The sequence below is a fragment of the Saccostrea cucullata genome, unplaced genomic scaffold (assembly GCF_032062105.1).
Source record: "Saccostrea cucullata isolate Sc308-1 unplaced genomic scaffold, CSIRO_AGI_Scuc_v1 ctg883, whole genome shotgun sequence".
In the NCBI taxonomy this organism is placed as follows: Eukaryota; Metazoa; Mollusca; class Bivalvia; order Ostreida; family Ostreidae; genus Saccostrea; species Saccostrea cuccullata.
The window spans coordinates 75,814-134,841 of NW_026925411.1; the positions used below are offsets into that span (position 1 = coordinate 75,814).

Genomic DNA, 59,028 nt, shown 5'->3' on the forward strand with positions numbered 1-59,028 from the left:
CTTAACTTTCATCATGTCTTATAACTTCTTAGAACTTCGTTGTATGTTCATGGCACAAATAGTCAACAATTTAAAAAGAAACGCCAATTGCATATGCTGACCTAATTCCAATATCAGGTCAAACAGCTCGAGAGTGCTTGTGCAAAACCGTCCATATCATGATATTGTCGATGATACTATAAACCTATCAATATCAAGGTATTGTTGATTTCAAACAATACTCCATAATTATCCGAAAATCGGATAATCCGAAAAAGCTTAGTGAAGATATGTTTAGAATCACATCACTGAGCCTGGTTAGGTAACGATCAACAGTAAAATTAGATAATCCGTCAGGTATGAAATTAATCCAGGTATAGGTAGGAAAAGTAGTCAAGCTGTATCGTTTTGGATAAAACTGATAAATGAAACATGGTGCTTTATTTATAAAAACTCATGCACAGAACACTTCCGTAATTCTGGTTATGGATATCGCCATGTTGGAAATCTCTACACCTGGTGGTCACAGGTAATAAACATGAAGTGTCGCCATCTAGCGAGAAGTATTTCTTAACATTAAGTCAGTATAGTGTATTACTCTAAAAGGTAGATAACACGGCTATTTCCTATTTTGATAAATAGCGAGGGACATCAATCATTAAAATAAGTTTGCATCGTAAAAAAGTCTCGAGATTTAATGAATTGAAACAAATAAGCTTTGATTTTTAATACAACCTTGGCCCCAATATCAGACGCGTACTGAACCGCTCAATGAAGTTTCCTACTTCATTTTTAATTTTGATTCATTAATTCCTTTAATCCCTTTGGAGATTTTACATAAATTTACTTCTCTGGACATGAATTTGTGTAGTCTGTGTCATTTAAGTTAACTGGAATGTAAAGTATTCGAAACTTCGAATTTCAAAAATTGGGTCGCATCTTCAAATAATTTCAGGTGGCTGTGCACGACCTGACGCAGTGATTGACACGATTTGTTAGGTAATTTTAAAAAAAGAAATTCCCGTATGAGTAACCCCGGGTCGATGAACTCATGCATTTTTACCTGTGTTCAATCAGCTGATACAGGTGTGTCACTGTTTACCTTACTGGGATGTTTTCTTTATTTTGATTTAATTCAGCTCATTTTGAGTCCTTATTGACGAAATATAAATTTATTTATAATAGAATCATATAAATCAGGTATTTATTAGGACTAAATACTGTACGTCTCCAAACATAAAAGCTAAGTGGTACACGTGTGTTCATTCCTTGATAATTCATTTTTTGGCCATACCTGAAGCTGGGGTGTACATTTAGAACAAACATAATAACCCATCATAAGAAATACAACAATGTAGTGATTTTATGCATTTTTTTTTCAATTTCTACACACTTTGTGCATTATTTATAATAAGATCTGAACATCTTTTTTGTCTACATCATTGTGTAAATATGACTTTGCTTATTCATCATATGACAGGTCGATACAGCACTTTCAGACATGTACATGTACTTATCAAACAACAACCATAATTTCTGTCCATAGATATAAAACATCATCTCAGGATTATACTAACCTCTTCAAGCTCATTGAACCTTTATCCCCGGGACTTCGATGCAAAAGATAGATAAATATTCTCACCTTTTTAAAAAAATAAGTCCACGTGTAAATGACACTTCCCTCTTCGATCTGGTATGGTAGACAGGATGTATTTAAAAAATTCCATTTTGTTTACACCCATCAGCGCACATAACAATATTCACCGAATTCGTGCACCCTGATTGTAAAAAAAACCCTCCCATTTCCCTTCATTTCCAGGCAGCAAAAGAAAAACAAAATTTAATGATTTTTTAAGAATTGCGTGCATTCGAAATATCTCGCATTTTTCCTTTTTTTTCAGGCAGAATATTAATTACGTACATTATCTCAAATAATTACTACAAACGGGAAATTGCATTTATTATATTGCAACCTATACATACAACTACACCTTTCAAAAGGAGAAAGTTTTCATTAAGTTATAACTTTCTCACCTGGGTAGAAATTGAAGCTTAATTATTATTATAATTCCATGATATTCGTTCTATGATATTGAATGTAATTAAATAAAACTGATTTAGTTTTAATTCAGGCACGTAGCATCGTTTTTGAAAGTGGGGGGGGGGGCAACCAGAGAATTTTTTTTTTACCTACCTGGAAAAGTTGAGAAGCAAAAAAAAAAAAAAAGATAAAGAAAATTTAAAGTTGCCCAAACTCGAAAATCCTATTTCGTGGGGGGGGGGGGGGGGGGGGGGGGGGGAAGTGACCAACTTCTTCAAAGCCAAGTTACTTTCATTCAACAATTTTTTTTCCCCTATATCTCCTTGATATCACTATACATGTACTATGGTAAAAAGTGGGGGGGGGGCCAAACTTCCTTTAAATGTACAATTACTATAGTGAAGGTATGTTGGGGAAAAAAGTGGGGGGGCCAGCCCCCCCCCCCCTGTTGCTACGTCCCTGTAATTTAAAATTTAATTTTTAAAACTGTAAGATGTATATTTTTCAATCATCATGCATTTCAAAAACGTGAACAATATACAACGTGAACGATATACAATAGGACGTTATAATGTTATAGTCGTCTCCAAATGAATGAAAAACTAGAGAGGGACGTTAAACAACATGGAAACATAACAATGGACCGTAAGGATTAGCGAAAATGGTTTTCAGAGTGGATCTTCTTACTTTTGTATAAGTAACAAGATCAATATAATCCCCCAGTTTGATAGTATTATGTTAAAGATGGAGACATCATGGAAAGGGGGGTAGCGGGGTATTGGGGAGGGGGGTGTAGACCGACTATTGCACTGCTGTTCTTGGGTAGTTTCTTTTTTTCTTTTGCGTGTACATGTATATAGCACGCTCTTTTCGTACCGTTGTTTCTTGTAAAAGTTTTATGACAGTCTGCACATTTATGTATAACACAGCCCCTAAGGGCGAATTCCCAGACTAAGACAGCTTATACAACATGTATATGAACATGAAATTAATAATTAATATACATACCATTCTGTGAGAGTGTCGCCTGAATGAGACAGAAAGTTAGAAGACTCCAGAACATCCATTTATCGTCCATACTCGCCATATTTCCCCCACTGCCGTATATAATCCTCTATCTCTCCATAACAATGAAATCTAGATCACTTTCGCTTTAATTAATCCGGTATCGTTAATAAGTATCCATTCAATAATTAGGTATCGCTAAGAATCACCTGTCATAATGAGTTAATCAGTCAAATTATAATTACACTAATTATAAAAGTACCTCATGAATACCATTCATATATCACTTTGAACTCAGAAAATTTTGTAAACAAATGGTTAAATAAACAGACTAAATATAGAAAATCCATTGGTCGCGCGTGGTCTTCACATTCCGGAAAATCAATCGATCGTTTAATCTGCTTACACCTGAATGAATCAGCAAGCCTGACACACCCCGTCACAATATCAGCTGTTAATGTCGATTTCCGACCAGAAATGAAGTCCCCCTACTTTTGTTTTGATGGTTCTAATATTCAAATAGCACTTAATCAAAGATTTGTTGATATTGGACAACAAAACTTCCCAATTCATTTATCGATCTGCCGTTTCCCATGTGTTTGTCCAGTATGGTGGATTACAGCTATTGTGATGTCATGTTAATTCGCGTCTAGTCCTTACCTGAGACGAACATAAAATGACCTTCGCTGAATGTCAAACGATTCGAAGTTTCACCTCAGGGTTCATATAACACATTTGAATATTGCTAAATTTTCTACAGCTCAGCAAAGTTTAACCTGAATTCTTTTCCGAGGAAGTATACACAGTAGCATATTTTATTCCGTTAATACCTGAATACATCGTCCAACGCAGCTACATGTAAGCAGTTTGTAAAAAAAAAAATTGAAAGCATTAATATTAATAATCATGTAATTTCTCAATGACAAATGAAATAATTTATGCAATGCATTAAAAAACTTCAACTGAAATCAAAAGCTAGTCTTGTAAGGTACAGTATTTTTATTCCCTAAGAAGAATTTATACTGTACATGACATGTACATGTCATTTTGGGACTCGTTGAATATGAAAATTTATTCTCTCCCTTTCTTTGCGAAATAAGTGAAAAATCTTTTAGAAGTATAAAAAGTATATATTTACCGAATAAAGACTTCATCTCATGAATTTAAAACAGTAGCAACAACGAAACAATAAACTCCAAAAAAAATTGAATGCTTAATCACTTTTTTTTCTTAAATTATTTTATCGAAAATATATAAAACCGATGGATATATATCTTGAAGGTTTTCCTTTGTCCGATTGAAGTCGATATCAAGTGGTTTGATTATACATGCCCGTAGTTTCACTATTTAGTTCGCTGTATTTATATCTACCACAAGAGAAGGAACTTGAAAGAACGTGTTTTTAGTCCTTATAAATAAGGCTAACTACACTTACGAAAGTAATGTAATAAAATGAATTTGGAACTTGAAGAAAGCCACCGTATACAGATTTACTATTATTCACAAAACTATTCCAAGGACAGAGGATAGTCAGTGACCCCTTCTTCAGACTGTAAAACAATGACAAAGCCGGAGAAACTAACGACTCAAGGAAAAACAAATCGAATCATGTGGTTTCTCTGTGTTTGAAACCGCTAAAGGTTTCAAAAAATCTCTTCGTATTCTTTCAGTGGTATTTACGCCTTTTTAGCAAATGTCATTTAATATAGTTTAATTTTCTTTGCTAAGGAAACATTATTAAGAATTTAACGGTAATTTATCGTATTATTATTAAGAATTTAACGGTAATTTATCATACAGTTAATCAACTTTAATAAGGTTTCAATTTTTAATCTGATAATAAAATCAGAAATCTCTAACTAAAAAAAAAAAATCGAAAATTTATTTATAAAATTGTCTTTGTGAAACATGACATGTATTTGTTAACTTTATAGTCACAAATACTTCAAGTTGTAATTCGATATTCAACCTTATCACATGCGGACAAACAGACAGACAGAGAGACAGACAGACAGACAGAGAGACAGGCAGACAGACAGAGAGACAGGCAGACGGACACGTTTATCCATGAGGTCTTTTAACAAATTTGAACTACTAAATCATTTTAGGAGATATATATTTGTTAGAAAATGTATATACATGTATTGATAAAATAAATAAAAAGAATCTTTAAACTAACAATTTCTCATCTAGTTAGAAACAAGCTAGGATGGAAACACATCCATCAATTGTTTCAATATTTGCATAGAGTAATATGTATTTACATATTGCATTACATGTAGCTGCAATTTCATATACCTTAATTTCCTTTTTGGGGGGAAGGGGAGTGGGTTAGTATGGGGAATAAATCCCTATATAGAATTTCCCAAATGGTGTAACTTTTGCGAAAGCGATTCTTTTCTACACATCATTTTGCTCAAATTATCACATCTTGCTATTTTCCTCATATGTACAATGTACATTAATTGTATACACCTTGATGGAAAGATGGTTGGTTCCATCCTCAGGTGGATTCTCCTTCATTGTCTGTTTCAACGCTGTCCACTACAGCCTCCAGAGGTGTGCCGACTGGGGTGATCAGGTCCCAGCCTGGAACCACTTGGCTCTACAACACTGCTGTTCTATTTTACTGTCTTTCTCACTACTGTTTATTGACATCACAGATCTTTTATTTTACTGTCAATCTTACTACTGTTTATTGTCTTTCCATTCTCTGCTCTTCTTCTCCACAACCACATGGACGCCGATTCCGCCTGCCTGCAGAGACTCACTATCAATCTCCTTCTATCTGCTCCCGTTTTGCCAATGACTCTCGGTGCCCTCCACTTAGATTGCCCCACGAATCTTTTATAACCTACTTCCACTACAAAAACAGACCTTCCATCCATTCTGTTGACAATCCTTCAGAAGGTCTTGGTACTTTAGATTTTTCCTTTAGTATGCTCCATCCATGCTAACTTACCATGGCACTGTTAATTCCAAAATAATGTCTGTCTTGTAGCCATGGACCGATATCCGGCCTCTCGTTTGTGGCTATTATTACAGAAGGAAATACAGTCTTTCCTCAGCAGACCACTTCCTTCAACACTAACTTTACGTCCTTTTTCACCTCTTTACACCACAAAGTTTACAAATCTCAGGCCCTCTAGATCTGTGTTCTTCTTTGGCTTTTGATACTTTTCTCCAAGGTGTCAGCTATACTGGCTAGGATTCTATCATGTCTCCAAGTGTATCTCCCATCTTTCAAAGCCTTAGAGCAAGATGATAATATGTGCTCCAAGTTTGCTGGTTTACCACAGAGGACACACTTTGGATCATCTGTCACTCCCCATGTTAACAGATTAGTTGAGCTGTGAAGAACATCATTTCAGCTTTAACTTAAGTCTGAATGGTTCCATCTTTCAAATATCATTCCATCTCAACTTCACTTGACGTGCATTTTCCCAGTTCACCCAGCTACCTTGTTTCTTCCTTCCAACTGCTTTCACCATTCTTGAATCTTCCTCCATTGCACGCACTTCTCTCTGAACCAAACCGCGCTTCTCTTCTACTGAAGCATCTTGCTGTTGGTGTGACATTTAGCCCTTGCCTTTCCATTGCTAGTCTTCCCAAAATGTCACTGTCTCAAACGGAATTCTCTGTCTTCTATAGTTTTCTTTACTGACCACTTTCTTTTCGTCCTGATATCTACTTTTGTTTGCTGTCCGGACCTTCTTGTCTTTGCAATTCTTTAACATTAAGTGTTGACGCACCTTCTTCACCTTGAATTCCTAAGTAATTGACTTTAGAGGTAAATTTCCGGAGCTCCGGAGCTATATAAACTGATGCTGCTGAAACTTGACGGTATCCTCAGCCATCTCCTCAGGTATCTGCTTGTCATTGTTTCCATCCCTTCTACTGTGCTCACTGGTACCTCGTACTCCAATAGCGGCCATAGCAAGGGAGGCAGCATCCCATGTTGTTAATCTATGCTTTATACCGGTATTAACCGGGCAGTCCACTTTTATCCACAGTTTTCATCCATATATCCAGCTGTCTGCAGGTTTCTTTCAAATTTTGTCTGTCTGTTAATGTGTCATTAAAGAATTTCCCTAAATATTTTACTGGCTTCTCTGAGACTGTTGGTATTGCATTTCCTTCAATCTTGAATCTTTCTTCTTTTACTTTTCCATTCTTTAAAACCATACTACGAGGTTTGCTTGGTTTTGATTTCATTCTTGCCCAAGTGATAGCTGATTCTAGTTCTTGTATTGTTCACTTGGCTTCAATAACTGTTTTGTTTGTAACTGTCATGTCTTCCATGAATGCTCTCCCAGGAGGTTGGCGTACTCCTGACTTTATCACTGGCCCTCTGCTCTTCTTCTTCACTGACTTGACTGTCATGTTCATTACGGACATGGTGCATCCTGTGACTTTACCGACTTCTAAGCGTTGCCATGGTGTTATGTAATCCTGTACTGTAAATATTAGCTGAAGATAGTCAAAATAGTCTTTTAAAACTCCCCTTGTCTTCTCTGGTACATGGTATCTTTCGAGTGTCAGCTCAACAAGTTTATGGGGAACTGTCCCATATGCATTAATTTGCTAGATCTTGGAAGATGACTGCCAACTCCCCTTTAGACTCCTTGGTTTTCCGGATTATCTGTGCAGTACACTTGTATGCTAAGTATATCCTGATACTCCGGGTACTCCTTCCATCTGCACAGCGATATCAATTAACTGATTTTCAAGCATGTATCTAGACATTCTCCTCGCTAAAATTGCAAGGTATATCTTCCCTTCTATATACATTCTGGAGCTATATTGTCCTAAATTGTTTCAGTACTTCTGATTTCTCTTCTTTGGGAATAAAATAGCCTTCTGTTCTGTACCCAGCTATCTGCTTGATGGAAAGATGCTTGGTTCCATCCTCAGGTGGATCTTCCTCCATCGGCTGTTTTTGGCGCTGTCCACTACAGCCTGCAGAGGTTTGCCGACTGGAATGATCAGGTCCCAGTCTGGAACCACTTGGCTCTACAACACTGCTGTTCTGTTTTGCTGTCTATCTCACTACTGTTTATTGACATCACAGATCTTTTATTTTACTGTCTATATCACTACTGTTTATTGTCTTTCCACTTCTCTGCTCTTTTTCTCCACAACCACATGGACGCCGATTCCGCCTGCCTGCACAGACTCCTTATCATTCTCCTTCTATCTGCTCCCATTTTGCCAATGGCTCTCTATGCCTTCCACATAGACTGTCCCACAGATCCTCTACAACCCTCTTCCACTGCAAAACACCAGAGACCGTTCAAACCTGTCGTGTCACGATAGGGAAAAAACGGAAAAATCTCTAGGCTATTCAAAGTCTAACAAGTAGTACTCTATGAGAAAATGCACACAAGTATTTGACTTTAATTATGAAAGATTGTTTTTACTGATGGAGTCTTAAATCGACAATTGAACTTGCAAAATGATGACTTCAGACAAAACTGTTTATATTCTTGCTTCATCAACTTGTTAGCTAATAGTTTGTCCTGTTTTAGAAATTGTCCGTATGTAGAGCATATTCTTGCCTGTTGAATCAACTTAGAGACAAAACCCATATTTGCTCGTGAAAAGTGTATATTGTTGCATAAGAATGAGAAGGTATAAACGACATCAGAGACAAGATATTAATCAAATAACTGGATTTTTTGTAAATTGTCAGCTACATAAGTATAGAAAGTTAAGACGACTTCAGACACAAAATCATTATTTAAACAACTGGAAATGTTTTGAGAAAAAAAAAATGTTCAGTCCATTGATTTAAAATTTTCAAATGCCATTTCGTTTTCAACGGTTTGTAAATTGGGAGACATTTTTTTTTTTAAAAGGAAAACCACTGTTGTTTGATAGAATTAACATCTTCCCTATTCGTGACTTTACAATAAATCTACCTATATCAGGATTTTACAGCCTTGGATATACGCTCGTAAATTATCGTACAATTCTTTGAATTTATAAAAAAAAGTCTCGATCATTGATGCCTATATTTAAATTTTATTACATACACTAGGCAGTGACATAACAAAGAAAAGAGTTATGTCCACAAACATGTAATAAAAAGGCGTACTCCTTAGTTTTGATGTTTTTACTCAACAAACTTAACGTCAGATTGTGGCTTGTATATTCACAACCATAGCGCTCGTAAGATTGTGTATATTGTTTAATGTACAGTTGAACCTCGGTATCTTGAACACTTATATCTTGAACTAATACATATCCCCAAAGCTCACGAATTTAGCCAGAATAATAATTACAATAGTTTCAAACCATTACCACTGTTTCTTTTAAACCACTTCATTGTTGATGTTCTCTTTTTTTCACCCCTTTCATTGTTGATCTACCACTCTTTACATTATTTTTCTGGAAATCAAGATTTTTCATAACTCATAACTTATTCTTTATTATGAAATTGCACAAATCTTCGCTTTCTATCAGTACATGAATATTTGTCAATAACACATGTTAAAGATTAAGTAAAATAGAGCATTTGATATGAAATTGATTGCGATGATAAATAAAATTGGGGATAATTTACGAACTGTAAATTTTCTATTAATGACTGACAATAGGAGTATTATTTACGATAATGGGAGACAGAGAGAGAATTTCCTGCGCACGAGTTGAAGTGACGCTCATGTCGCGTGATGTTTGTGTATAGTGCAGTTTGAAGAAAAAGAATCGTATGTATTTCGACTGTTTTTTTTTTAAGTTTTAAGGGAATAGAAAGACCATACATGTACCAAAGGAAACTTCAGATAAGAGGATAGATTGTATGTATAAAAGGAATCTACCGGAAATCATAATTAGTAAGTGCAAATAAATTTATCTCTTGAAATTTATTTCAAAAATAATTTTTTAAGTACTCATTTGTAAAATATTCTATGAAAATTGTAAGAATTATTTTTTATCTCTATAGAAATATCATCCCATGTGTTAACATGGCTTTAAGTTTATAAATATAAGTAAGATAAAACATTAGATATGCTACTTTCACATATACTAGTGCATTTAATGTGTATTGACAGGGTGTTTAATCCTTTAGTTCCTGCTTGGACGACTTATACCTTCACTTTTGCAGGATGGCATCTCTGTAGGTAGAACGTGTCTCATATTTTAATTTATTCATTCCTTCTTTTAAAATGCTATAAAAAAACTTATTTCATGTACTTTATTCAATGTAAACTGCCCTATATGCGCTAAAGACGTCAATGACAAAATCAGGATGCAGTATTCAATTGCAAACTTTATTACTATACATGTACATGACAAAATTACATTGCTCAGATTAAAATCATATAGTAACAAAGAGAAAAGATTGTAAATTTTAATATCAATTAAAGTATAAAAGAAGGGTTAGCAATATTCAAACATTACCATTCAACAATTTATTTTTCTATTTTATAGGTCTGCAGGCATTATAGCGGGAATAATAATTGGATCTATCTTCGGAGTTCTTTTGATAGGTTGCTGCTTTTCTATGATTTACCGTCATGGTCGCCATAGATTTTGGGGACACCACGGAACTTATCCACCAATCATTGGAGAACATCATGGTGGGCATTATGGAGGTCACCATGGGGGTCATCATGGCGGCCATCATTGATAAACATCACTGACACGTGTTTCATAATGAAGGACATATGTTACTTTACTCCCAGTGGCAGCTAATTAAAGTCTCATTAGTTATAAAGAGTCTTGAATGCAACATGACATGACACTGGAAGTGATGCGAGGCAAGCAATGACGGATCCATTTCTAAGAAGTCCAATCCACACTTCGCAAAAGTTGTTTCCCTTTGCGGGGTCAACCAGAAGGTCAATAGGGAAAGAAACTTCATTTCTTCTCTTTATGCTACCAAATATTTGGGCGTGCTCTGATAAATCCATTGTGTTTAATTTTTTTTCTTTCAATGTGTGGGTAGACCCATATTGGGGCAATCAGTACATGAAAGGCCGAGCTTTTTTAAAGTCAAATGACGAAGTTACAAACCTGCAAACTACAAAGGCTACTGTGTGGATTGTATGGGTTTATCCCCTAAGATGGCGGCCAAGGGACATAACTTTTGCAAAGTGTGGATTGGACTATTATATAAGACTTATAAAAATACTAGGAACCAAAAAAATATACTGGGTATTTATAATTCATTTGAAAATAAATCTCTATTGTAGATAGCTTAAACATATTGTATTGATTCGCTTGTCATTTTTGTGCAGACGTGAATATTTGAAAAGTAGCCCATGTTTAAATGAGGTAATGGAATTGTAATTTTTCTTCCAAAATTGCAAGTATAAAAAAATAACAAAGAATCATTTTATTGTTATTCATTAAACTTTGGAATTATTAATTCCCATTTTATACACATTGATAAAGTAATAAAACACACATTGTAATTTTTAACAAATCTTCCATATTTGGAATTACAGGAAGCTTCAACTTTTCTGATATCAATAGCTACAAGGTCTAGAAATAAATGGCAACTAATATTATTTAGAAATAAAGAAGAGATTCATTGGAGCCAAATGAAAGTGAACAAACATGATCATGTTGTAAAGAAATTGTATGCTTTATAGCAAAGGAAATTACAGAAATATCATTCAACATACAATGTTTGTGCATACCAAACGTGTACGTAATTACGGGCATTTTTAATGATATTTTGATATAGAACTCGATTAAATAAATGTATAAAAGGGTCTGATATTTATCTAGATTCACAATATCGTAAAAATATTATACACATGTTCATGGACAGAGTGACATGGTATTTATTACATGTATTACATACTGTCAAGTGTGCAAATTACATAATAAATATATAAACTCTAGCTGGGTAAACTTTAAAAGAATAATGAATTAATATAAAAATGTAGATTAGTAAAGTAAAAACTAATTATGATTATTCAGTATATTAAAACACACTTCTACACAGACCGCAAAGCCTATTCCGACATTACGCTAGCAACATCATGAATATGATTATTTTTTTTTTCATCAAATATATGCAGTTTTTCATTTCTTGGATTCCCAAACTTCATAAAATCCTTAAAAATAAAGATACATGGCAGTTCTACCATTCCTTTTTTCTTTCCTCCTGAGTACAATGATAACAGCATTGAAGGAAAAATTTCAGAAATACTGTTTACCAATATATTCAAGAAGGTGTGTACCGATGAGTATACTAAACACTAAAAGGAACTTTTCGAAATATTGAAATAACAAAGTTTTACTAAAATAAGTAATAGCAAAAAGTTCAACTTTTCAACAATTTATAAAATGTCATGATCGGGTACGATATATCCTAGTGAGTTCCAGATAGAGATACCACAGAGTCTGACACATCTGATTCATATTTAAATATATTACTTGAAAAAAAGACGTTAATGGTAATTTAACAACCAGGCTCTACGATAAACGTGATGACTTTAACTTTTCTATCGTCAACTTCCCTTACTTATGCAGCAATATACCTTCATCACCTGCATACGGAGTTTATATTTCTCAATTGATTCGATACGCAAGAGCATGCTCTGCGTTTGAACAATTTCTAAATCGAGGTAAATTATTGACAAACAAGTTGATGAAACGAGAATACACTCAGTCTCGTTTAAAGTCAATATTTCGTAAGTTCTGTGGTCGATACAATGACCTTGTCAGCCAATACAAATTATCATTGAGTCAAATGCTGACTGACGTTTTTCATACTAATTGTTAGTCCATTATTGATACACTGAATTGACGACGGATGTTCCCGTTATTTCCCTATCCTGACAAGGAGCACACGGAGGGTGTGACTTGTCGGCAGGGGGTTCTCACTCCTCCATGGCACCTGATCCCACCTCTGATGTTTTGGAGGACCACGTTTGTTCTGCTCTTATTTTGTATTGTTTTATGGACTTCCAGATTGAATTCTGTTCGTTATCTCCATATCCTTCATCAACGAACATCTATCGTATCTAAAATTGTGTCAATATAACATTACATTAGACCCTTAAGAGAAAATTATTGAATTCAACTTTGAATGTTTGTTTCAAATGTAATATGGATTTTAGTTTACCTTCTAAGTTAGTAATTATTACCTCTGATTAAGTTCTATGTATACACTGTGTTTATTATACTGTATTTAATAATAATTAACAGAATAAAGCACTGAAACAATTTTCAGTTTTTAATTGTTGTTTTCATGTTGAACATGGTGAAGGTTCAACGAATGAAAAGCACGTTTTTTTATTTGTTAAATTAGTTACATATGTGGTGGAAAGAAGACTTCTGAGAGTTCTTGTTAAAAAAATTATCGCACAGATAATTAAATGAAAAAAAATACTGTATTGATTTTTAAACGCCTTAGGATTTTGGACAATATCACGTTCAATCTTTTAAAATTATAATACAAATGTATATATAAATTTTTAAGAAAATGTTTGTACGGTATCATTTCATCAATTCCATGTATCTCCTACGGTTTTCACTCTTGCTCAATGAATCAACCAGTACAATAAGTTATTTTATATTTTTTTATGATTCATATTATAATGTTTGATATCTTGCACGTCCTTTCAATTTTTAAATCATTTAAAACAGGAAGGAAATTTACACACCCTAGATATTTCAATCAATGATAGCATTTTCCGATGACGATTTGCACATCTACGCAGTCATCCCACGTGACCGATGTTTACAAGTGTGTTTTAAGTACAGAGGAAGACAAATACAGCAGTTCTAAACTAAAGAAGGTATGTATAGAGATGATCATGATGGTTTTACAATTAATAACCAATATTAATAACCAGGATCTTGTTATTGTTTCATTGTATATTTACCATTCTTATTGATCGGTAGGGAAATGTTAGGTAAATGTAAACTCGCAGTGAACCTAAATTATGTGTGTAACACACTCGTATCTTGCTCACAACAGTATTGGATTTATGCGAAGTTTGTAAACAAAGAATCAAGGTTAGGAGGTAGGCTTAGCAGACGACGGGGAAAGTCATGTATTTTCGTGGTCTGGCGAAAGATTTATGATTTAAAATAAGATACAGCGAAACGCAGGTAATCCAAGGAAGGATGATTCATATATTACGTACATCTATTTGTAGAGATAAAAATGAAAACGGAGAATGACCAGGACATTGAATTTAAACATATATTTATAATCTAATGCCCATTTTTATATCTACACACAGGTATAAAAGTGTACATGGAGGATAAACATTATTCAGTATTATTAATAGCATCTGTAATATACAATATTGTTATCTAGAAGATTTTTTTCCAAGATGTAAAATTAATGCAGAACTCGGGAGAAAGATATTTAATACAATTTTTTAGTCTTTTAATGATAAGACAACAGTGAATTGAATCACTATGTGATCTAATACAAAAAGGATTTCCCAAATTTGTGCTTTACATATACGCAGTTAAAATTCTTTTTAGCTCACATGATCATTAAATGAAAATGGAGATACCGAATGGTAATGAAGCAAAAATCTATTGAAATAATAATAAATCAGGAGCAGAGCAATCACAGACCTCTAAACACAGAAGATGTGGGATCAGGTACCAAAGAGGTGTAGGCATCCCCTATCATATCAACTATATCCAGGTCATTGGTCATATTACCTGGTCATTGGTCATTTGCAAAATTATTTTGTTAAAACAGATTCTGATTGCACACACAAGTACTCTAAAGTTGACATCAAGAAGATGCTTGAGTGTCTGATTGACAATATCTATGTGGTTTTTGGAGACCAGGTCTTCCAACAATCTATTGGAATTCCCATGGGTACCAATTCGGCTCCGTTATTAGCAGACCTATTTTTGTATTCATATGAAGCAGAATTCATGCAAAATCTTATGCGTGAAAAGAAGAAAACACTTGCTGTGGCCTTCAACTCGACTTTCAGATATATCGATGACGTATCAATCAACAATGGTAATTTCCATTCCTACGTCGATACGATATATCCAGGAGAGCTTGAGATTAAAGACACGACAGAGTCTGACACATTTGTTTTATAATTGGATATTTTACTTGAAAAAAAAACGTTAATGGTAACCTAGCAACCAAGCTATATGATAAACTTGATGACTAACTTTTCTATCGTCAACTTCCCTTACTTATGCAGCAATATACTTCATCACCTGCATACGGAGTGTATATATCTCAGTTGATTCGATACGCAGGAGCATGCTCTACGTGTGAACAATTTCTAAAACGAAGTAAATTATTGACAAGCAAGTTGATGAAACAAGAATATCAACAGTCTCGTTTAAAGTCATCATTTCGTAAGTTCTATGGTCGATACAATAACCTTGTCAGCAAATACAAATTATCATTGAGTCAAATGCTGACTGACGTTTTTCATACCAATTGTTAGTCCATTATTTATACACTGAATTGACGACGGATTTTTCTGTTATTTCCTGATCATGACAAGGAACACACGGCGGATGTGACTTGTCAGCAGGGGGTGCTCACTCCTCCATGGCACTTGATCCCACCTCTGATGTTTCGGAGGTCCGTGTTTGCTCTGCTCTTATTTTGTATTGTTTTATGGACTTCCAGATTGAATACTGTTCGTTATCTCCATATCCTTCCTCATATCAAATTTGTTGCAAATACAGTTATCAATTGGAATTTTAATTTAGAAATTTATTAAAAGTATTTATTTTCAATTTAGTTATCAGTTGGACAATTTTTGACACATGGGAATGGATTACTCAAGACAGTCACAATCAACGGTTCATCCACCCCCACCAAACCAACCCTATCCTCAACCAGCACCACAACCAAGTGCCCCGCCCCCATATAGCGCACCACCTCAGCCGTATAACAGTCCATATCCTGCTCAACCACCAGCTTACAATTACGGACCCAATCCTTACCAACCAGCGGGGCAGCCTTATGGACAATATGGACCACCCCCACCCCCACCAGTACAACCTGTAGTGGCACCGCCAGCAGTGGTTTACGTGGATGGACATCATGGGCATCACGGCTTTGGGCATCATGGCTTAGGTCATGTGTTAGGAGGTCATCACGGTGTGTTCGGTCACCATGGAGGACACCATGGTTTTGGTCACCATGGATTTGGTCACCATGGTTTTGGTCACCATGGTGGTCATCATTGAACAAAACTGGTGGTCATTATTGAACAAAACTAGAAATTGTTCATTAGTGTGCAATTCTATACAGTGTATATTAGAGACACTGATAGCAATGTTATGTTTTTTGGTTATCATATTTGTTACTTATATACATATACACGCATATACAGTACAGAGCCCGCTCAGGGTGAAAAAAATCCATTATTTCTTTGTTTGTTTTTATATTATTGTATTTTCACATTACACGTACATGAAATGTTATTTGTTGTTAAAGAAATTTAACAAGTTAGACATAATTAAAAAAGTGAAACAAAGATTTGATTTTTTAAAAAAAATCTTTCATGAAACCGTATTTGAGAGCAGGACTTTTAGAAAGAAATTAATGAGCAAGAAATAGTTAAAATTATAGATAATTTTGAGTGTTATAGAAGGAAGAAGTTCGATGACTGAAACAAAATAATATCAGGGGAAGTTAATGACACACTTTAATGTTAAACATCCTTCTTATCATCAAAATAATTTCATTTTGAAACTGCCTACTTAAGATTCATATTTTGCAAGGAAAATAAAACATCTTTTCGTTCTTCTCTCTTTTTTTAACTTTTGATTTCAACATGGCGTAGTATAATATTAAGGGAGAGAAGGGCCTTAAGCTGAAAAAAAATACCTGTCATCAACTAACTAATAAATGATACATAAGATACACAAGATATCACAATGATTTGAGACAATTCATAAATCTACAAGTTACACTTTCCTCTTCCTCTCCATATGCGAACTTATTTTGCACAGTTAACATAAAATATTATTGTATACAATTTGTTTAAACAGAAATCTTGTGATTGCTCTGGTCAGATTTGTATTGTTTCAATAATGTGTCAAGATGTAGCTAATATGTGCAGTTTTGATAAAAATATACAGTCATTTGTATAAACTTGATATGCATGTATCAGTACATTTAAAAGCACAAAGTACTGAATATTCTGGCAAGTATAGTATAAGTTAATTAATTTGATCAAAAGCAATAATGATAAAAAATAATGTTATTTTTATCATAGATGAGACTGATCAAAAAGTAAAATGTCACTGAAAAAAAACCTTTTTGCAAAAATATATAATATATATATATATATATATAAATAAAAAAAAAGAAATTATATATATATATATATATATATATATATATATATATATATATATATGTAATTTAACTTTAAACTTAATTTAAAATTTGGAAATTTGGCAGGCAAATAATTTTAAATCAAAGTACTGAAAGTACTGGGAAGCGCTAAGCATGTTGATTTGAAATTCATCAAAATTATTTTGAATATAAATTTCCTTTTGTATTGAATTTTAAGCAACATGTTGACCGTGCGACAGCGCTAGGGCGAGCACAGTTGTTTAATATTTACATAGTCAAATATATGAGCCCTGAAAACCTCCCGTTGGGACACGAAATTCAACATTGTCTTGTGCCTTTTTATGCGCCCGGATCGAAAGATCCGAGGCGTATATTGTTTTTGTCTTGCCTGTCTGTCTGTCTGCTATGTGCTAAAAATAGTTTTATTTCTGCAAACTTTAACCTTCACCATAACTTTTGAACCATAAAAGATAGAGACTTCATATTTGGTATGCCTACACCACTGATTAAAGCTCTTTTAAATGACACCATGTTCAATGACCTGGTGACCTTGACTGTGACCTATAAGCTATAAATATAGCTTTTTTGTCAGCAAACTTTAACCTTCACCATAACATTTGAACAAAGAAAGATAGAGACTTAATATTTGGCATGCATACTCCACTAATTAAGCCCTTTCACATGAAAAATAGCTTTATCGAACCTTCACCATAACTTTTGAACCATGAGAGATAGAAACTTCATTTTTGGTATGCATACTTTACTAATCAAGTTCTTTTAAATGACACCAAAATCAATGACCTTGTGACCTTGACTGTGACCTATAAGCTAAAAATATGGGGGTTTTTTTAACTTTGTTGCCACCGGGCGCATAGTGTTTCACAAACACATCTTGTTATTTTATATTTTTTTGTCTGTCAAAAGATCAATGAATTCCACTTATATTGAAATTGCAAGAAAATATTTCTCCGTGTAAGAATAATTCCTTTCCCCGTCGCCTTGTAGGAATCTATAAGGAGTAATATTAGCATATAAATTGCAATATATTGGAGGGGAGATGGTAATCGAGTTTTCCTATGAAATTTAGACTCTAAATATGGGTATACATTTGTTGGAAAATGCATATTTAAAAATAATTTTGAACACTTGAAATGACGAAAAAATTTCTCTCATTTATGTGCAGCACTGACAGCCAAAAGAATTAACGCCCTTTTTGTCAGAGATAATAGTTAAATATACATTATGTTTATCTTTCGATCATTTAATCTCTGATTTTCAAATATATGATTTACATGTATGGCGTATTTACAGTAACATTTGTGTTAATATCACAATATGCATGTCTAATAGATTTGTAAATATTACTTTTTTACAATAAATATTTTATTCTTCTCTTCTTTGGATTAAAAATATATCATCAAACCTCCTAAAAGTATGGATACAAGTCTAGAATTTAACGCACCATATAATGTAAATAGTACACTGTAAATCAGTTTTGCGAATTTTTTTTTATACCGAATAACTCTTATAAAACAAAAACTTATAAAATACCATCTTAGTTTTAAATTATGTACTTATTTAATCACTATGATGATAAATAATACACTGTTTTTAATTAAGTATTTGCGCTGAAGATGCAGCAATTGTAAGCGAAATGGCACACAAGTTATGTGTGCCGATTTAAATGAACTACAATGTATAGAGAAGAGCATGATAAGAACTGCTCTTAACTACTAACCCCCCGTTCACACATAGACGCCGCTTCTACTACGATCAAAGCGTGGTCAAAAGCGTGGCCGATCGTGACAAATCGCAGGAGTAACGTCGTGGGGTCGTCAGAAGCGTAGTATGATCGCAGTAGAGTCTTCATGATCGGAGAGCTCTACGCTCTCACCACGCTTATTTTGAACATGTTCAAAACAAGCGTAGCGGGATCGTGGCCAACAAGAATCGGGGTGAAGTCGTAAATTGGGCGCAGTAGAAGCGCCGTAATCGTACAAGCAGCGCGGAAGAATCGTAGAGAGATCTTCATGATCGTAGTAAAAGCGCCGTGAAAGCGTAGGAACTTACAAAGCACGCACATACAACGCTTCCTCTACGTTCGTACTACGTTCTCACTACGATCTATCTACGTGCCTGAAGATCCTACGAAGACCTACAATGACCTTACGCCGATCATATCACGACCTATCAGACAAGAGTTTGTTCTTATGCCGCTGATATTTGACCAATCATCATCTGTTAACTATATGTAAAGGGTGACACTATACTTGATGATCATTTACAATTGAGCATTTTCACATCTTGTTACAGCTATAATCATTGAAAATGCCCTAAACCATGTGGTAAAGGCCGGAAAAAAAAACTGCGGTCGCAAAATATGTATCATCACTAAAATTGTACTACAGAAATCTGCAGTTTCAAGATATATTTTCATCATCACCAAAATCGTACTAGAAGCGTAATGCAATCGTAATATGATCGGCACGACCGTAGCGACATCGCGGTACAGTCATCTAGGTCTGTGTATCGTCGTAGAATGGTCTTCAATGTCGTAGTGGCAGCGTAGCATAAACGCACTAAACACGGCTGCTTGTCGGCAACGGTCTGCGTAACATCGTAGTAGAAGCTTGTTAGCAGCGCGTTTGACGTAGGGACATCGTAGTACGGTCGTAACGAAGACCATAATTTGCCAAAGTGCTCTATTTTGACGCCGATCGGCTGCGATCTGCACCAATCCAAAAAATTTTCAGATCGTGGCTTGATCGGGATGATCGCCGCAGAGTCGCAGCTCTGTGTGAACGGGGGGTAACTGTAGAATATCCCTTTATCTTACTAATTGCCTCCAATAAGAAATGCACGTAAAGCTTAAATAGCAGAAAGAGAGTCAGGGATTTCCAGTTGCAGTTACATATATATATATATATATATATATATATATATATATATATATATATATATATATATATATATTTACGCTGACAGAAAGCGCTTTGCGCTGCGCTTAAAAGCGCTTAAAAAGCTAGAATATATATAATTTTTAAAGCAAAGTTACCGTTCTTTTGCCGAAGCTTCTATTATTCTGCTTTGAAAAGCAATTCAATGTTTACGTAAATGCCTCCTCTCAATTCGATAAGTTCCCAGTGGTTCTTTTGGGGGTTTTACTATTCATACTAAGTCCCATGATTCACAAGATATTAGCAAGCCCAAAGAAAAGGTTCCTACCTCTGATTTTCTTTCATGAGCTTTCTCTTTATTAAACAAATATAGAGCTCAACGCGCTTCTTAAACTCACATGGTTTTTCGCACAAATTAAGGTTATATTTTTCTTGCAATAAAACTTAAAATTATCCAGCTTCAGTGCGAGACATAACCCTTATATTATTAAATATTTTATGTTAAGGGTGCATATTCTCTAAAATCATTATCTTAAGTTTTAAAGCTCGATGTGGCATTTTTATAAATTGTATGATGTTACATGTGTATGATTCTACAATAGGTATTCACAAATTAATCAATCGAGCTTTCTTTCACACTATTTAGTTGAAATGTTCAAATTGACTTCTTACAGATGAGTATTTTTCTAAATATTTTCCATTTTCCATACTTATCTTGGTTTTGTCGAAATGCAGCGCCGAAAAATGACAAAACTGCATTAAAAAATCATGTCCAAGGATAGGATAATAAAGTATTGTTTTTCTTTCAACATAGTAAATTTTTACTATTGAAAAGAAAATTCTTTTACATTTATGATCTGAAACTTTGAAATTTTTCGTTGGAAGGTATCTTTCATGATGCGATATTTCAGAAAATTTTTCACAGAGTCTGCCACATCTTTTCATATTTCAATGTTTAACTAATAAAGACGATTAAGTTAACTCACATCTATAAAGAATGTATGACAATGTAGATGACTTGAACATCTACTTTAATTTCCATTTTAATGTTATTACATGTATATTCCACTACTATCTGCTTATCGTGTTTACGAGGGCTGTTCAATAAATAATGTCCTCGGTGCTCAGAAAGAAGCAAAAGACTCTTTTCAACGATTTAGACTTTATGATTTTACTTATTAATCTATTTTAATTAAAACACATGCCCGTAACATTTTTATCCAATTTCTGATTGATTTTAGAACTCGTTTTTGGGTATAACCCTTAGTCTACTGGAAAATGGCAGATACAGTGATTTCCTGGACTTGTTTCTTCCTTCTGAAAGGTTTTTTTTTTCAAGTTTGGAAACAGAAACAAGTCAGAAGGTCAAAGATCTAGCGAATATTGTTAATGTAAAAAAAAAATTACTTTCTGTTTATCCCGAAAACCCCTTTACTCTTCAGGGCATGCGGGTTTGGACTCTGTCATGAAGAAATTCAATGTAGTGAATTCCTGATTCTGGGTCCTTCCTCTAATAAACCTTTCGATTTTTTTGCAAAAAATTGCTTTCTAAACTCCTCCAGTAATTAAACAGTCTCCCTGAATACGAATTTGAACAACAATACCACTAATATTTAAGAAAATTGAATATAAATCTGTCTTTGTGCTCTTGTATACATGTACCTTTGCTCTTGTCAGATCTTCACCGTTTTTATCAAGTGCATCTTATGGTAAATTTTGTTTTAATGGAAATTATGAATTCAATATAAAACAAACTTATTCTTGATATCTAAAATATAATGCTAAGTCATTTTTCATTTTTCAAAATATAGTCTATTACAAACTGTGTAATTAACCTTGTAAAAACAATTTTTCAAATTTGCTACACCATGAAAGTTAATCATACATCATCAAATATTATTTGTTGAAATTTGGCGAACAGTACATACGTTGTTATAATTTTTGTTGGCAAGGACGGCACCCCCTGATGGTATATAATTTTTTACATTGAAAAGCTCATTTGTATAAAAAATGTATATACTAAAACATTTCAGGAAAATGTTACCATGAAGCTTTTATTTTCCCCTAGAAAACTGATTCTTTACCATTCATTTATAATGCCCCCCCCCTGCTTAAACGATGAAACTATGTGTGAAATGGGTATGAAAATTCATTAAAGATTTGAGAGCAAGTTTAACGTCATATGATATCTGTATTGTTTGTCATACAGTTCAGGACATTATTTATTGAACAGCCCTCGTATGTCTCTAAATTTATCTGCAACTCAAGAACTTACTCTGAGTACGATAAGTTTTTAAAACGAGTTATGCTACTCACTGAAAAGGTAATATTACGGGTATTTCAACAACTTCGTTTAAGGAAGCTCTAAACACTAACAAAAAGTGCGTTTTAAACTTGGAGAACAATATATCATATAAAGTATAATAGAATATCATTTCTGCAGGAAAAATGTTCAAAGACAATGGACTGTGTTGGAACAGAAACATCATTGTTTACTTACTTTAGGGAAATAAATGGAAATTATGAATTCAATTACTTATTCCCCTAATATAATGCTAAGGAAAAAAATTCTGTAATTAATTGTAAATAACCATTTTTTCTACTACACTTATAAGGGCAGATCACTCTAATGGCATAAAACTACCCTGAAATTAGAACTCTTTAGTGTACAGTGTTTAGAGCTTCCTTAAAGTCAGCATCTCGTAAATTGTATGGTCGCTAAATAATCTTTTTAGTGTGTACGTATTACATATCACTATAGGTCGAATTTTGGCTGACTTGTTTCGTGCCTTGATTTACATTGAATTTGACCGAGGAAAGCCCGATCAATAAATAAGGCTTCTGGCGGTTGTGACTTGTCAATAAGGGATGCTTACTCCTCCTAGGCACCTGAGCCCACTTCAGAAAGTTTTTTTTTTTATTTTATGTTTTACCCTCTTCTCAATTTTTCATTGTTTATCGAATTTTTGAGATCAATCATTGTTTGCTTTCTACACCTTTTACATTATAACTCAAGAATGTACAATTAACAGTGCTTATGTCATGACATGTGCTTGAAGAATAAAAAGCAGTTGATATTTGAAAATAAAAAATATCTCATTTTTCTTTTTAAAAAATTCAGCAGCCTCTTTAATTACTGATAAATAAGAGTGAAATCCATATACCAATGGAAATTTTAGTCATTTCATAATTTAACTCTTTGGGCAATAATATCATTGTCCATGTTACTTAATAAACATGTTAATGAGAAAATCATTAAAATTGCATTACGACATTCAATTCTGATTAGGTTTAATTTCTTAAACTAAATTACTTATATTCTTCTGACGTCAACTTCCAAAATAACATGATTTATGATAGTTCTTTGAATTTGATAAAAGAGCATACTTTTGGTCATAAACTAATACTACCTCAGTGAGTTTGCAAGTGCATTGAATCAATTTGGAAAATTCTCGTTCTTGTTTCCATTCGTGGTCGGACGGACGTCAGATATGGAAATTTTGTTAATATTTTCTATTTTTGCATTTTTTTGGGCACTGAAAAATATTTTCCGTATCTTCCTGTCTCTAGCATTCTGGCGTTTTCCTACTTTTCTCAATTGTCAGGGAAACCAGACATGACATATATTGCACGTTTAACAATTTACGCATATGTATTCCGTTTCTGCAAATTAGTATTTTTTTTTATTCTAATTGCGGCGCTTTTCTACAATAGATTTATATAACAAATTTAAAGGAATTCCCAGTATTGCATAGGAAGATAACAAACAGTTTACAAGCTTACATTTCATTTAAACAAAACAAAAGAGGAGCATAGCAATCACGTCTTAAAAGTTAGAGGAGGGATCAGGTGCTATTCCCCGTCGACCGGTCACATCCTCCGTGTGCTTCTTGTCATGCTGGTTAAACGTAAAAAATGTTTAATAAACCTAACAATTAATTTTAAAACCCTCACTCAGCATTTGACCCAATGATAGATTGTATTTACTGAGAAGATCATACAAAAGATCAAAGAACTCCTAAAATTGCGACTTCAAATGCGTCTGTTAATATACCCTTGCTTCATCATCTTTTTTGGTCAACATCTTTCCTCTGTTTTAAAAATTAATCGTACATAAAATATGCTCTCGGTTATCGAATCAACTTCGAGACATACCCTGTAAATCCCATATGCAAGGGTTGAGGGTAATTTGCTACAGGAGTAAGGGATATTGACGATAGGAAAGATAGATACATCATTCATCATGTTTTTCATAAAGTTTTGATGTTAAGTTATCTATCATCTATTTTCAAGAAAAATATTCGAATATGGAACATACACGTACGTGTCATCCATGGTGTCTTAAAGCTACTAAAGGTAGCTTTTGATAACTAATGTTACGTCGTAGATGCATCTGAATGTCGAGCTAAAGGACACAGCAAGTGTTTTTTCTCTTGTAAATGTTTTAGATAAATTCTGCTTAATATGAAATAAACAAATGCGTCTGCTCATAACGGATCAATTCATAACCACGTGAATTCCAAATGATTGTTGGAAAGTTAATAAAAACAACTGGTCAGACATGAGCTGCTAGGTTTCTTATGCACATTGTCTCATAATAATATAAAATGTTTCAACTCTAAGACTTTATCATTAATGCATATATTCTGAATTGAATATATTGTTATTTAAACATAAGGCACACCCCTTTGCTAAAATGATTTTATTGTTGTTCGTTATATCGACATAAAAACTGAAGCAATATAGTGCTGCTGATTTATAACAATAGATATTATTTATATCAGTATAATTATTTATGAATACATGTATATTTATATTTCCAGGAGTTGATTGTGAAAATAATGTTATTGAAAGTGGATTCAAAAACAACAATTGTATTGTTTATTTGCTTTTATACATAATTACATTGTATAATGTGTTGGAAGTAATTATCATACTTTTAGACACGGAAGTGTTTTGACAAAGTGAGATGGGAATACTTATGCAGTTAGACCTAAGGCTACGTCCTACGAACCACAGTTCCCATCAAGAATCTTGAAAAAGGGAGAGGCGCAACCGATTATATACAGAGAATCGAAATCGCGGAAACATTAATCCGGGAAATAACATATTTTCTTATAATAAACATGTTAACGCTCTCCTATTTATGCAATGTATCTTAAAAACGCAAACAATGACATACAAGAAAGTCACAATTGTAATAACTTAAATTGGCCATATATGGCGTAACAGAACCGGCATCTTTAACCATTTATAAGTTCAAAGTGTGAAATAAGTGAGGCTCATCGAAAACCTTTTAAAATGTGTTTTGCACTTCATTGTGAAATTTCAAATTTTAAAAAAATCATCACTCAGAGATGGACTTGAGAATTTTCTAAAACATGGAAATACCAATATTGACTAAGAATGCTGGCTGGTTGCCAGTTTAGACTCTTAGTAGCCGACAGAATTAAATTAACATATTTGTTCTATATAGAATATGTTCCCTACTACAAATAGAAATCCGTGACTTAGAAATTGGGATGTATAATCCTTAGATCCGATGAATACTTAGTCTAGTAACTATACAAGCTTTCTGCTCTGTGTAGCTGAGAGAAATACTGCAAGTGATTTTCGAGAATATGTAAAGAAAAAAAAATGGTCATTATGTAATGTCTCTTCCTGAATTTGCTTAATTTTGAATTTAGAACAGGCTGAAATACCTGTTTCTTGTGCATTGTTTCATTGTCTTTTTTTTATACATTAAAAAGATTAGGAAGCACAATATTTTATAAGAAAGGTCGGGGTTAGGGTTAACTTAGAATAGATTTATCCTTTTTTGAAGTTACATGTATATGTATATTTTCCCTCATTACCTTGAGTAAATATATAAAGTAAAGCTGAAAATAAGTTTGATGGAGGCTTGGTTCAAGGTGAGAATGCTAACATTTAAACCCATTTTCTGTACTAACTGTTTTGTCTATTCATCCAGTAAATCTTAAGAAATTGATATAATCAATGGATTTCTTAAGTCGACTTGATTTTGATATTTGATTATATTCAAGATTAGTGTGTAAGGTTTTCTCAATTTTAAAAACATATAGTGTTTAAATATGCACAACGTACCCAATTTGCTTTGAGTTGTAAAAATCATAAATGAATGTTTATACATATAAATATAAATTTATTCCACACTATTTTTTGACATTAAATTTCAAATTGAAATGCCAATACATAGGATTGATAAGAGACTAAATGGTGAAACAGACATGTTAAAATACCATACAATTTGGATGAAATAACCATGATAATGATTTAAAAGACTACATTCTCTGCAAATTTATACAAAAAAAATCCTTTTCTACAATATACTTTGATGAAATTTAATGAAAAATGAGTTTTTCAACACTCATTATTTTAGCGTCCCATAATAATTACAAATAATATGAATTGCAAGAAAACATTTTTATTTATTACCAAAGTCTCATAGATATCGTTTAAATCTTAATTTAACAAAAAGAGACGAATTGCTTGTACTATTTGTTTCATTGCTATCTTAACTTAAAACATAGATCTTGACTACTTATGTTTGTTACCAAAGTAACCCACAAAAGATTTGGAGAACTTCCTGTTATATACACAAAGGAACATCTCTTAAAATTAAGAGGCTATTTTTATAAAAACGAAGGTTCTTTTTAAATAAGTATGTCTTTTTTAGGGGACAAAGATGATGTTTTCAATTATTCCAAGCAATGGACAAAAAAAAAAAAAAAAAAAAAAAAAAAAACACATCTAATTCAGTGTAAACTGTTTAGTACATTAGGTCATAGATTTTTACATTTAATTACAATATGAATATTTTTAAAACTTACTCAAGCATAAATTAAAAGGCATTTGCAAATATATTTCAGCTTCATCAACGCTTGACATGGTACTTTAGAACAAGATTTCATTTTTAGAGAGTAGTTGACCCTCCAGAAAATCTTTGTCTGGGTGCAAAGTATATCATCTGAACTCTTAAAACTGAGAAATACGCTAAGAATTAGTAATTCATGCCGATCAAGCGAATAAAAATTAAAATAAATTGTGCATTACTTGCTAAATATAATTCAGAGTCCTCTTGAGTGCGGAAATAGTCAATTGTCATTTCATGAGGACATATTTCTAAAAAAAATTGAAAAGATATATCATGCTTTTCATGCGAAAATGTAATTTAAGATTTTTGTTTATGATTGTTGAATACTGTTCGTTATCTCCATATCCTTCTTTGAAATAAAGCACTTCTACAATTGTCACTTATTTTTTAACATATGAGATTTTGTTAACTTCAGTAATACGATCATATTGTTTTTCATATTACTTTACATAAGAAAGTAACATATCATTTGTTTCAGTTTTGCTCCGACATCTACAAAACATTTTAAAATTTTTATATCTAATATGATAGAAAAGACACAAAGGTATTAAAAAATTGTATTTTGGAATGTCGTTCAGTTATAACCCGAAGATTACATTGTACATCAAAGTGTAAGGCTGTTACAGTATAACATATTATTATATAGTCTATAGATGGTCCCTATATAACCTAATAAAGACGACCAAACAGTTCAAAACGCTATATACCGGGTATTCACCATATTTGAGGCCTTATTTACCGGATGGTCAGTGCGCGTGCAGCGGCATTGTGAGGTCACAATCAACACCTCAATCAACGTTGTAAAAAATGGTTGAAACGGCCGCAGCCAGCTATCTATTTGAGCAGGCAAAAATGTTAGACAAACCTATGGCAGGATTATTTTTTTAACATTTGGACGTCTTACACACGTAACTCGAAAAGGAAAACACGGAGCTACAAACTGTACTTTTTTTTTTAGAATTTAAAACGACGTGAATTGGTAAATGTCAATGGTGTCATCATGCAGCCTTCAATGTCTTATTTATTCAAAGCCAGACTATATAATAAAACAATTATGGACTCTTTTGATGTTGAATATTGTTTGTTATTCACCAGAAAAATACCAATATTGACCTCGGCTTTGAACATGTTTACAATCAACATGATCAAAAAGTTAATTTCTAATATCTTGAATTTTATTCACACATATAATATTACAAAAAGCGAGTGCTCTGTACTTGCATTTAAAAAGAAAATATGAATTAACATATTTGTTCATATTTAGTGCGTTATTATTATTATTTAAAAAAAACGACTTTAATGAATATATTTAAACTTTTAGTTCGTTCCGTAAACCTTCTTTTTTATTTATCTTAAAAAATACGTCAATTTAACAAATAGTACTTACGTAGAAATTTTTATATTCAATGAAACATATGGAGATAATGAGCAGTATTCAATATCAAAAGTCCATAAAACAATACAATATAGGAGCAGAGCCATGGGATCTGAGTCGACATTCTTCAAAGTCAATCACCTTACATCAATGTGTGTAAAACGGCTCGAGCTCTGTTTGTAACTAACATTATACTTATTTTGCAATTGCTGCCACAGGAGGCAATTGTTTAATTTGCCTTTTAGCATTTCTATTCTTTAAAACTTTTTTAGATTTAAATTCTTATATCTTTTTGTAATACTCATTTTTGCAAATTTTCAAATTGGAGAGTAAAAATACATGTATTGATATAATTAAGAAAGTGCAAGGGCATATGGCGATTTCACACTTCTAAAATTCACAGTCTTGATAGTTTTAAATTAAAAAAAACTTCTCGACGCCTTTTTTCTTTAATTAAAATTCATCATTCGTCTCAAAATAAAGCTTGAAATTAAAATCTTTTCATGCAACAAATTTTATCTTATGCTTCTCAGTGTGATCCAAGGTTCTTTAGTTTTTAGAAACGGTAATTAAAAAGTTGATATTTGTACTTCATAAAAGTAAGTAAAATTTATGTATCTAAAAAAATCGAAGATCTTTTCATCTAGTCATTGTAATCAATGTTTATAAGCATTATATGAAATAAGAAGGGATTTATGGTGTTTTCCATGATAAGAAATATTTTGTACACTATAGCTATGTATTTAAGGGGGCCGATTGTATAGTTTTATTGTGTGAAAACTACAATAGCGAAACTCTTCATTTTTATACCATATATAACTTGCATTAATTTCAGTGTACATGCAAAGTCTGGGGGGAATCTACCGTCCAGGTATTTTTGAGGGACCGTCTCAAAATACAGGTACATTTACTATAGGATTATATAGGAAACTGTACATTTTTAGCACTTTAAAGCAAATTAAACAAATACTACAATAGACATTTTGTTCAAACTATAATATTTGATGAGTAATACTATATTATACAATATGTATACGAAACACAAAATTCTACCGTCTTGTTACCAGAGGGGGCATCTCAAAATGCAAAAAAATTAACGAATTTTACTGTTTTTATAGAGTACTACAAAATATGATGGGCACAAAGGATTCTTATGAAAACATCAGAAAAATAAAGGAAATGTTCTCAAATTTCTATGTTTTAAATTTCAAGAGCCTATGATTATTACTTTTTTTAATAACATTTTTATTACCCCTTTCTTTAACGTCAAACACACACTGTAACGACGTCAACCTAACTATCAATTGCAAAATCGGTTTAAAAATCAGTTATATCAAATTGTAATTACACTTTTATAACTATAATTTCTTAATTTTGTTTAATTTTAATAATTAAGCGAAAAAAGTTGCATTATAACAGTAAATACGCTTCATTTTACTATGATGCACGAAATAATGCGCAATGGAAACTATAGTCGGCCCCCTTAAGGAATGAAGCCTAGCTATTTGACCTGTGTTGTACAATATAACATAATTTGAGGCAATTTACTCTTTAAAAATCGCAAAGAATAGTTTTATTTCAGTGAAGACAGTAAGACTTTTTTCCTCAAAAATGGCTTCAAACTAATCATATATTAAGGTCATACGCAACGTAGTTTGCACTTTATTGGGTTCTTCCTTGGAGTTGAAGAGTTCCACTAAATAAAGGACGTGTGTGCAATATTTTTATTGTCTATATATGGATTTGTTAATCTCTTCTAAAACAATTTTTGATGAGAAAAAAAATCTGGAATTTATGTTTTGTAACTTTTGTACATTTTTCTTTGAATAATGCAAAAAAAATTCAAACTTTAATATCTTTTCAAATTCCTGGTTTTTTGTCTAAAAGATGTACTGGTATTATAAGGTTAAATCTAGAATATCTTGAAAAATTATCAGTAGGTAAGGTACCTTACGTATGTCCTTAAATGTAACGTCAGGCGGAGTAATACGTTTTTAAAAACGTAACTCATTGTGACGTAGGCAAGTTATGTTATACAATTTGAATTAAATCTTTTATCCACTTAAATGACGTGTCACTAAAATTACATTATTATAAAATGTTCAAAGTAATTATGAGAAACACAAGCATAAATACCAAAATTTTTTATTCATAAATGGTATTTGTTGATCAATTTTCAATTCGACAAAATGCAGTAGGTAGTTTTATTTGCATTTCCTAAAAAGTATTCGAGATTATCTTATTTTTCCTTTATAATATGATTAACCTTGAAGATGGTGTTTCAATACACATCACGTTTAGCAACAAGAGACATCTTTGAGAAACTTTTCAATTACTCAATGCCTGATTTTCAGACCCCGAGGATCAGATTTCCTTAAACTCTTTTACAACATGTACGTAATGATTTTTTTTCTAAAAAAAACTTTAAAATGTGAATAACTCCTTTTGAGTAAATTTCATTGTTACGTCCTCGCAATGGATCATAGAGCAAATCATCGTTCGTAATCAGTTTTGTAACTATGTACATATTTAAATTATAAACTCTGAAAGCTATACCGTACGAGAAGCATTAACCCCTAGGAATATTCAATTTAGCTTTAAAGCCAGGAAATTACACTTTGCAATAACTAAAACTAAAATGCTGTACAAATCATTTTGCAATCGTTACCTCTCAAGACATTATAAATTTGCAAAAAATACTTCTCTCTTGAAATGAATATTAAATATTGCAGACATATTAGTTTATATGCTTCTCGCTAAAAATATTTAGTGTTATTCGGGCATATATAGAAATTAAATTGGTTGCTTAATGTACACAAAAAGGTCTATTAAATATATGGTACATTTTGAATGTTTAAAATACAGTATACTGATTTTACTGATCTTGTTCACAGCAACAAAAGTCCTACAAATCCCGCTAGTAAGTGTTTTCCCAGGGCCATAATTCCTCTGCAGATAATGCGACTTAGAGGACTGTTTTTCCTGGAGAGTTCTCTTCTGGCTACTGATCTTGGGTGACCTTTATTTTGTTTCTTAAACAATCTCGCCTTCAGACATTGGATTTCTTTCTGTTGTTTTTCAATCATTCCTAAATCATTTGACTTTATTTTTTCCATCTCACGACATAAGAAGTGCACCTCCTTCTCCAGAGACTTATCGTCTGAACTGCTCTTTGATTTTCTTTTGAGGTTTCTACTTCCGTTCTCTCCTTTGGCTATTTTTTCAAGTTCTCCGAGTCTTCTTTCAATGTCTCTTATTCGCCATTCCTTGGATTTCTTTTCTTTCTGGATGTGTTCCTCACGAATTTTCAGAACACTCATTTCATTTTTATTCTTTTTCTCATCATTTAGTATTTCTTCTTCTCGCTTTTTCATAATTTTCTCAGCCTCGGTATATAGTGTGTTTGTATAGTAGCTAATGTTACCATTTTCCTCTACAATTTTCCCAATCACTCCAAGAAGGGTTTGAACTTGTCTTTCCGCCTCAGATCCTGTTAAGGTGTTATCAAACCAACATACTCTGTATTGACATTTATTTAAAAACGCTTTGAAACTTGGAGATAAGTTGGCAAGGTATTTAGATGGTAGAGTAGTACATCTCCTTAAATCGTCATACCTTGTAAAGATGATCATCATGTAATCAAATACTCTCTCCCCAAATTTTTCAACAAACTGATTGATTGAATCCTCCTCTTCTTTGGTAAATCTGGAAAGTGCATTAAAAACGTAGATAAAAACATGAGGACCGGGAGCAGAGAGCGCCAAACATCGCGTCACTTCTGCCATGATGACGTCATTGGATATACAGGTATCAAAGGACCCCGGGGTGTCTACGATGCTTAGCTCTTGATCAAAACGACAGGTTTCGGCATATTGGCAGGTCTTAGTGACCGAAGATTCAGACACGTGCGAGCCAAAAACGTCTCCACCGCAAATTGAGTTTCCTGTTGAGCTTTTTCCTGATCCAGTTTTTCCCAAGAGAACGATGCGGTACTCAGATCCAGTTTTTGTTCCTGAAATGAAATGCGTCTCGTTAGTATCTAACATGGTTGTTGTATACATCAATGGTCTATAAATGATAGGAAATAACAGTTAAGTAAACTTTGACCAGATGTGTGATATTTTAACATAAGTTTTACCAGTTGAGAATTCCTCCATATTTGACAAGGATGACGAAATGACAAACGATTTTTCCGTCCTGTGTTGATCGATTGTCGATCATACCATTGTGTAGACTGACTAATCTTCTTTCTGTTGGAACTATAACTGCGCCTTTATTTCAAATCCCGTGGCTTATCTTTTTAAGCAGATGTTTAAAAATTCCGTGTTTACTTCCTCGATGCTTACATACATTTCAAAGATTTACTGTTGTCTTCCTGTTTTGATAAAATATCAGGAAATCCAGCGCGAGATATAAATAACTCACTCTCTGAATCATGAACTGTATTCTTACATGTGACCAATGTATAGGAAAATGAATTAAATAATTATATAATAAATTATTATGAACATTGTTTACTTTGAGTTACAGTCCAAATGTCCTCCAAAAATATTTTCCTAAAGTCGAAATTAATGAACCAAGAAATATTTCAAAGATATTAGGTGTCAATACTTCTGATAGCTTTGCTCATGTGACATTGTACCTTGCCATGGTTAAATATTTTTTTTATAAAAAACATATGGAGATAACGAACAGTATTCAAGCTTAACAGTCCTGTTGAACAAAATGAATGAAATTCAAGAGCAGAGCATTATTATAAAATAAAAACATTTAAAAAGGTTTACCGGGTATATAATTTAACTGACTGAGGTTAATGCTATGTGTACTTCAACTAATTTGAGCATAAAATCTTATCCTTGCTTTAAAAGGACCATGAAGCTAGATTAATCTTGGAGATTTGGGGACAACAAGAAAAAAAATAGCGAATAACCATTTTTTTTTTTTTACAATGCTATATTTTCTCAAAACCTGATCACTAGATACCTCTAAGTATATATTCAATTTATTCATTGACATCACCATGTTGGTATGCAGTCAAAACAAATCGAATGACACACAACAGAAAAAAGAAGAAAAATTATTTATATGGTAATTACGATAACAATGCAATTTTACACAATTCTTTATCATGTCCATAGACCCTGGATTTGTTTGAACTTTCTAGATCTCCGTTTAAAGCATTTATCTAAGAAGTTATTAACCATCATTATAATCACATGGGTTAACAATTTCTTTAAGGACAGATGATACAAACAAAAAATGATTGTCTGGATTGGTAAACTACATTTATGTAGTAAGTTGTAAACCTTCTACGATGTTCAAAGTTCTGCCTCTCTGGCACCATCCTTTTTAATCTATACACTGTAAAAAAAATAACTAGTTATTAATGTTACGAAGAAAACTAGTAGATTCACTGTCCATACAATCACTACCTTAATAATAGTTTTACCAGATATTGGTATATTTACTAGATAAGATTAGTAAATTTAGAATTGATGAGTAACTTTCACTAGGTATCTAAGTATCTATACGACCCCCGCTCCACAACTCACTATCTTAACCAGTAAACTGAAAGTTTACTAATCACGACCAACGCTTTACGAAACACACTAGTTAAAGAACTGCGAACGATAGTATTGTTCTCCCGCCTACCTCTAAGTCAATTTTCAAAAGTTAACATATTCGATGAATTTTTAATACATTTTATAGATAATTATATGGATTTTCAATTAACATTACTTATTTGGGAAAACAAAGAGGGATAACTTTAAAATTTTGGTAAAACTTGTGTTTTTCACTATAACGGAAAAAGGAAAATATTTTTAAAACATCTTTCCCCCCGGTGTCACAAAAATTCCTTTTTACAGGTAATATGAAATGTTATTTCACAAATTCATTCCAAAGCTTTTTGTATGACACGGGGGGGGACATAAATTTATAGACAAAAAATGATAAAAATGCTTATTTTCCACCAATTTCAAAGCGATTTACAAATGAAACATTACATTTATTGATATATTTATGTTTTATTTATTTGCCAAAGACATAAGAAAAGATATGAAGAACATTTAATCATATCCAAGACTAATTCAAAATATGGTGATGCTTGAAACTCCGATTTCAATGGAAAATATCGTCTAACCCCCCCCCCCCTTTTTTTTTCAAGAGCTGGAATTATGGATAATTTACCGTTAAGCGCTGGTATTAAGACATTCATCAATTACCATTGAACTGTTCTTTGTATTAAACAAAGATTTTATGGCCAAATTACTATTTCTATTGAATTAAATGGTTCCAAAATGTAGGCGGTAATCGAGAGTTAGCGGGCGTATTTCTTCACTAGGTTTTTCTTTCAGTGTACAAATATGGTTCACTTCAAATCCCACGTTTGTGAAAATTAATAAAAAATTAAAAACTACGCGGTGAAACTTGTTCTTCTTACTCATTGAAACATAACTCAAGTTTTTATTTTCATATTTTTTGACAACAGTTTGTTTGTATCATCTGTCAATAATGGGACCAGTACCACACTATAATTTATCATCAAAAATATCACAAAATTGAAATCGAAGATTGTCATACACAGGACAGTGAAGTACAAAATGTTTTTAATTTTCAACAAATTATTTACAAGCATAGCATAAACATTTTTCCTTTATAATAATTGGTTTACAATATCTGCTTGTTTCAATGTTTAGTGAATATACACTGCTTCTTAATTTTGTTAGTTGTGATCTTTCACTTTTTTTCATAGGAAACTTAGAGTAATCCTGGGGCTCATTTTCGAAAAGAACTTACAACTAAGACCAAAAACTTCAACTTATTGTACAATTTTGCAAAATTAATAATTATCTTTGAAATTATCTGTGTATAAATATCTTACCACATTCTTTAAAATAAGTTTAAAATTTTAAAATAATTTTTAATATAATGTTTATTAAAAGTTATATGAGGAATTAAATTTTGTCTTAAGTCGTAATTCTTTTTGCAAAACGGGCCCCTGCAATTTATAATTAATCATTACAGTTTAAGATTTTACTACAGAAATAAAATTTTTCCGCGTTAGAAGATGGAATTTTGCTCAATTGTTCAAAGGTCAAATTTTATTTAATTTATACCCCAAATCCTTATGGGAAATATCTAAAGTTTAGTTTTTGTTTGAGATTGAGAATCTTGCTTTGCCATGAAGTACAATCTTTTTCGAAACTAACTCTTTGAAAACTGATACTAAAATAAAAGTGCATTATCATATGTGGTATTTGATCTCATACTTTTCAAGAGGGGAAAATCATTATAATGATAATTTTATCATCTAAAACAGTTATAAATACATATAAATATGAGTGATATTAAATGAGTAATATAATTAAAGTCATTAATAATTATGACAGTAATTACTGTGCACTACCCATGAGAAAGAAATGTTGATATAATATTTAGAAAGAAAACCCGATATATTTTAGTTTCAATTATAGCAATTCAGTTTGAAACAAAACAAAAAAGTATGGTTATCATATTAAATAATGGTATATTCTATTCAACAATGATATAATGCAATTAACATATCTTGAATAAAGGTAATTCAATAAATTGTATTTGAATATGGAATTTATTTTCAATCATGAAACAGAATTTCAACAAATCTAAGATATAGGCTGAGAAATGTGACAGTCTGACATATTGAGAAATGTTTTCTTTAGTATTGTCTTCCATATGATTCAGACAATGTGGTATATCAAGTCTCCTTATTCACCAGTAAAGGCTTCTTATGTGAAATCTCATTGTGATATGTTATAAGTTGAATTCTGTCGTTTCATATCTTGGATTTATGTATCCTGACAAGATCCATCACTAGATCTGTTGCATCCTTAGCACAACCCCAGAATATAGTCAGGCCAGCTCCAGCGTGGCCATAGTTATGGATTACCTTAAAAAGAAACCCAAATACACCAGAGATAGAAATAGTTGGTGTCGGTGAAATTACTTCACATGGAGTTTGTTGCAAATTATAAACAAATGTTCTTTAATTTTTTCCCTATCTAATTCAACATTTTGTACTCAGCTATAATGTGATTTCGAAGTTACCGTATAAGTGGAAATTTTTGCGAGATGCAAATTTAACGATCTACTCTTAGAAATTAGCATTTTATTTTTAGCGATATGTAATTTTAGCGATTTTAAAAAGCTCACTAAATAAACTATTACAAATAAAGCACAATTAATTTTTAGCGATACTTACTTTTAGCGATCTTGGCACCCTTGCTAATAATGCCAAAATTAAATCCTCGCTAAAAATTCTGCTTATACGGGTATTTTTTTAACTTAGTCTACATGTTCTTTTTTATGTTTTTACTTAAAAATCAATTTTAAAGACATTTATTTTGATTATTTGATTTCGAAAGATTAAAACAATAATAAAATGAGGAACAGAAAATGAAAAATTACTTCTTCTGTATAAATAAAATTTTAAATACACGTGTACTTACTTTGGCCTTGGATGGGTCTGTGTTTCTGTCGATTTCTAGCCGTACCGACTCACGATATGGGCGGAGTCCAGCCCATGTGCCTATCCTTTTACTGTCCTGAAAAAAATGTAAAATTAAATTATTAGCTTTGACAATTCAGCCCATGAAGTATGGTAAAGATACAAAGTAATATGTAATTACTTATATACGCAAATTTAAGTAAATATAAATTACTAGGTAAAACTTTTTTTAGAGTGACTGAATTGAATAATTCTAGTTTCCAGTTTTGTTTCCCAAAATAATTTTGTTAGTTGAATAGCTTTTAAGCAGCAGATAAATTTTCTTCATTTTAAGAGGGTTGCTTGCTCTCAAATTAATACTGGCCAGCATTGCATCACCATATACCCTATTCAGTATATACAAGTATTAGCTGAATCTTTTGCTTTGTAACTACTTAGTATTATAATTAATTGTAAACTTAAATTCATTCATATATAATTTCATTTAGATTATGGAGATTTTATTCTAAGTAATCAAACTTTGCATAAACTTTGAGAAATGACATAATGTTTATTGTTAATTATTTTATCTTGTATCTAACTGCATACTTCACTATACCTTTAGACTTGGCATGACTTTAAGACACCTTTCCATAATACCCTCTATGTCTTTAGGGTCGTCCTCTGTGTTCCAGTCACCATCTTGTGCTGTCCCCCCTAACACCACAGTATCTATCCTAAAGAATCCATCAAAATCTTATACATCTTTCTCAAATCACATATCTCCCATGTGTCTTACATCCGAATTATTCATCCCTCAAAATCTAAAAGTATCGTGGCTATCCCCAAAACAATCATACCGCATCAATCATCAAACCATAATGTACCGCATCAATTTTCAAACAATAACGTACCACATCACCAAAAGATCATATGTTACTACATGTATAGTATCTACCCTTTATAACAAATTAAGATATTTCTATTAATATAAGTTATCGATGTTTCCAAAGAACTAACAAAATCATGTACGTAATAAATCACTAATTGGTTAATAAAATACCAATGGCATTTATCGAATATACCCTTCAGGAAAGAACTCCAAGAAACAGAAAAATTGGAAAATTATTTTACTAATAATATGACCTTCAATTACTAGTAAAAAGATATTTTCTTTATTACTTTTTCACGCCAAACAATAACTGTACGGTCAAAAAAGATCAGAACATATATCCTTACCCAGGCAGTATATACGTGACGTCATCATTCTTATCTATGTCGATGTAGAAGTGCTTAATCCAAGGAGCCCTTACCTGAAATGATTCAGATTGTCTAGATTCTTCCTTAATTATTATTTTTCTGTATTTTATTACTATTATATTTTTTGGTAACAGCCTTCCCTTAAAGTTATATATGCAGTGATTTTTTTTTATTTATAAAGAAAACGTTTTATATACCACTGATAAATATCATACATTAAAACTTTCAAAAGATCAGTAGACAACACTTTTAATAGCTTTACCCGGATTACTTGACCTCTTTTTGGTTTGACTTTTGTGTCGTTCAGTAATTCAGCAGAACCAATACCAGTGCAGTTAACAATGATGTCATAAGAGGATTCGATCTGTTCATAAAAATGTCAAATAAAATATATAAAAAGTGAAGAGTACATATAAGGCTATGTTTGCAAATATGATTGAAAATAAAAATCTAACGTCTGAAAGAAAATCAAAAATTGAGAGGATAGTAACACTCTTGATCGAGCAAATCTTGCTGGGAGAGGGCATAAGGCTTTAAATTTTTAACATCCCGTCGGGTAGACTTAATTTTACTCTCTTTTGATATTTTTGATTTTTGAGGGATAAGACTCTGAAGGGAAAGTGTGGGCTTAGTGTAAAGGGGGGGGGGGGGCAGTTATAGTCAACTAGATATGACCTGCGATGTAAATTATGTAATGTCTATTCTACCTCTTGTAAGGATCGTAGTTTTTTGGAAATCACAAATCCACCTTGCTCTCTGAATCTGAAATTTTCATAAAATTAAAATGTCTCCCGTATTCATAGAAATAACATTTTTCTCGATTAAAAATAACAAGTTGACTCGGAATACAGACCAGCTTACAATTATACTCACTTTCTCATGAATGAAGACAGAAGACTAGGGACATCAAGAGTAAAGGCTGTGTAGAAAATGCCAAAGCTGGAAAAGGTTCAAAGTTAAAATGTCAAAAAATAAAATAGTTAATTTTAGATAAACAGTTCTGACCCTAGAACAGATCCTACGAGTCAATCTCCTTATACAAGTCAATCTCCTTATACAAGTCAATCTCTGTATACGAGTCAATCTCCGTATACGAGTCAATCTCCTTATACGAGTCAATCTCCGTATACGAGTCAACGTCCTTATCGTATATGATGGAATGTCCTTAAACTGGTTAAAAGACAAGAGATATTGGCTATAATTGACACCTGATATTGAAATGAACTCACTCTTTCCCAGGATAAAGTTTTAGTTCCTCTTCTCCAAGACGACGAAACCCTATCACATCCTTACACCACGGGGGGTCCTAGAATTCAAACATAATCAGTCGTATTAAACGTAAAGACTTCGTTAGGAATTTGATTGTTGCAGTATATTGTTTAATGTGCCTCTCGAGAATTTTTCACATATGTGAAGACGCCACCACTTGCCGGTGGAGAGCTGCATTTTTTTTCCTATACTCGGTACTTTGGGCCATTGAGCAGGTAGGGATTTTTTTCGTGCCAGCACATACTGCGACACGGGACCTCGGTTTATACGGTCTCGTCCGAAGGACTGGTCTCAACGTCCCACAGTGGGATTCGAACCCGAGACGCAAGGATCAACTCCTTACTTCGCGATTCTAGAGCAGACGCTCTAACCACTGCGCCACGCGGGCGACCGTTAGGTATTTGATTTTCCAAACTGTGATTCACAATAAAAAATTTTTATGTGTTCAGATCAATCAACAATCAATTCATTTATATATTTTAAGCGAGTTGGTGTTCTGAATTAATTTTAAGAGAGAACTACCGTTTTGACTTCTTGACAGAAGTTGAAGCCTGAGATAAGCTGAACCCCGTATCTATAGGCATCCTCAGACCGGAACTTCTCCAGCAGGTACGTGTAGGTCTCCATACTCCAGCGTCTACAAAGTCAAAGTCAGATCATGACATACAATAGACTTGTGTATCTACAATGCAATTATTTAGAAAAATATGTGCCTCGGGACAAGCCCTCTCCACCGGGTATTTGGACATTTTATCATTTTAAGTTTCATGTAAGCACTCTGTTCACTCAAATAAATTTATTTTAAAATCTATGATTTTCCAGTTTAGTTTATTAACATCTCTTTTGTTGTTATTTAACAACATAGAGATCAATACATATCAATATAACATATATACATACATGCGTGAGCGTAACATATAACATATATACAAAGTGTGCTTATAATCAAGTATTTCCATATTATAATAATTGTTTACATTGATGTTAACCTGGAGGTTTGACTCTCTCGTTTATAATTTTAATAAAAGAACAAAGTTTACTCAATAGTCCAACATTTTTGGAAGAAAACAATTCATTAAATTTGATAATATTTGGTCTTGTAAAATAATATTTCGGGATATACAATTTTCTTTCATCTTTTAATTTTTCACAACATAAAATATAGTGGAATTCATCACCAAGATCATTTTTACACAAAAGACATTTTCTGTTAGTTCTTTCAATACCTTCCCATCTTCCTGTTTCAATGGGTAATTTATGGTTTGCTGTTCTAAATCTAGCTAAGATTTGTTTCTTATAATTATTTAACCTGCTACCTACATAAAATTGACATCCATATTGTAAATTTGTAAATAGATTATATGTCACACCTTTTGAAGAATCATTACAGGTTGAATTCCAATTTTGTTGAAACTGATCTAGTAATTTTTGTTTCAAACTTTTAATAAGCCAAGTTCTATTAAATAATTGATTTTGATTCCAAATATTACTGTATCCACAATTGTCTAAAATTGATTTCAAATTCTTTAACCATTTAGATTCATGTCCATTATCAAATTTTGCACGAAGTAATTTATACATTAGAAAACAATATTTTGATTGTTTTCCATGTAAAATTTTTGACCAGTATGCTATAATTCTTGTTTTGATTTGTATAATTAAAGGTACTCTACCTAATTCGCCGTAAATCATAAAATTTGGAGTACTTGGTTTTAAATGAAAAATCATTTTACAAAATTTTAAATATACTCTTTCTACCATTTCAACATTACCATAACCCCATACTTCACAACCATACAATAAAATTGGAATTACAATCTTGTCAAACAAATACAATTGGTCATTTAGAGAAAGATGTAATTGGTTGCCTTTTTTCAAAATACCATACATAGCTTTCGTTGCTCTTTCAGTAGCATATTGTTTTGTCTTAATAAATGAGCCTGTAGTTGAAAATATAATTCCTAGATATTTGAAATGTTTAACAATTTCAATTTCTTTGTTATTGTAATAAAAAACTTTATGTGGTATACGTCCCTTTGAAAAAATCATTATTTTTGTTTTTTCTATATTAACTTCTAGCTTCCATTTTTCACAATACAATAAAAAACTGTGCAATTGATTCTGCAAATCTTCGGGTGATTCCGATAGTAAAACTGTATCATCTGCATACAAAATAATCAGCATTTTTAATAAAACACCAAGTTCTTTTTTAATCTCATTTGATATTGTTGAGACACCAATATTGTTATGTGCAATTAAAAAAGATTCTACATCATTCAGGAATAAAGCAAATAGAAAGGGCGATAAGTTTTCCCCTTGTCGTACCCCTGTTTTGCATGGAAAATATTCAGTAACCATATCATTAACAGCTATTCTGGATTTACATTCAGAGTACATTTTCACTATAACTTCAAAACATTTTCCGGTAATATTATTTTGAATGAGTTTTTGCCATAATCCTATTCTCCATACATTGTCAAAAGCAGCCTTAAAATCTATAAATGCACAATATAGTTTCTTTTTCAGTAAAAAGGATAATTCGATTAGCGATTGTAAAGTAAAAATGTTATCTATTGTAGAATAATTTGATCTGAAACCCCCTTGATTTTCATTTAGTATATCATATTTCTCAGCATAATTATTTAATCGTTTAGCTAAGATGGATGTGAATAATTTACCCATGCAACTTAATAAAGTTATAGGTCTATAGTTTTCAGGGTCATTGTCGTTCCCCGTTCCAAACAAAATGTATTTTACAAGTAAAATACAAACAATTATAGCATAGCTTTCGGGGCAAAATTGGACAGAAAAGAATTTTCAACTTGACAAACTTATAAATGAATACCAGGTTATAGACAGTAATGTCATTAAGAGTTATCTCTTTTATCAGAGTATCCATGAACCTTAAATATGAAACATTCTTTCTACATGTATATGATTTGTCCGTTGTCTTACTTAGCTTCATATTAACCCATCTTTAGATCAATTATTTTCTTTTTTTTTAATCAAATTAATTAATGAAATATTACTAAAAATTGTAATTGCAGGCATGGTACTTTTATGTATGTATTTTGGTCGCCCAAAATGCGTAAATTAGTATATCTATTTTAGCATATGTTAGCAGGAGAAATATTTCATAAAGTTTAAAGTGTTTAAACAACTTTGAAAAAAAAACAGCCCTTAATTTTTATTTTTCTTAATTCATATATATGCATGTGTCTTCAAATTAGTCAACTCACGTGACCATCTCTATTTGCTCCTCTGGTACCAGGAAAGGCGTCCACAGACCGGCGGATCCATCAGAGGTGGTACTGGGTGAGAACTTGTCAGCAATAATGTTGACGTCACAGTTCCGTATTCTGTCCTGTATACAGAAAGCTGTGGAGAGTCCGACTGCCCCGGCCCCCACCACCGCAATCTTAAGGGGGTTCATCTCCTCGTCACTGGGGCGGGAAAAAAAGGAAAAGACGGCCATGTTTATTTCCTCTTTGTATGAATTAATAAAAGTTACAATTATTGGACCAATATGCCAGTATGTAATTTTCCATATTATCTTGAAAATGCCAACGATCTAGATAGGTTTAAATATGCACTGGTCAATTAAGGCTCACAATAGTTGCACTTTCTCTCTCAAAAAGTTGGTGTAGTTAATATAATTGGAAAAACGAGTCAAAATTTTACATACGAACAACATGGCATAGCACAGTATTAATAAAGATAACGCATCCATATTGTATTAAAAAAAATAGATTGAGACAATAAATGTGAGAAGTGAAGGACATAAGAGTATTTAAATAAAAACCTGTAAGACGTGAATTCAACAGTAGTGAGAATCAGTCAATTAAGCATGCATGTATCCATCTTTGTTAAAGATTATTTAAAAACCAAAATAAACTTCTGAAGTGTTTTTAATGCTATTTAAAGCCTTTTCAAATTTAAATGTTAGAAAGAAAGACTTAATGATCGAAACACGTGCACTGAAGCAAAACATAAAAGTCAATAAAAAAAAACTGCTGGCTTTTACACATGAAAATGAAAGTGTCTCAATTTGCATCTGTTAATCAAATATATTATGTGCATCCAGTTCTAAGAAGAAGAACAACAAAAAGAGAGAATTTAAGTGAAATTATATAAACTAAGCATAAAGGCAACAGAATATATGTTAAAATTTTAAAGAAGAACACAAAATGCAAATTAATTAATGATGATAATTCTTACGCAACACTCCATTTCAACTTTTGAATTTCCGATGAAATAGAGTGAATTTGCCTCTTGTTGATAAATTCGATTGAGTTCGATCGAAAATAACGACACATCAATCGAATCATACTGGATGGTTACAAAAGTTAGATCTCCTTTTCATCCGTATGAATTTTCCTTGTTGATTCCAAAAACCTCAGCTGAATTTATAGTTTTTAAGTAATTATGATAAAAAAAAAACGGTTATAGGAAAAAGAAGCATTATTTCATATTCCATAAAATAAAAAATAAACATACGATACATTACAGAATTATCTGTATACATGTATCTTTGTTACGTAAGTAGAAGAATATCAGAGTATTTGTTAATAATTATGTATATACCAGAGCCACCACTAATATAAAACGCCTTTAGAATACAATAGGCCGTTTACCTACCTCATTTTGAGAAGAATTTTTTTTCATTAAATCTTACATGTCTATTAGGCTTAACGATTCAATGCTAAAACGAAAGTACATCTATCTAAATAAACATATATGCTTAATGCACCAAGAACTTTCAAGATGAACGAAAAATTTAAATGTACATTGAACAGTTGAATGCGTGTTGCGACCCTATTCCAATATACCGTATATCAGGATTTTTCCGCGTGTATCCAATTTCCGCTTTGTTCGCGACGAGTTCTGAATCGCGGAAAATAAAACAGCGTAAATTTAATACAAAATTTTCTTCTTGTAGTAGAATTATTTCTTAATGCTTATATCGTAGAGGTAGAAAATAGCGGGATCAGATGACGAGCGCAAAATACCGGTAATAGGTATAAGCCCTTATTGTTTGTTTACTAATTGACAAGCCAGCTAATTATATGGGTCACGTACCTGGTGAGAAGCTATTAAACTAATTATACCTGAGCTGCTAGTCAGTTTGGAACAGTAAATGACCTATGATTGTTTAAAATCTTAAAAAATGATATCTGTGGATTTGAGTTAGTACGCAATACAGGTGTGTAATCAGCTGAGCGGGTCTTCCGAAATTGACGACGTGAAGTTCGATCGATCTATTTCTGACCCGTATGTAGTAACTCAAGCTTAATGACTTTACATTTTACATGCAATTCCTTCATAGGCTTAAACAATTGTTAATGATATAATCACCGGGACTTTAAAATAGTGAAAATTTGATTCGCGTAAATTTAATATACTGATTTAGGTTCTGATTCGCGGAAAAAACATGACGCGGAAAAAACCTGATATACGGTATTCGAAATGTATATATAGGGCCAAATAAATGCAAACTTAATCGCCTTCGTTATTAATTCAATTATTTTTTTTTTAAAGAAAACATTTGCGGATGGAAACACAATCTAATTAAAATTATTTCTTTGATCCGCCCCAGTTTGATCGCTAGTGTAGCGATCAAACTGGAGCGGATCAAATATCTAATTTTAATTAGATTGATTGAAACACAGACACTATTCGTTATTATTTTTCTGAATACTTATAGTTTAATATACTATCATTAGTTGTGACACGATAGCGGTGTTTTTCTTTTAAGTTTACTGTTCTGTATTACCAATACAGAACGGGACTGTGGTGGGCGGAGCTACTTTCCGTTCTGCATTAGCCTTGTTAACAGTATTGCATTTGCCAACTATTCTGTATCTAAAATACAGCACGGTCTAAAAATAAATCTGATTCAATTTAGCAAAGCTAGCACGTACACATAATAAATACTGATGTTTTCCTTGTAGAATGTCAAAATTTCTAAATCACTTTTTAAAAACTTATTCCACACAGAATCTACACGTAATTTCGATCGAAAGTAAAAAGAAAAATCACAATAACGGAAAACATCCTCTGTACCTAATTTTGAACAATCCACACGAAACGGAAAATTCGCTATCACGGAAAAAATCCTTCTCGCTGACGACAGCCACACGCCTCTTTCACTTCGTTTTTAATGTCGCAATTCAATTTGAAAATAAAAATCCGTGACATCAAAGTCCATCGAAGAATTTTCTGTAAATCCTGTTTTTGGAAATCTAGTTAAACCGGGATTTTAAGACCACTGAAATAAATTATGATAAATCTCCATCTACAATTATAACAATAGATCCCAACAATTACGGTTAAATCCTCCAATTTATCCATAAAGACTGACTATCACTCGATTACGTCTACCCCGTTAAATTGTCAAAACAAATCTGACCGAATTTTACGTTTTCCGTGGAAATATATATATATACTGCGGATGCGTACTCCCCGTCGGGGCCTCATCTACCGAACTCTGGCGGAAGTTTGGATGCTGCAAAGTTATAAAGTGGGCGGAGCTATTTTTGATTGATCGTGTCACAAATCATTTAGAGAACTCGACAGGTTCTGTATCGTAGATACAAATTTGGGGGCGGAGACTCGTGCTTTCGCACTCGTCTGCCCCCAAATTTGTATCTACGATACAGAACCTGTCGAGTTCTCTAAATAATACTTGTGACACGATAGCGGTGTTTTTCTTTTAAGTTTACTGTTCTGTATTACCAATACAGAACGGGACTGTGGTGGGCGGAGCTACTTTCCGTTCTGCATTAGCCTTGTTAACAGTATTGCATTTGCCAACTATTCTGTATCTAAAATACAGCACGGTCTAAAAATAAATCTGATTCAATTTAGCAAAGCTAGCACGTACACATAATAAATACTGATGTTTTCCTTGTAGAATGTCAAAATTTCTAAATCACTTTTTAAAAACTTATTCCACACAGAATCTACACGTAATTTCGATCGAAAGTAAAAAGAAAAATCACAATAACGGAAAACATCCTCTGTACCTAATTTTGAACAATCCACACGAAACGGAAAATTCGCTATCACGGAAAAAATCCTTCTCGCTGACGACAGCCACACGCCTCTTTCACTTCGTTTTTAATGCACCAAGAACTTTCAAGATGAACGAAAAATTTAAATGTACATTGAACAGTTGAATGCGTGTTGCGACCCTATTCCAATATATTCGAAATGTATATATAGGGCCAAATAAATGCAAACTTAATCGCCTTCGTTATTAATTCAATTATTTTTTTTTAAAGAAAACATTTGCGGATGGAAACACAATCTAATTAAAATTATTTCTTTGATCCGCCCCAGTTTGATCGCTAGTGTAGCGATCAAACTGGAGCGGATCAAATATCTAATTTTAATTAGATTGATTGAAACACAGACACTATTCGTAATTATTTTTCTGAATACTTATAGTTTAATATACTATCATTAGTTGTGACACGATAGCGGTGTTTTTCTTTTAAGTTTACTGTTCTGTATTACCAATACAGAACGGGACTGTGGTGGGCGGAGCTACTTTATATGCATTAGCCTTGTTAACAGTATTGCATTTGCCAACTATTCTGTATCTAAAATACAGCACGGTCTAAAAATAAATCTGATTCAATTTAGCAAAGCTAGCACGTACACATAATAAATACTGATGTTTTCCTTGTAGAATGTCAAAATTTCTAAATCACTTTTTAAAAACTTATTCCACACAGAATCTACACGTAATTTCGATCGAAAGTAAAAAGAAAAATCACAATAACGGAAAACATCCTCTGTACCTAATTTTGAACAATCCACACGAAACGGAAAATTCGCTATCACGGAAAAAATCCTTCTCGCTGACGACAGCCACACGCCTCTTTCACTTCGTTTTTAATGTCGCAATTCAATTTGAAAATAAAAATCCGTGACATCAAAGTCCATCGAAGAATTTTCTGTAAATCCTGTTTTTGGAAATCTAGTTAAACCGGGATTTTAAGACCACTGAAATAAATTATGATAAATCTCCATCTACAATTATAACAATAGATCCCAACAATTACGGTTAAATCCTCCAATTTATCCATAAAGACTGACTATCACTCGATTACGTCTACCCCGTTAAATTGTCAAAACAAATCTGACCGAATTTTACGTTTTCCGTGGAAATATATATATATACTGCGGATGCGTACTCCCCGTCGGGGCCTCATCTACAGAACTCTGGCGGAAGTTTGGATGCTGCAAAGTTATAAAGTGGGCGGAGCTATTTTTGATTGATCGTGTCACAAATCATTTAGAGAACTCGACAGGTTCTGTATCGTAGATACAAATTTGGGGGCGGAGACTCGTGCTTTCGCACTCGTCTGCCCCCAAATTTGTATCTACGATACAGAACCTGTCGAGTTCTCTAAATAATACTTAGAAAAAATTATATTAACGAAACAAGTACCCGTGGACGGAACGCAACGAAACACATTTAAAAACAAATTAAAGTACTTGTATCTCCTTCCAATGCCTAGATCAGTTCGAATGATTGATATTTTGTTCAAAGTTTAAGGAAATGTATCATTATTATTTTTTTCTTAATATCTTTGAAAGTGGAATGATACGAAAGCCCATTGAGCTCATTTTCGTAGGTTAAAAAAAATATTTTCGCGTTACAACGCGAAACTTTCGCGAATTAAGCAATCCATCATTTTGACTAATACCCCGTAGAAAAAAAGATTAAAAGTGAGTGGACAATGTATCATTTTTTATTAGCTTAACGTGCCATATGATGCTTTTCAAAGTATTATTTAGAGAACTCGACCGGTTCTGTATCGTAGATACAAATTTGGGGGCAGACGAGTGCGAAAGCACGAGTCTCCGCCCCCAAATTTGTATCTACGATACAGAACCTGTCGAGTTCTCTAAATGATTTGTGACACGATCAATCAAAAATAGCTCCGCCCACTTTATAACTTTGCAGCATCCAAACTTCCGCCAGAGTTCTGTAGATGAGGCCCCGACGGGAAGTACGCATCCGCAGTATATATATATATTTCCACGGAAAACGTAAAATTCGGTCAGATTTGTTTTGACAATTTAACGGGGTAGACGTAATCGAGTGATAGTCAGTCTTTATGGATAAATTGGAGGATTTAACCGTAATTGTTGGGATCTATTGTTATAATTGTAGATGGAGATTTATCATAATTTATTTCAGTGGTCTTAAAATCCCGGTTTAACTAGATTTCCAAAAACAGGATTTACAGAAAATTCTTCGATGGACTTTGATGTCACGGATTTTTATTTTCAAATTGAATTGCGACATTAAAAACGAAGTGAAAGAGGCGTGTGGCTGTCGTCAGCGAGAAGGATTTTTTCCGTGATAGCGAATTTTCCGTTTCGTGTGGATTGTTCAAAATTAGGTACAGAGGATGTTTTCCGTTATTGTGATTTTTCTTTTTACTTTCGATCGAAATTACGTGTAGATTCTGTGTGGAATAAGTTTTTAAAAAGTGATTTAGAAATTTTGACATTCTACAAGGAAAACATCAGTATATTTATTATGTGTACGTGCTAGCTTTGCTAAATTGAATCAGATTTATTTTTAGACCGTGCTGTATTTTAGATACAGAATAGTTGGCAAATGCAATACTGTTAACAAGGCTAATGCAGAACGGAAAGTAGCTCCGCCCACCACAGTCCCGTTCTGTATTGGTAATACAGAACAGTAAACTTAAAAGAAAAACACCGCTATCGTGTCACAATAATAAATATAGATGGATATTGTTAATTAAAAAAATTATCGAGGACGAGGGGTCTACGTTTCTTAACTTTTCTTCAATATTTATATATCCGAGGGGTTATGAAAAGTTCGTGGACTAGCGTCATAAATCAAAACTATGAAGGTATACAGCAAAGAATTTTTACACTTTGAATTGTCATTGTTTTCGTAATCAATTGAATGACCACGTGGCGAAACCTCAAAATACGATGTCGTATATCTACAGTGAATCTAACGGAAACAAATGATAATTTAATTTGCCATCCAATTTTCACCCATGTGGTGGGACAGAAATCACACAATCGACAAAAAGTTCACCATATTTGTTAATCTTCTGAGATCTTGAACTAAAAATTCTATTACAAATTCTCTATAGAGTGTATAAAAAAGAAAGGGTTGATTTTTCCCAAAATTCATAATTATGAAGTTTAACTTCTGAAAAACTTGCATAAACTTTGAATTGTTTGAACAGCGTTGAGAAACACAACATGTGACAGTAATATGGATTCAAAAGCTAGAAAACTTAAAATAATAGCTTGTGATGGTGTAGGATCAAAATAGCCTTTTGCTTTTCATTGTAATGAATAAACTATAATTACAAATTCAAAAGAAACTTAAGACTTTCGCAAATGAAAGCCAAAGTTTCGCGTATTAACGAGAAAGTTACACGTTATATCGCGAAAGCTTTGCGTTATACGCGTTATGTCACGAAAGTTAAGCGTTTATTCGCGAAAGTTTCGCGTTATAACGCGAAAAGTTTATTTTTTAACCTACGAAAATGAGCCCAATGGGCTTTCGTCGAAGAAAGAATACAAATTATTCCGGAACTTTATTTGTTTTCGGGTCTGGTTTTTTTCTAATATACACAGTAATGGCGCCGAAAACGAAAACAATAACATGGTGTAGTGAAAGTCGTTTGTTTTAACAAAAAACACGCCATGTTTGAACTTCCAGACGACGATGATAATTTTTGGGAGGTATAATTTAAGACTCCTCTAACATTAACCAAGTTAAAAGAGAGTCTCAACTAGCTCTACGGTATCCTTTGCTGCCTGTTTAAATGCATAAAGTCTGAAAGTATCAGATATTCATCATATTGCGGTTAAAATGTTCTTTATTCTAAATGAAAAAGGAATTATAACTCGTCATCAAGAGGTGCATAATATTCAGAGCATACTTTGGAATTACACCGAACCTTTCTACTTTCGATTTGGTTCTCTGTTGTGTATCACGTCGGAACAAAATCTTTTGAACTCCTAATCCTTTAGGCCTATTCCATGGGGCCTACTACTGCTTTCACAAGTATCACGTGTACCATAATATTTCATAAAATTTTAATTACAACAACATACCTTTGAGCATCAAATGAGCGTTTTACGCATTCGTTATACTTCCTGTCCTTATCTCTGCACCAGTCTGCTACATGTAGCATTGTCCATTTAAAAATCTGCACGCGTGTTATCTGAGGCAGATATAGTTGATTGTGCATTTCATATTTGATTTTCTCTCTCTCTCTCTTAAAAGAAAATCCCAGAACGTGATTCAAGTTGTGATTAACAAAGACCCCCCACCCCCAACCCAGGGACCTATATATAGGTCCCTGCCCCCCCCCCCCCCCCCCCCCGAAAAAAAAAACAACAACAACAACAAAATTAAAAACAAAATTAAATAATTAAATAGAATTTGAATTCAGTTTCTATTATATACATGTATATTAAAATCAGTGTTATAAAAAAAATCGAACCAGCATATGCTCCAAAAAAAGAATGTAAAATTTATAAGTCACTATATACTTACAGGGCATTCAGAAAGATTATAGAAAAATGTGGTAGTTTTACAAAGATGAACATGCTTTGTATATGTTGTAGATGCAATATTTAATGTTATCAAATGTTTTGCCTGGAACAGACATGATTACAGCCAGATAAAAGAACTTGGTAGTTGGTACCAAAGACACTTGTTTCATTTATGGTGCACCCCTCCTTATTTTTACCACAATGGTAAAAATAAATAGGGGTGCCCCCTATATGAAGCAAGTGTCTTTGATCCCAGACCCTTGATTTCAAGACCTTAAAAGAAACCTGTATCCCATTTCACTTCAAATTGTGAAAACCTCGAGTCACAATCACAGTAAGTTAAAAAAAGTGAGTACAAACTTAGTTGTGGGATGCAGTTTTCTTTTAAGGTCTTAAAATGACAAGGGCCTGGGACCACGGGCATATTAATATTTTTGCAGTAGTTTTATAAATATGTTCCATTTTTGTTGTAGGATTTGCCTATTGATGATATTACAAACAGTAAGTCACCAAAATACAAAGCATCAAGTTCCAATGTTCCTCAGCAATGTGAAATTCAAAGTGATGGAACATCCCGGACTGCCAACTGTAATCAAGATAAACAGAAACTAAGTGGTAGAAGTAAAAATGTGGCTTTAGGAGATAGTCAAGGTATTAACAACAGCGGAGATTTGTTTATCTCAAGAAGTGGGGATGACGCTGCAAAAAATAATTGTATCTTAGATGTGGAAAACACTCCTAAAACAAATTTCATGTTCCAACCTGTGAGCTCTACAAATTGTGTCTCAGTATCTTTAGATGAATTAAAGGTCAGTGGAGCAGAAGTTGGGGAACCAAAATCAGGGAAAAGACTGTCTTCTGAATCCATCGCCGAATCATCCAAGAAAATACGTTTACTTGAGGGTAGGTAGATATTCATAATGCATTCAACAAGACTGATTGAAAATCCTGAATTCCTCTTGGTTTTTATTTGAAGGTTTGTTTATAAATCTTTTTTGTTTGAAATTATTTATTCTACTTGCCCTTTTCTTTTTTTCAATGTTTTTGTGGAAGGCATGAATGTAGTGTTAATTTCGGTAATCAGGTCAGAAATAAAATGCTTATAAAAATAATTTCTTTTATTTGAAAACTTTTCTATGTATATCAAGATGCATCTTATATAGATTAAATATGTACATGCATGTATTTCTCAGGAACAATAGTGGATCAGTTTTTGCAAATTACAGAGAATAGAAGTGATTATCAGCAGGATTTCGCTGATAGGACTTATCAACTGAGGACCAACCATCCTCAGAGACATACACTTCAGACCTCTTCCACTCCGTCACCTAGTCCAGTGGAGCAGTGTAACCCTCAACTGAGGACCAGCCATCCTCAGGTTATTGCCTCGGCTAGAAGGCAGTCTTCAAGTGTGACCAGAAACATTAACACAACTCCAGTAATCAAAAAAGCCAAGAGAAAATTCCCTGGACCTGCTGGTCTTCTTCCTAAACTGGTGAGGTTACCATGGTGATAGGAGATTTTTTTTGTGTAAGGTCATTGAATCAATTAATGATATGCATATTAAGTATAAGTAGCAAATTAGCTTAAGAGAAGACTGATAGTTAAGAACTGTGATAAAGAACGTAGGCGCTCCCCATGTAATTCTGTAAATGACAAATGATAAGTGTGGGTCTACCCCTCTATAGAGGGGTAGACCTATATATATGGTACTTATCATTTGTCATGTAGAGAATTAAATGGGGAGCGCAGGCCTATGATAAAGAAGTCCTTACTAGTATGTTGTAATGAATCTTCCTAGGAAAAATATATTATTGGTGTCTGTTATAATTATCTGTCAACATATTATTAATTATCGGCAGACACGTAATGTATATTAAGGTCTAAAAAAAAAAAGGAAATTATTATTCATGTTATTAGTGATGATAAATTTGACATACGTGTTGATTTTCATGAAAAGAAATAAGAAAAAAAAAAACAGAAAAAAAAAACATGGAAAGTTACTTTATTAATCATATGCGAAGAAATAAACCAGACCCTTTACCTTAACTGAAGTCTATACAGAATACTGCATGTGTATCTGTGTATCGCTTACGTCATTAAAAAAAATGTTTGTACTTGTCTTCAGTTACAAGTAAATAATTAAAGCTGAGAAAACTTCTGTTATTTTAATTATGAAATGTATATTTTGGTAAACATTTTAATTAATTTTTTTCTTAGCATTATTTAACAGTGCCCAATTTTAAGGCCGCTTATGTGTACTTAAAAGGATGATGCAATATGGCGTGCGATAATTTGTTGATTCATTCTGAGATTTAATTTCATTAGTTGCTTGATATTTTATTAATTCAAGTTTGATTAATGTTAATCATATGTGCACAGTTTGGACTGGCCATTTACGTAGTCTGGCACGATGACTACCCAATCAAGACGGCTAAACACTAGAATAACCTATGAGGCTATATTCAATTTTTCACACCTCTGACTTCTCGTGGGTAGGCTATTTTTCACACCTCTCTGGCCAATGACAGTTAAATTTCTTGCAATAAAAAAGTGAGCGGTATGATGAGGGGAAATTTCCTATGTTTCTTAACTTTTGTTCTTGAAAAAGTGGCCGGTGTCCGGTTTTCAGGGGTGGCAGGTTTTTTGAGAGTTTATGTGTAAAGAAATGTTAAGAATTTTGCCTGGACTTATAAATTTGGCCTATGTTCAGGGAGAACCGGTTTCCAGGGGGGCGGGTTTGGAGAAGTTTCACTGTATTACGTACACATTTTATCCCCCCAAATATATTTTTCCAAACTACCGGGTCGATTATAAACTCGCTGTACCATCCGTATGTCAAGTTAGACAGTGTGTATGCTTGTTTGTTTTGGGGAATTTTTCAGTTGCAAGAGAGAATAAAAAAGAAATTAATGCTATTTATTTATTTATTTGGTAGTCTGGTAATTCTGAAAACATAAAGGAATCTGTGACACCTTCATTGAAAATATCTCCTGATAAAATAACAGTTGAGGTAAGGAAAAAATTGTAAAAAGTGCTTTATTTGTTCCTTTGTTGTTAACAAAACTTCTCAACTCATATCAACAAAAAAATTTTTTTATGAGAAATGTTTAATGACAAAAAAAGAAGATATACAAGTACCATTTAACTATCTATGAAAATCACCTGCAATTTGTATAAAAGTTCTGGTGTACCAGGTGCATGTTTTGATTTGCAGAAAGAGGACACCATTCTGTCCTCACAGTCCACTGATGACATCTTCAGTGAGGAGCCCTGGAGGAGACTGATGGAGGAGTTAGGGACAGATGGACAGCAGCTCCTCCACAACTTCTCTATAACAAACAACTTAACAAAGGTAGACTGTATGTTAAAAACTTCTCTATAGAAAACAACTTAACAAAGGTATTCTGTCTGTTAAGAATTTGTTTAAGACTTTAAGTGACAATGTTATAGCTGTTACAAGATTATCAGTTTAAAAGTGATAAAATAAATTGAGTCACTAAAAAAAACATTCCCCTCTTATTTCAGTCGGAATTATGCAGTTTAAAATTTCCCTGTGGAATTGTACACAATTTTCAGGCATGATAAGGATGTCCAAACTTAGCATTTTTATAATGCTCTGATCATGATGATCTGTCATCAAATTTCCTGTTCTCAAATTAAGCTTATTATCATTTGATTTCAATCCTGAAATTAATTTGCAGGGAAAAAGATTAAATATTGACTATCTATTATTCAAATATTAATCAAATTAAGTTATAGGCATTAAAGATATAAAATTTGCTCGTAAATAAAATATTTCCAGAAAGTCGTAGATTTTGAGGGAGAAAAAAAAAATCAGTGCACATAATAGAGAAAAGATCCCGATCCTACCACGATCCTACCACCTCCACCATAACACATACAACATCACACACAATATTTATATAAATATATAACAACAAACATAAAAACATGCTAAAGAAATCTTTTGAAAAGGGAAAAAAAGAGTTTATATGATTGTGTTTGATACAATGTTGTCTTCGATATTGAAATGTTTTTTTTTCTTTTTTGTTGTAGAAAATGCCATATCAAAGTCTTATACTTTGAATTATTTGAATTTATTAAGGCAGTAATCATTATGTATAAAAATATAATTTCAGGCCAGAAAGAAACAGCTACACAGGGGAAAAGTTCCACTGTTGATGTGTGTAATAGACAATATAGACTGGCATGGGTCCGATCTTAGTGTGTCACTTAAAGACCGCTCAGGTAATTATTGTTACCCGGTAGTAAGTCACTATAAGACTTCTCAGGTAATTATTGTTATTAAACAAATATACAATAATTTTTTACCCGGTAGTAAGTCACTGTAACACTTCCGTGACATAATGAAGGAATATGAATCAGAACTACAGGTGGGATCAGCGCTTGTTTTGAGACAGGTATGCTACCTTCTAGCCATAAGTGTGTGATATTTTATAAAAATGCCTTTGTAAAGAAACTTTTGATATTTTTTTAAAGTTTTCCCGTAAAGATGTACATGCACATGCAGACTTCATATTTACATATGTAAACATGATAGTAAAATACATTGCTAAGTGCTCAAATTTTATAAGCGATTGAAATCGAGTTATGTGTCGTAGTTGTTATTGTTTTCAATTTTATATTTTCTTAAAGTTCATGTGATAACGTATTATCAATTTAACGATGGATCCCTGTTTTTACGAGTCATTTTTTAACCTTATACAGTATATAATTTTAATAACTGATTCTGTACCTCCCCTCCCCCGCACTTGCGCCTATAAAATTTTCAAACAACAAATCATTTTATAAATATTCAAGACTTCAAGATTATTGCAGAATTAATCTTTTACCAGTAATAAAGAAAAAAGTAATTCTGTCCATTAAGGCAAATATTCACTGACATGCTAACACATGAAAAAAATCCAAATATTCTTATATATAAGATAATGCCACGATTTCATGCATGCTGTATTTTTAAAAGTCACAGATTCTTCAAGTACCAAAGATATATTAAAGCATCAATGCTTGAGAGAGAGACAAATACATTACTGTCTTATTTATAAAGTAAAAGTAATATTTTTGGGTACATGTTTTTCAGGTCGACTGTGATGGAGCACAAGGAGTTTTACGTAAATATAACCAAAGCCAAGATTGTCTTCATATATAGCAAGAATGGAGCTTATGTCACGTTTTGGTTACGACCTTTAGTAAAACTTCTCTATCCAGTGTGTTAGTGTGCATGTAAAGAGCAAGAATCTACTCACCAAAATTGTGAACCAGTCAGCAACAGCCAAAACACCTAGGGTCAGGGGTCTTGCTCACACTCAATTAATTGAAAATGCATTAAATCAAATTTCTTCTCTCCACACCTGGTATTCCCAAATAAATAATAACTCATAGTTTTGATGAGACAATAGTGCCTCTTCCAAAATGAATTTTATGGCCCACAATTTTCAGCAAGACCAGCAACTCCCAACAATTCATTATATGTGAAAATGCATTTAGGTTCTGGTGGAAAATCTTCAATGACCTGGGTATTAAATAAACTGACATAGTCTTTGACAGAGTGAATCCATCAAAATTGTGAATTTTATAGCCAGAGGTAAGGGACCTATGCCTGTACTGCAGCTACAGATTATATAGTGAAAATTCAAGATTATATACTGCCAACAGAAATATCAAAATTCCCTTCATCTGCTATGTCCACTTCAGTGCCTGCTTTCAATTTACATTTTCAAGGAAGAGTGCATCAAAATAGTATCTCAGTTCAAATTTGTGAATTTCAAACCCTGTGAATCAGGGTTTTGCCATTTGGTGTAAGGGGCAGTGTTCCTTTTGATTATATATTGAAAATACATTCATTCTTTGAAAATCGTTTTCTTTGCTCCTGGATATTGTTCTAATGATCTAAGTTTATATATTTATGATGAAAAGTCATTACAAAAACAATTCTTCATCAGTTTCATCAAGGGCAACAAAGGGGGGGGGGTTACTCCTTCCTTAAATAAATGCTAATGCTCAAACAATAGTGCTTCCTTTTGGTGATAAATCAAAGTTATGATGAAATAAAATTTATGGTGAAATTTGTAAATTTTATAATTATCAAAATAGTTTGAAACTTAAGATATTAAAGCACCAACCAGCTTAGATTGTTTTAAATTTAATATTTCCTTTTTTCAGATTTGAGTGATGATGTGCTCTCACAGCTCTCTGAGGAATTTTAACTTGTTGATAAAACTTAAACTAAAAAGAATTATGATTACTGAAATTAATTTCATTAAGTAAAAGAAATTTTGCTGCAAAATTCTTGTTCATTACAGGTCAGTGTGATAAGTCCAAATCCTAGGAGTCATTACCTGAACATAACCCCAGCCAACATTGTCTTCATATATAGCAAGAATAAGACTTACAATCATTTGAAATATTTTGGAAGTATATTTATCCAGTGTGTTAATAATAATAGATAATAATACTCTAGTCAAAGACATCTGATGAACCAGTCAGCAACAGCTAAAACGCCCAGTCGAAGCCTTGCCCAAACCCAACAATTTCAAACCAGAACTCCACAGTTTGTTGGACGATCATCCACACCTAATATTTCCCAAAGAAATAATAGGACTCATAGTTTTGGTGAAAAAACATGTACATATACCTTTCACTCCTCAAATGAATAATAACTGCACAGTTTCACATGTTATAATGAATTTCCCAACAATTCACAAATGTCTAACAGTGCTCCTAGGTTTGGTGGAAGAACAATGACCTCGGGTGTAAGGACACCACTGACTGTCTTTGACAGAGGGAATCCATCAACAAGTGCTCCATTTAATAGCCAGAGTGTAAGGACACCTACCCCTGTATTGCAGCATGCAGAAAGTAGAACTCCAAGCATTCAAACTGCCAACAGAAATATACAAAGTGTTCCCTATGCAACATCTGCTACATCCACTTCAGTGCCTCCTTCCAATTCACATTTTATGAAAATCAATTAACTTTAAATCAGAGTGGAATACAAGTTTTTCAAATAAACAAGGGGCATCAAAATAGCACAGTTGAATATAATAAGAATCAAACAACTGTGAATCAGACAGCTAATGTGAGTAGTATTCCAAGCAGTGTTCCCCTTAGGAGTTTTGGCAATAACAGTCAAGAAGTTAATAAAAACCAACAGTGCACCCCTAATCGGAGATCTTTCAAGTTTAAATCATCAAGAACGCCAGAAATCCAGTCAATTACAAACAACAATTCTTCATCAGTTTCATCAAGGGCAACAAAAGGTCACTATTCCTTACATAAGTGCTTATCAGATTCAAACATTTTCTTAATTTGTTGAAGTGATAAACCAAAGTTTGAGGTGGATTCAGTCTGGGGTGAAGGTATGTATAAAGAATAATTTCTTAAATAGTATTTAACACATTTGATTTTTGGAACACCAATTTTCTCTGACACAATTTAAAATTTATTTTTCCTATTTCTACATTTTTATGATGATGTATCTCTTGCAGCATCAGCAAGAATTTTAACTTGTTGAAAAATTTACATGTAAAGGGAATCATTTATATACAAATAATGTTTAAAGTTGAGATAACAGCTAAATATTGAGGCACTCCTGCTGTGACGGGCAAAAAATCAGAGGAATTTTTACCTGAAATTTTATACACATAGACCTTGAGGTTATTGTAATGAAAGCATTTAATAGCCCATTGTTATATAAATTTTATGCCTTGAAGTTTGAATCATCAGAATATCATGATTAACACAAATCAAATGCCTTGCTAAAATTGATGAAAGTTATGAATACTAAATTTCCTTGGTTTAAGTTTGTAGCCAATTATCTGTAAGTTTTGTTAATCCGTTTGACAAGAATTTGAAATTGTACGAAATCCAGACATCTTGATTTACACAAGGAATCAAAGTCTTGGAGGTGAAGTTACATATCTGATTGGCTATGTGTTTTTGAAGAGCTAATTTTGATAATGTTGGAAGAA

General features: G+C 32.8%; 4 protein-coding genes, 1 long non-coding RNA gene and 1 pseudogene across 7 annotated transcripts in view; 3 read left to right on the forward strand and 3 right to left on the reverse strand.

Annotated features, from left to right (window-relative positions):
* Positions 1-3,815, reverse strand: part of LOC134268793 (pre-mRNA-splicing factor CWC22 homolog) — a 14,759-nt gene extending 10,944 nt beyond the window's left edge. The window contains exon 1 of one of the 2 annotated variants that reach the window (XM_062751043.1): positions 3,029-3,815. In XM_062751043.1, the coding sequence (XP_062607027.1) occupies positions 3,029-3,107 (79 nt within the window). In that variant the 5' untranslated portion in view covers positions 3,108-3,815. Of the gene's footprint in view, positions 1,144-3,028 lie in introns of those variants that run through there. The other variant, XM_062751042.1, reaches the window with a different exon arrangement.
* A 5,903-nt stretch (positions 3,816-9,718) lies between these two features.
* LOC134268794 (uncharacterized) lies at positions 9,719-11,364 on the forward strand. The gene is made up of 3 exons (XR_009992435.1): positions 9,719-9,861; positions 10,081-10,145; positions 10,460-11,364. It is a non-coding gene; the product is annotated as an uncharacterized LOC134268794 (long non-coding RNA).
* A 2,347-nt stretch (positions 11,365-13,711) lies between these two features.
* On the forward strand, positions 13,712-16,603 carry LOC134268795 (protein kreg-1-like). Its single transcript, XM_062751044.1, has 2 exons — positions 13,712-13,785; positions 15,733-16,603. Exon 2 carries the CDS (start codon positions 15,758-15,760, stop codon positions 16,181-16,183), a length of 426 nt encoding a protein of 141 aa, XP_062607028.1. The 5' UTR covers positions 13,712-13,785; positions 15,733-15,757; the 3' UTR covers positions 16,184-16,603.
* A 13,985-nt stretch (positions 16,604-30,588) lies between these two features.
* LOC134268796 (GTPase IMAP family member 7-like) lies at positions 30,589-32,751 on the reverse strand. The gene is made up of 2 exons (XM_062751045.1): positions 32,606-32,751; positions 30,589-32,479 (listed from the first exon to the last, which is right to left on the reverse strand). The coding sequence occupies exons 1-2, from the start codon at positions 32,622-32,624 to the stop codon at positions 31,356-31,358; spliced, it is 1,143 nt and encodes a 380-aa protein (XP_062607029.1). The 5' UTR covers positions 32,625-32,751; the 3' UTR covers positions 30,589-31,355.
* A 3,306-nt stretch (positions 32,752-36,057) lies between these two features.
* On the reverse strand, positions 36,058-44,275 carry LOC134268797 (D-aspartate oxidase-like). 2 transcript variants are annotated; one of them, XM_062751047.1, is made up of 11 exons: positions 44,095-44,275; positions 42,700-42,903; positions 39,983-40,097; positions 39,421-39,497; positions 39,065-39,130; positions 38,899-38,953; positions 38,454-38,555; positions 38,171-38,244; positions 37,551-37,668; positions 36,954-37,049; positions 36,058-36,394 (listed from the first exon to the last, which is right to left on the reverse strand). In XM_062751047.1, exons 2-11 carry the CDS (start codon positions 42,891-42,893, stop codon positions 36,281-36,283), a joined length of 1,011 nt encoding a protein of 336 aa, XP_062607031.1. In that variant the 5' UTR covers positions 42,894-42,903; positions 44,095-44,275; the 3' UTR covers positions 36,058-36,280. The 2 variants fall into 2 exon arrangements, with proteins under 2 accessions (XP_062607031.1, XP_062607030.1); XM_062751046.1 differs by lacking the exon at positions 44,095-44,275 and adding an exon at positions 43,679-43,861.
* Positions 44,276-50,053: 5,778 nt separating this feature from the next.
* On the forward strand, positions 50,054-58,373 carry LOC134268786 (uncharacterized; annotated as a pseudogene).
* The last annotated feature ends 655 nt before the right edge of the window (positions 58,374-59,028 follow it).

Coding starts and splice junctions, on each gene's coding strand:
- LOC134268795 (XM_062751044.1), top strand. CDS start 15,758: ATGGGAATGGATTACTCAAGACAGTCACAATCAACGGTTCATCCACCC.
- LOC134268797 (XM_062751046.1), bottom strand. CDS start 43,788: ATGATTCGATTGATGTGTCGTTATTTTCGATCGAACTCAATCGAATTT. Junction 38,556..38,898: donor AACTACGATCCTTACAAGAG/GTAGAATAGACA, acceptor TTTTATGAACAG/ATCGAATCCTCTTATGACAT. Junction 36,395..36,953: donor CAGACCCATCCAAGGCCAAA/GTAAGTACACGT, acceptor TTTCTTTTTAAG/GTAATCCATAACTATGGCCA.